Source organism: Schistocerca cancellata, chromosome 1, assembly GCF_023864275.1.
Source record: "Schistocerca cancellata isolate TAMUIC-IGC-003103 chromosome 1, iqSchCanc2.1, whole genome shotgun sequence".
NCBI lineage: Eukaryota > Metazoa > Arthropoda > Insecta > Orthoptera > Acrididae > Schistocerca > Schistocerca cancellata.
Genome location: NC_064626.1, coordinates 409228123 through 409300211, shown reverse-complemented (window position 1 = coordinate 409300211; position 72089 = coordinate 409228123). Strand labels below are relative to the sequence as shown.

At 44.7% G+C, this 72089-nt stretch overlaps 1 non-coding gene across 1 annotated transcript; it reads right to left on the bottom strand.

Annotated features, from left to right (window-relative positions):
• Positions 1 to 22737: 22737 nt before the first annotated feature.
• On the bottom strand, positions 22738 to 22811 carry Trnat-ugu (transfer RNA threonine (anticodon UGU)). Its single transcript has one exon. It is a non-coding gene; the product is annotated as a tRNA-Thr (tRNA).
• Positions 22812 to 72089: the final 49278 nt, after the last annotated feature.

Sequence of the window (72089 nt, the reverse complement as noted above, 5' to 3'; positions counted from 1 at the left end):
GGGGCCCTGTCGTCTTGGCACACAGCATCACCATTGGGGAACAAACATCGTACCATGGGGTGAACCTTATCAACCACAATAGTCATCACTGATGTCTGGTTTCGGATTTCCAGCGCCCCTGCAATTCCTTGCTTGTAGTGCTTCGTTCGTGTTGTTTTGGTTCTGAAAGGGTTCGCTTGTGCGACGTTCAGTTCCGTATAAACTCCTGCAGATTCCGTCCTCCTATTTTTCGTCAGAATCCTCTTCGATTACAGTCCATCAATACCACTCAACACATACTTTCGTCTGCGTTGCGACTTTGCGGTTGATGTTCTTCCGCTTTCCCTGTAGGCGGTATAAATCTTCGATCTACTTCACTTAGCTCCGACATAAAGCACTCATAACCAAACAGAACACTTTTCTGATCACGACTGACACTTTCAACGTATATAAACGTGACTGTCACTTGTAACGCACAGAGGATATCTACGAGTGCCGTCTGTGGTGAGATAACAGCAGCGAAATCTACAGTTTTGGCCAGCTTCTGCAGTTACGTTCAAGCATGCGTTTCTCGTATTGTTTCCATATTTTTGTTCAACCCCTGTACAAGTGAAACAAACTTTAAGCAGTCGTTTCACTGCATGGTGAAATGTCACCCCTTATTCTCTGCATAACACACCCAAAAGTTGTGAATTACCTCCATCTGCATCTATTCTTTAAAAAAAAAACTCTGGAATTAACGTGTCAGAAGAAGCTGCTATACCACACATTTTCTGTGTGCGATGTGTTTACAGTAACATTTTTTGAGAAATTGTACGAAAGTCAAAATTGTGTTAGGCACTGTTTTATTTTTCTTAATTCCATGTCGAAATAGAGTTCGCAAAAAAAAAAAAAATATTCGTGGCAATAGTAAGTGTACGTCTTAGTTCCATCGCAGTGTTTCTGAAAAATTCTTCAGTCATTCAAAACCCCCAGAGCTAGTTGGCGCAGTGGACTGATACAGCTACATCTCACCTGAAGTGAACTTGGCGGAGTGTGTTTTAGATCCTGCTGCATCAATTTAAAATGCGTTGCCATCTCTGAGGTTTATCTCGACGTGATTAACTAGCGATATATTTTCGGGTTTCTGGCCGAAAAAAAAATGGTTCAAATGGCTCTAAGCACTATGACACTTAACATCTGAGGTCATCAGTCCCCTAGACTTAGAACTACATAAATCTAACTAACCTAAGAACATCACACACAGTCATGCCCGAGGCAGGATTCGAACCTGCGACCGTAGCAGCAGCGCGATTCCGGACTGACGCACCTAGAACCGCTCGGCCACAACGGCCGGCTTTCTGGCCGAGTTGACGGTTTCCTGGAATCGTGATCTGAATAGAAATCTAGCATATATTTTCCATTGTTTTTCCCAAACATTTTCATCCTAAAGTCGCGATGATAGTGCCGACCAGGCACCACGACTGAGAGTATATGATGTTTCCGTTTCGTAACGTCATGTATTAACAGAGAAACTAACGTCATCATCCGTATTCGTGCTTTAAATAAATTCAGAAAATACAGGTGAAACTTTGTACCGTGTCGGTGTTCGAACCCAGACTTTCCGCTTGACGCGATCGTTCTCCGTGACCTCTTCGGGTGTCCTGGCATGCTTTCCTTTCGACCCAAATTCCCATCACGTCGTACGCAAGTTGCATCCCTGTCCATTCCCTTCCAGCTGGCAGCTCACCCTGATTCCCACAGGAATATCAAGAATCCGGTAAAACATCAAATCTCCGCCATCGCTGCGACCAGAAAAAGATCCTGCAAGATCGGGACCAACGACGACTGAAGAGAATCGTTCAACGTGACAGAAGTGCAACACTTACGCAAATTGCTGCAGATTTCAATGCTGGGCCATCAACAAGCGTCAGCGTGCGAACCATTCAGCGAAACATAATCGATATGAGCTTTCGGATCCGAAGGCCCACTCGTGTACCCTTGACAGCTGCACGACACAAATCTTTACGCCTCGCCTGGGACCGTCAACGCTGACATTGGTCTGTTGATGACTGAAAACATGTTGCATTGTCGGACGAGTCCCGTTTCAAATTGTATCGAGCGGTTGGACGTGTACGGGTATGGTGGCAACCTCACGAGTCCATGCAGGGGCTATTCAAGCTGTTGGAGGCTCTGTAAGGTGTGAGGTGTGTGCAGTTGAAAAGGGACACCTCATACGTCTAGATACGACTCTGACAGGTGACACGTACGTAAGCCTCCTTTCTGACCACCTGTATCCATTCATGGCCATTGTGTATTCCGACGGACTTGAGCAATTCCAGCAGGACAATGCGACATCCTACACGTCCAGAATTGCTACAGAGTGGCCTCAGGAACACTCTTCTGAGTTTAAACACTTCCGCTGGCCACCAAACATTATTGAACATATCTAGGATGCCTTGAAACGTGCTGTTCAGAAGAGATGTCCACCTCCTTGCACTCTTGCGGGTTTATGGGCAGCCCTGCAGGATTCATGATGTCAGTCCCCTCCAGCACTACTTCAGACATTAGTTCAGTCCATACTACGTCCTGTTGCCGCACTTCTGCGTACTTGCGGGGTCCCTGCACGATAGTAGGAAGTGTACCAGTTTCTTTGGCTCTTCAGTGTGTATATGTATGTGTGTGTGTATCTTCATGTCATTTGTTATCATCTTCTTAAGTAGCGCCTACAGAGGCAAATTGAGACAAAGAGGGAAGAAAATGTTTTTGTGGGGAAGTGTGGAATTATGGTGGGTACCATGTGTTTCGTATCTCAGTTGAAGCAACTTGAGACGTGTCGGTGGTCCCGAAAGCGACTTTGTGAAATACTTCATTCTGTGAGGCTAGGAAATGAACTATGACGTACAAATACTGTTCGATCGTTTGAGAATGCTGTAGTTGGTACAAATTTTTGCTAATATACGTGAACTGTACATCACTGTTGTCAGATCTAACCATTTTCTGGGACGTTGTAGATTCGAGGCCACTCTATTTGCTGTCTGCCTCCGCATAATAAACTAGCACTGCTGATGAGACATGTTTTGCTTTTAATAAGTTGTTGTGCAGATTATTACTGAAGAAGACAGTACTGATACCCGCTTCTATATTTCAGTTTCTATTTTTAGCTCGATGTTGCCATGGAATAATTAACTTCATAACATTTGTAGTGATATTTTCGTCTTACAAACCTTCAGTCTTCATACGCTTTTGTTCCATCCCAGTTTCTCTGTCCTCTGAATCTTTCACTGTATAGTAAAGTGTTAGACTCTTGTGAAACTTCTTGAAATATTAAAACCATGTCCGGGTCCAGGTTCGAGTTCTGGTACGGCCCATAGGTGTAATATGTTGAAGAATTTCAGCTTACTTTTTTTGATACCGTTACTCCATGACGCGTTAGTGGAATGTTAGCCCGATAGAAGTACGAACACACGGAAAACCACTTTAGAGATAAGTCAGTACTCACTATTTTCATTTTCTTCGTTGATGTAAATAGTTTTTAAATGGACATTTGAAACTCTTGTGGGTTATTGAGAGTTATTGAGGTTTTCTGGAACACAGCTATGGAAATGCCTCTTTGGTACATAATGGAGTGGTCTAATCCTTCTGATGCTAAAGTTTATAGAACTAAATTTCTACATCTCAGACCACCGTGAGGTGTCCGGTAATAGGTTCGGCCACAACGTCCGTCCAAAAAGTTCTGAGATTGATTTTATTCCTGGCGTATACACAACGTCAGTGCAGTGACTACGGTGGCAGGTTGTACTAACAACTAAAACAACTGAGGTGACCGTGAAAACCTGTCGCGACTTCATAGAAGTACAAAACGCTGATGATCCTTTTCTGGAAAAAATCATTACGAGTAGCCAGACTTGTTATCAATACGAACGTACCACGAAATGACAAACACCAGAAAACCACATGAAGGGTCAATGCTTTGACGACAAATTGGCATTCAGACCAAAGTGACATACACGTTGAACAACATCCCAAACATCTACATCTAAGTGATTACTCTGCTATTCGCAATAAAGTGCCTGGCAGAGGGTTCAATGAACCACCTTCAAGCTGTCTCTCTACCCTTCCACTCTCGAACGGCGCGCAAGAAAAACGAGCACTTAAATTTTTCTGTGTGAGTCCTGATTTCTCTTCTTTTATTGTGATGATCATTTCTCCCTATGTAGGTGGGTGCCAAAGGAATGTTTTCGCAATCAGAGGAGAAAACTGGTGATTGAAATTTCATGAGAAGATCCTGTCGCAACGAAAAACGTCTTTGTTTCAATGATTGCCACTCCAATCCACGTATCATGTCTGTGACACTATCTCGCCTATTTCGCGATAATACAAAACAAGCCGCCCTTCTTTGAACTTTTTCAATATCAGACGTCAGTCTCACCTAAAACGGATCCCACACCGCGCAGCAATACTCTAGAACAGAGCGGACAAGTGTAGTGTAAGCAGTCTCTTTAGTAAATATGTTGCACGTTCTAACTGTTCTGCCAATGAATCACAGTCTTTGGTTTGCTCTACCCACAACATTATCTATGTGATCGTTCCAATTTAGGGTAATTGTAGTTGTAATCCCTAAGTATTTAGTTGAATTTACAGCCTTCAGATTTGTGTGACTTATCGCGTAATCGAAATTTAGTGGATTTCTTTTAGTACGCATGTGAATAACTTCACACTTTTCTTTATTCAGGATCAATTGCCACTTTTCACACCACACAGATATCTTATCTCAAACATTTTTCAATTCATTTTGGTCATCTGATGACTTTACAAGACGGTAAATGACAGCATCATCTGCAAACAATCTAAGAAGGCTACTCAGATTGTCTCCTATGTCGTTAATATAGATCAGGAACAATAGAGGGCCTATAACACTTCCTTGGGGAACGCCGGATATTACTTCTGTTTTACTCGGTGACTTTCCGTCTATTAGTAGGAACTGTGTGACCTTTCTGACAGAAAATCACGAATCCAGTCGCATAACTGAGGCGATATTCCATAGGCACACAGTTTGGTTAGAAGACACTTGTGAGAAACAGTATCGAAAGCCTTCTGAAAATCTAAAAATATGGAGTCAATTTGACATCCCCTGTCGATAGCACTCATTACTTCATTAATATAAAGAGCTAGTTGTGTTCCACAAGAACGGTATTTTCTGAATCCGTGCTTGTCTGGGAATTTGTATTGCAATTTTGTGGCGCTTTTCTTCTTACAAAACAAACTTATGAAGAATCGCCATACCTTCTTTTAACTTCATATTTTTAATCAAGCCCATTTGGTGGGACTTTCAGAAACATAATCTAAATAATGTGCTGGACGTGAGTTTTGTGTTGGACTCCCTGTATGAGAGCTCCATCAGCTTTAATTTCTGTTCTTCGTGTCTGCTTTCACCACTGCTACAATGCTATTGTCGGTTCATTTTACGTCGTTTCGGTAAGTCACTTCGAGATACAGCGCTACTGTTACTCACTCTAATAATTTCAATGCTTTTCTGAGTTCAAACAATAATCATCTATGACTTCGTATTACGTTGCTGTAGGCTGTCCTGAGGGTTAACTGCCTGTATTTCTATACACAGGGTACGGCATAAAGCGCACCATGAGACAGGTGGTGTACTTGGTAGTATTTGAGCCACTGTATTGGCGTTCGGGAATAATGGGGTTCATATATCCCCGTTCACCATCCAGATTTAGGATTTCCGTGATATCCTGAAGGCGCATAAGTCAACTGCGGCATTGTGGTTTTGAGAAGGAGATCGCCGAATTCCTTCTGCACTCTTCCCCCAGTCGAGGTTGTGTTGCTTCTCTGACGAACTCAAGACGCTAAATCCTAACCTTCCTCCCGTATGTTCACTGCCCCAAGCAATGTAGACTAAATACGTTCATATAACGAGACAAGGTTTCAGACAAGTGATAGTACACATAGAAGTGATTGTATTGTTGCGTAGTTGATATTCGCACTTCTCCACCTATCGAGATAGTGAAAAAACTATATCACCTTTACATGGAACACGCAGTTTTTTCACAGAGTTCTATAAGGAGAGAGCAGTACAGTAGTACAGCAAACGTCAATCATCGTAACGAAACTTTTCACAGGCATTGTCGGGAAAAGGGCTAAATGTTAGTCTACTAGTGTAACACACTTGCAGTAAAAGTATGGGTAGCCTATCGTCTACGAAGCAGTGACCTGCACGGAAGTTTCTGGCATTGCACGAAGCATATTCTCTGTATTTTATTGGGAGGCGTTTGACTACTAACCATAATAGGCGTGAAGTCGCAGTACTCCACGTTTCAAAGGTTCTCGAACGCCGTTACAAAGAACATATTCTACAGGCATAAGTAGTTGCTTTAAGCCGGCCGCGGTGGCCGTGCGGTTCTGGCTCTGCAGTCCGGAACCGCGGGACTGCTACGGTCGCAGGCTCGAATCCTGCCTCGGGCATGGGTGTGTGTGATGTCCTTAGGTTAGTTAGGTTTAAGTAGTTCTAAGTTCTAGGGGACTTATGACCTAAGATGTTGAGTCCCATAGTGCTCAGAACCATTTGAACCATTTTTTAGTTGTTTTAATATCTTAATAGACGGTAAACTTACGATCATTGAAGATACAGGAAAAAATACCTTTCTGCGTACTTTCACAAGCTGAAAACTTTGTTCCAGTATCTTCAACGCTTAAGGAAATGCATGCTCTTAAGACATTAGGTGCCTGTCTTTGCAACAAGACTACTAAGGATATGACTGGCATTTCCACCGTTCCTTGATACAGAACTGACGTGGATTCTATTTCTGATAAATAACTGTCTTTGGTGGTTAGCTATTAGGCTCTAAGCCTCAAGAGTCCTTGGGGTCGTTCTTGTATTTGGTACATGAAGATTGTATCTTTGTTACTGATCTGCATTATGATAAACTGTCGAATGCTATCCAGAAATCCCATCGTCTGTGGGAACTATCTTATATGACAACGTTGCTCTCTAAATGTGTCTACTGGCGTTATTCTGCTTCCATTTCAGAGAAAACCTGCCAAAGCCTTTGGGCATAGTGAATCAGTAACTGGGCGTGCGTTATTTCAGATCGGTCTAAAGGAAGGGATTTGAGTCGGGAATACAAATATCGGAGATTTACAACAGGGTAAGTTTCTAATCGCAAACTGAAGCTGTCATACGTTTCCAGTACAGAAATGGACACAGGATGAAAATACCATGGGTAGAGCAATGAACGTTGAAAAGTATGATAGAGAAAGAAGACTGGACAAGGGTTAAGACTTAAAGAAAATAAACTAATACGAATTAATGGGATCAGCAGGTAGCCAAAACAAAAGAATGAAATAAAGGAGGTCATACGATGTACTCCACCTGCCAGATAGTCATATAAACTGTGCCTTTTTTTACGATTTAACTGTTAGTGTGCGTAATTTTCCCGACTAACGGAGGAGTCCGGCATTTATTTTAACGGGCGTCGGAAACACATGAGTCGTAGAATGTGATTGTCTGTGAAGTGAACAGAACTTTACAATATATCAGTCACGGATCTTGTTCGACCGAATGTCGATTTTTCCAGGAAAGAAGGAAATCTGGAAGTAAATCGAGTAGGAAACTGGCCACGACCTATTAAGGGAATCATATCAGCATTCTTAAGCGATTTCGTCCTCGTGCAAAAAAAAAAAAAAAAAAAAAAAAAAAAAAAAAAAAAAAAAAAAAAAACCAACGCTGCCCATAGTCGAACATCAGCAATCAATGTCAGTCAGAACAGAATGGCATACGGCATCAATGAGTTTCCGTTTTCAATAGACTCAGAACTAAAACGAAAATTTTGGGCAGCAAACCTCTAATTTTTAAATCTAGATAAAAGACTTTCTTGTATACAGAAATTTTACAGTTCCCTCCGGGTACACATCCAGTCACTGCAAAGCACTTCATACACTGTACCTCCTGTAGTACCACATGGTCAATGTTTACCGTATTCCCTTCACTGCTGGGAGTACGAAGCTTCAGCTCTGTGCGAACCGTCATTGGTCTATCTTCATGGCCCCTGCGGAAGCGAGGCTAAATGTATAGATTCCACTAGAAATACCCATCTCAAATCCCCTTAAGTAGCCTTTCGTGACGTGTGAGGAGTCCTCCATCACGTAGTGCTTCGAACTAATTTAGAGCCTTTTCCTATGAACCACCATTTGAGGTGGTGCAAAGGTTGGAGTTCTGCAGCGCAATTCCGGAGGATCACCGTTCGAATACACGCCCGACTGTGGTAACGATTTTTCGGATCTGTCCTAAATCTCTTAGGTCGTTCATGGTTCACTTCCTTCAACACAACCAACCACTCTGGATTTATTTCCCATTTTCCTGCCAAACTGTGTTAGTGCCCTGTTCTAAATGACATGGTTGTCGTAGAAACGCGAAGCTCTAAGCTTTCTTCTAAAGCCAGATAACATACCGTTATCTTTACATGTATTATTCATCTAAAATTATTCAGAGATTCTAATGGAACTGTGTTCGTAAGATGTATATCGGCGATTTAAAATGAAATAGTATCGTTTGAAGGTCTAACAAAGCTCTCGGAATGCTTGGTAATTGATAATTATCAGCTGTAGTGACCGGTTACGAAGTATTTTATGGCTTTAAGATTTTAACATACAGTCACCTACAAACTCTTTACAGATATGGTTAACTGCCAAACGTAGTCTTTATTCTCAGTTTACACTGTATTACTAGTTATATGTGTATACCGGAACAAACCTTTTTATTTTTCACATTTTCTTCTTATACTCTGTGTCTGAATCACAGTGTCCATCTACGGAATTCACCCAGTTTTCCACGACTGGAGGAGTAAAAGTTTGGGCAGACGACAAATGGGCACTATAAATAGCGTATAAAGAATTCAGTAGACAGATTCTTATACAGCGTTCCGCGTGGATACAGACCAGTATAATCGCCAGATATACCACAGTCTAAACGATTGTTCAGATCTTCAGATAGCGCAGCGTGTCAACGGGAACCTATGGGCCATGGACAGGTGCAAGCTCGTCTAGGCTACAATTGGGATGCTTAACTGGCATTGAAAACTGGTGAGCAGTCATGCAGTGGCTGATACAAATATGATTACCTACAAAGTAAAACACCTGAACATTTCTTTTCTGTTTCAGGAAGTAATATCTTATTTTCATGTTTTCGTGTTCTTTTTGATAGCCGGCCGCAGTGGCCGAGCGGTTCTAGGCGTTTCACTTTGGAACCGCGCGACCGCTACGGTCGCAGGTTCGAATCCTGCCTCGGACATGGATGTGTGCGATGTCCTTAGGTTAGTTAGGTTTAAGTAGTTCTAATTTCTAGGGGACTGATGACCTCAGATGTTAAGTCCCAGAGTGCTCAGAGCCATTTGAACCATCTTTTTGATAATACTGCAAACAAATTATTTTGCATGTGAGCCCTTATGAAAAACGAAGGAGAGAAAGATCGACTACAATGTGAGTCCAATTTAAAACTGATACTATGTAACGCACGAAAAACCAATAAACGTACGGACACGTATGTAACTCTGCATACCTACAGTCCAGATAAAAGTTACTAACCGTACCCGACCACGAAAATCATTCACTGTGTCGTGTGCCGTCTACAAGACCCATTTTACTCGGTACACGGAAGAAAAGACGATCGTCTTGACTGCATATACGAGTAGGTCATACATTGATGAACGAAACCATTATCACCACCTGCTTAACAGCATGTTGGTCCAACTTTGGAAAGAAATACAGCAGTGACTCTGCGTGGCACGGGTTCAACAAGTCTGGTAGATTTCCGGAGGTAGGTAGCACCAGGCACCTACTAACAGGTGACACAGCTTCAGAGCCGGTGCAGAGCTGGTGCCCCGTAGCGTCCCAGGCGTGTTCCGTAAGAGTCATATACACTCCTGGAAATGGAAAAAAGAACACATTGACACCGGTGTGTCAGACCCGCCATACTTGCTCCGGACACAGCGAGAGGGCTGTACAAGCAATGATCACACGCACGGCACAGCGGACACACCAGGAACCGCGGTGTTGGCCGTCGAATGGCGCTAGCTGCGCAGCATTTGTGCACCGCCGCCGTCAGTGTCAGCCAGTTTGCCGTGGCATACGGAGCTCCATCGCAGTCTTTAACACTGATAGCATGCCGCGACAGCGTGGACGTGAACCGTATGTGCAGTTGACGGACTTTGAGCGAGGGCGTATAGTGGGCATGCGGGAGGCCGGGTGGACGTACCGCCGAATTGCTCAACACGTGGGGCGTGAGGTCTCCACAGTACATCGATGTTGTCGCCAGTGGTCGGCGGAAGGTGCACGTGCCCGTCGACCTGGGACCGGACCGCAGCGACGCACGGATGCACGCCAAGACCGTAGGATCCTACGCAGTGCCGTAGGGGACCGCACCGCCACTTCCCAGCAAATTAGGGACACTGTTGCTCCTGGGGTATCGGCGAGGACCATTCGCAACCGTCTCCATGAAGCTGGGCTACGGTCCCGCACACCGTTAGGCCGTCTTCCGCTCACGCCCCAACATCGTGCAGCCCGCCTCCAGTGGTGTCGCGACAGGCGTGAATGGAGGGACGAATGGAGACGTGTCGTCTTCAGCGATGAGAGTCGCTTCTGCCTTGGTGCCAATGATGGTCGTATGCGTGTTTGGCGCCGTGCAGGTGAGCGCCACAATCAGGACTGCATACGACCGAGGCTCACAGGGCCAACACCCGGCATCATGGTGTGGGGAGCGATCTCCTACACTGGCCGTACACCACTGGTGATCGTCGAGGGGACACTGAATAGTGCACGGTACATCCAAACCGTCATCGAACCCATCGTTCTACCATTCCTAGACCGGCAAGGGAACTTGCTGTTCCAACAGGACAATGCACGTCCGCATGTATCCCGTGCCACCCAACGTGCTCTAGAAGGTGTAAGTCAACTACCCTGGCCAGCAAGATCTCCGGATCTGTCCCCCATTGAGCATGTTTGGGACTGGATGAAGCGGCGTCTCACGCGGTCTGCACGTCCAGCACGAACGCTGGTCCAACTGAGGCGCCAGGTGGAAATGGCATGGCAAGCCGTTCCACAGGACTACATCCAGCATCTCTACGATCGTCTCCATGGGAGAATAGCAGCCTGCATTGCTGCGAAAGGTGGATGTACACTGTACTAGTGCCAACATTGTGCATGCTCTGTTGCCTGTGTCTATGTGCCTGTGGTTCTGTCAGTGTGATCATGTGATGTATCTGACCCCAGGAATGTGTTAATAAAGTTTCCCCTTCCTGGGACTATGAATTCATGGTGTTCTTATTTCAATTTCCAGGAGTGTATATTTGATGGCCAAGAAGGCAAAGCGCATTCACGATCATGCTCCTCAGATTATTGTCGCACGATTCTCGCCTAATGACACGGACAGTTAACAGTTATCCTGCTGGAAAATGCAGTCGCTGGGGGAGGGGGTGGGGGGGGAGGGGAGGGATGCGTGGACCGCAAAAATGTTCAGTAGTCAACAGCTACAGCTCTCATGGTACATTATTGCTACCGGTGGTACGGTAGTCCTGGTTAATGTCTCTGATAGCATCATACTGACCCCACCGGACCAGCTTTTGTGGCGTAGTGCATATTTCGAGCAGGCATTCGCGTGGATGACCGCATATCCCGACATGACTATCGATCTGGTGTAACAAGAAACGTGGTTCATTGATTGATAATGTCGTTGGGTCAAATGCGAAGGCTCCAGAGTCGTCTGCTAAGGCGCTCCATGTTCAACAATGCGCACTGAGAGGTGAGCTCCGAAACACTCGTGCCAAACTCTCGTGCCTGCACCGGCATTACACTCTGTCGTCAGACCTGCCACAGATCGCCGCGTGTCCTATTTTACAAAAGGAGCAAGCCTCCCACCTCCAGGTTCTGTGATGAATCCAGAGCGTCCAACACTATGTCGCCTCTCGAGCTTTCATCCTTTAACCACTTTCCATAGTTGCTCACAACAACAGCACGCGAACAGCCGACAAGCTTCGCCGTTTCCGAGTTGCTCGTTCGCAGGTGCCAGGCTGTAACAATTTGCCCTTTGACAGGATCGCTTATATTAGTGGATTTACCCACTTTCGACCCGTATCATCGCTAGAATGAATCTCCATTCGTTTCTGTTCCGTTTATATGCTTTCCTTACCGAATCACATGCCCGTCAAGCCACCAGGCGGCATTCAATCTCGATGTGTCAATGGTCATAAAGTTTTGTCTCATCAGTATACTTCAGGAACATGAAGATGTTCTCTTTATGTTTATTAATTAGTTATACTTTCAAGACTCAGTCTAGATGACTGTTTTTCATTTGTGGTGTGACACGAGCCTTAGAAACATTATTGCGGCTATAACCCAGTTCGCGTGTTAGGTACATCACGCAGATGTGGTTTAGATAACGGTTGATGCACAAGAGACCAACAGATATTTCCTAGAATGCTGCTTAAATAGGACTAAGAGGTGAGACTGAATGTAAAGAAAGAAAGGCAGCACAAGTGGTTGAGCTGAACCAAGAGAGAGCGCCACTGAAATGTTGAAGATACTTGATGTTATCCAGCGAAAACTCATTTACAAAGTCTGAGGAACCAGTATTAAGTTAGGAATCTAGAAATAAACTACAACTTCCTACATATCACTTCCTTGGGGGTCGGCAAGGTTGAACAAGGTCATAGTAATTACAGCATGCTCAGAGGCATTTAACCATTCTTCCCGCACACATAAACAGAACTGGAAGAAGTACAGGGGTTGAACAAAAATACGGAAATACCACGAGAAATGCATGCTTGAACCTAAAAGCAGTGCTAGCTAATCTTGCAGAATGCGCTGTTATATTCGACTACAAACGACACATATACAATTTCCTCAGTACGTTGCAACCGCCACTAGTGGTCAGAACAGTGTTATCTGTAGTTGTGAGTGCATTGTTGAAAGGTGGCACGCCACTCTCTCACTTTGACTACTCTGTCGGTCAGAATGATATTCATATTTTAGGTCATGATCTCCATGTTCCCCACTACTACATTTGGTATGTGTGGCTTATGACTATATTACATGAGGAAATTTTGAGCAGAATGTTCTTATAGCTACATGTGTAGCTTGTACCTGAGGGGCCGTAGTGGAGGCAATGGAGAACAAGGGGGAATGATTGTGGGCCATAAATGTTGTATCAAGCGACCTGTCGGTGCGAGTGATTCGGGGAAGCAGCGCTCTGTGCATTGTACCTGCAGAGAGACCTCGGGCTGTGGCACTCCACTCTTCCCACGTAGGGTCGGAGCAGGAGGGCGCCGGCTCGCAAAACATTTTACCCGGGCCAGGCGACAGTCTGTCACGAAGGCGACCAAATGGCAGAAAGTGGGTGGAGGAAGCCATTTAAGATACATTGCTGTAATCTGAGCTTTTGTGAAAACAGTGGGATGGCCATAAAACTATAAGCATTCTCATGTTAGCTGGGACGATAAGATCAGAGCGGCTGGTGCACGTGTTTAGTGGAGGCAAGACTGTAACTCGCCTGACACCAGGAAGTTGCCAGACTCTTTTAGCGAGCAGGAAAAAAAAAATATTTCACATGCACGACCGCCTGGGGATCTTAACAGCCTTCTTTCAGAAATTGGAAATGGTCGGCCTGGAAAGATTAGATGTCTTCGTAAATGAATGACTGTGGTCCCATCTAGGTGGACGTTTTTTGCCGAAACATGGCCATTCTTACTGCGAGAAGGACACCTCGCTAGTCTAAAATCTTTTTCAGACAAGAGAGATTTTGAGTCGCGGATTGGTTCCTCTCAAGATACGCAAAGCAGTGGCTTGCTCCCCCAGTGTGGGAAACCTGGTGCTGTGTCTGGATTGACTACCAAGCCAGCAGAACAGACAAGAGGGGAGACCCAATGAATGGAGGATAGTTCGATTGGTTTGTACAACGCGGAGGCGGGTTTATTCTGCTAATCCGGCTGCTGTACGAGGCTTGGTGGAGCGTAATTGTGATTCTTTGCCTTCTTCATTTTCTGATTCGTGGTGGAGGACTTCAGGTCTTTCTGCAGTGGGTGACACTTGTGGTACGCAAATTGTGGTCGACTAACAGCCAGAGGCGGTTTTCAGCTGTACCGAAAGCGGAACTGCATATCATGTCGCAGATATCGTGTGTCACGAGGGTAACCTTCTTCGTCCTGAGTCGGCCGTCTGACATTTGGCAATTCCAGCATGCGCCGTCGGTCCTGTGAGTCAAACTGGTTGGCCAGACCAGTGAACGGGTGCACCTCACATTGAAATCAGCCGGCATTGAAGGGCTCTGATAGGGACATTTCCCGCGTCGTAGTAATCCGAACGCCAGTCCACATGGCTTTCAAGTTTTCGTGGAAGCCTCAGGTCATTACAACAGCCGCCACGCTCCGCGCGTCGCCCACAGCGTTCAGTCTTCTGCTGCCGCCTGAATCAAGAGGAAACGTTGAAGTATTGCTGCACCAGCGTAGGGCTGTTAAATGATGTTCACAGCTCCCTGTTCTCCGTGAACCATAGTTTGTGGTGTACCTGGTCGTAGTTGATTCTATTTCAACAGAAATTGGCCTCACAGTGGATTCATGTAAATGAAGTCTGGTTGCGCTGTAAAAAGGATTAATTCAGGAGAGGACTTGTATAGTTTCCACCCCAATGAATGCTTCGCGAATCAACCACCATTCCTTTCTTGATTTATGTTTCACATTTTTTGTAATATTTATCAGCTTGATTGTAGTTATAAAAGGATGAATAAAAATTTGTCATTATTTTTGTAAAAAATACGCCACTGTTCTCATTCATACTCCCCCAGTCATTCGCTGTTTTTATTTTATTGTGGTGATACATGGATACAACAGCAATTCAGAATGCATTTAGTAAATGACTTAATGTGCTGATTAATTTAAGTTCTGAAAGACAGAGACAAAAGTGCCATGAGTAAATTCATTAATTTCATATACAAAAATTTAGGGTGTAGCTCATGATTTGAAGATTCTTGAGAAGATAATAGTTTTCTATATGTAAAGATAATAATATTTACCATCGCTTGGATATACATTTATGACAAAGAAAGCTGCTGCTGGCATTGTTTCGAAGCCCAGCGCATTCGAATGTGGGAAAATTGTTGTTCAAACAATAAAGGCTTTCACGACCGGATGTTTCAGCTGCCGATAATTCTTCCGGGTAGTATGGCCGTGGTCCATGGAACTTTTCTATCCCTGACGTTTCGTCCAAAGCTACGTTGGACATCTTCGAAGGTGCTCCTGGTTGTGCTGAGTCTTGCCGACTGACGAGTCGGACTTCGAAGAGCGGCCTAAATACGGTGGAAAGTGGGCGTGGTCTGGATTTCACGTGATAGCAGAGATAAACTTTGTCAAGGATAAAATATAACTATCGATCATAGTACGTCAAAGATAAAATCTTCTCATCGATTCTGAGTTTCATAGCTTCTTCTTTTCTGTTAAAATTATGTACTATGACGAACTGTCTATATAGAGAAGCCGTCGAAATATATAAACATGGGGATAATTTTAAGAGAAAAGAAGAAGCTATGAAACTCAGCGATATATGGACAGTGGCGCTACAGAATTTATGAGAAGTTTTTATCTTTGACGTATTATGAGCGATAGTTATATTTTATCCTTGACAAGATTTATCACGTGAAATCCAGACCACGCCCACTTTCCACCGTATTTAGGCCGCTCTTCGACTTCCGACTCGTCACTCGGCAAGACTCAGCACAACCAGGTGCACCTCCGAAGATGTCCAACGTAGCTTTGGACGAAACGTCGGGGATAGAAAAGTTCCATGGACCACAGCCATATAACCCGGAAGAATTCTTGACAGCTGAAAATTGTTGTCGCCCGTGCTTCCGTAACCGAGGTAGCCAAGGGCCTGGTGTTTCAAGAGACACCGTATCAAAGACTCGTACCGCATACAAGGAATCCGCTAGTAACAACGCGGACGAAAGTGTATGTTGAGTGATTGTGACGGACAGCCATTCAAAACGATTGAGAAGAAAAAATAAGAGAACGAGAGTTGCAGATATCACTGCAGAAGTGAATGTCGCACTCTCGAACCCTTTCAGCACAAAAAACATCACGAAGGGAGTTCCAAAAGTACGCTATTCCAGGATGAGGTGGAATTCCAAAACCATCCATTAACAGTGGTGCAAATGCTGGTAACAGAAAAATATGGCCCCAGAGCTATAAAACCTGGACTACAGAGCAATGGAAAAATGTCATTTGGTCGCATGAGTCTTGGCCGAGTTCCAAGCCTACGATGCAGACAGCTTGCTGCCAAGAATGAAACACCGGTGGGGGTTCGGTGATGATTCGGGCAGGCATGTCGTGGTATTCCATGGGCCTCATAGTTACTCTGCAAGGTCGTATTCTGGCAACGATTATGTGACCATTTTGGTTGTTGAGGTCCATCCCATTGTACAACGTTTGTTCCTCAATGGTGACGCTGTGTTCAAAGACGGCAGGGCCCTGTTCACACAACTCGCATCGTCCGGGAGCGATTTAGTAGGCACGAAGATGAGTTGGATCTCCTCTGGCCACAAGAGGCATCAGAGATCAGCATTATTGAGCCTTTGTGGTCTACTTTGGAGAGAAGGGTACGTGTTCGCTATTCAGCTCCATCGTTGTAAGATGAACTTGCCAATATTTTGGAGGAATAGTGGTGTAAGATTCCCTTGAAAACCATTCGGGAACTGTATTTATCCAATTCGAGGCGACTGGAATTTGTTTTCAATTTCCTAAGCGTTTCCTACATCTTATTTGGCATGGTTATATGTTGTGCTTTTGCTGTTCCCATGTTTTCATGTGTCACAATGGAAAGTACGCACTATCGTGCACTCTACAGTAAGTTGCAGGGTGTAGACGTAGATGGAAAGGTTTCTAACATTCAGCAGGTTAATTTGCCACTTTATAATGCAGTTGAAGTCTTCAGCTGCGCTCCAGACTACGCACTCGTTCTTTGGTCGTATTTAATGCACTTTAGAAGGATTTGCAATTTTAATCATCAGTTTCCACGCTACCATTGCCCCAGCTGCGGTCCTGTCGATTGTCCATCGTTCGTCTTCTGGCATGTGCGTCTAGTATTGATTATTTGATACGATTTCGTGAATTCTCTCTCTCTCACTCTCTACCCTTTTTTATTCGCTTACTTAGTCTTGAAGGAATCTACATCCACATAAATACTCCGCAAGTCACTGCACAGTGTTTGGCGGATGGTGCATTACGCCGGTGTTTTCGATTTTCTTTCCTATTCCTTGCGGATACTGAGCGATGGAAAATGTCAAAGTGTCTTAATCTCGTTTACACAATTCTCTCAATCCCTATGCAAGATGCGCAGTGGTGAGAGCATTGTGGTCGTACAGGCCTCATCCAATATTGGTCGTCTAATTTTACCCAACAAGGTTGCACGAGAACTACGTTGTGTGTTTTCCAAGACTTTCCGTTTAAGTTCCCCTAGTGTTTTTGTTACATTTCGTACGGGGCATGCCGGCTTTTACGACCCTAGGAGCGCGTCTCTGAATTGATTCGTTATCTCTTGTTACGCCTACTTGATGAGGACTCCAAACACTTGAAGCGTATTCTAGAATTGGTTGCACTCGTATGGGATTTCCTTGAGCATGTTGATGTTTTGGTAGTTGTGAATTCTCCTTCACTCTATTTTTGCTCACTTGTTGAGTCATAAAATTTGCACCTACATTTACGCATATATTGTGCATGGCGCACGGTACATTGTACCAATATTATCAATTTCATTTCCCGATCCATTCGGGTATCGAGCGAGAGAAAAATGACTGTTTATATGGCTCTTTACACGCTCCAGTCTGTCTCATCTTGTTCTTACGGTCCCTAAGTGAATGTTCGAATGTCGGTTCTCCAAATATATCGAACGGGATTCGCCGAACATTTATGTTACATTTTCGTAAGGGCAGTTCTACCAGTACGCCACTGAATCCATTCGATGTAGTCTGTGTTTGTATACCTACTCGACAGAGACTCGAAATAGTGGAACAATGTGTAATTTATTCAATATTTCGTTTGATGTATTAGTATTGGTTTTATGGAAATAATGATTACATAACAGTCTTTGTGCAAGGAAGGCAGCATTTATAACGATCACAGTGAATTCATTATACGAGAAACTGAATATTTCTCTGTGAGAGATTACTCTTACTGATACCATAAATATTATCTAGTATGTAATTGCGATTGCGCCTAATAAAATTTTCCTTTTTTGCTACTTTATTGCTAAATGCATTAAAATCTTGTGGCCATCTTTGCTTCCAACGATTGACGTTAATTGTTTGAATATTCCGCTGTTGTGTGTGCCATGGAATCCCGTGCCACATATACACTTGTGGTTTTGTTCGTCACCACATCTTTGTAGGATGACGTTAAAAGAAAATGTTCCGTCTTCCACCCCGACACACCATCGTGTAGCGTCACCGGATGAGGTATGGAAGGGCTTGTGCTCAGCAAATCGCTCTCCCGGTCGTTGCCTGGTTTCTTGACCTTGAAAGCGCAGCTAATCAGTCGAGTAGCTGTTCAGGTGGCCTCACGAGGCTGAGTGCTTCACGGACCAATTCTCCAACGAAGGAAAAATCCTTGACAGTTCCTGGAATCGAACCCCATTCCCCCGAATGGGAGTCAGACGCGCATACCACTTATTTTTCCGTTTTGTTAGTTATTGTTCGTCGCATTTGGTCATGGTAGACATCACATGACACCCTTTGAAGTTAATCGTTGATCCCCTCGTTAGTTGTTTTTTTTTTATCACAGAGGGCAGCCTGCTCTCTGACTGAATACGCTGAGCTATCGTACCGGCGCGCACGTCACTCGGCTACCGAGGCAGACAGTGTAGGATAGGACAGGAAAATCAGTTTCTGCACACAGTTTCACTCGTATTTAGCAAAAAGCGGGGAGGGCATGTCTTGGCGTGACCTCAATTACACCCCACAGGCGGTTATATGAGGTGCATTCAAGTTCTAAGGCCTCCGATTTTTTTCTCCGGACTGGAAAGAGATAGAAACATGCGCATTGTTTTAAAATGAGGCCGCGTTCATTGTCAATACGTCCCAGAGATGGCAGCACCGTACGGCAGATGGAATTTTACCGCCAGCGGCGAGAATGAGAACTGTTTTAGATACTTAAAATGGCGACGTTTTCCTTACTTGAACAACGTGCAATCATTCGTTTTCTGAATTTGCGTGGTGTGAAACCAATTGAAGTTCATCGACAATTGAAGGAGACATGTGGTGATGGAGTTATGGATGTGTCGAAAGTGCGATCGTGGGTGCGACAGTTTAATGAAGGCAGAACATCGTGTGACAACAAACCGAAACAACCTCGGGCTCGCACAAGCCGGTCTGACGACATGATCGAGAAAGTGGAGAGAATTGTTTTGGGGGATCGCCGAATGACTGTTGAACAGATCGCCTCCAGAGTTGGCATTTCTGTGGGTTCTGTGCACACAATCCTGCATGACGACCTGAAAATGCGAAAAGTGTCATCCAGGTGGGTGCCACAACCACATGGCTGCCCGTGTGGCATGTTGCCAAGCAATGTTGACGCGCAACGACAGCATGAATGGGACTTTCTTTTCGTCGGTTGTGACAATGGATGAGACGTGGATGCCATTTTTCAATCCAGGAACAAAGCGCCAGTCAGCCCAATGGAAGCACACAGTTTCACCGCCACCAAAAAACTTTCGGGTAACCGCCAGTGCTGAAAAAATGATGGTGTCCATGTTCTGGGACAGCGAGGACGTAATCCTTACCCATTGTGTTCCAAAGGGCACTACGGTAACAGGTGCATCCTACGAAAATGTTTTGAAGAACAAATTCCTTCCTGCACTGCAACAAAAACGCCCGGGAAGGGCTGCGCGTGTGCTGTTTCACCTAGACAACGCACCCGCACATCGAGCTAACGTTACACAACAGTTTCTTCGTGATAACAACTTTGAAGTGATTCCTCATGCTCCTTACTCACCTGACCTGGCTCCTAGTGACTTTTGGCTTTTTCCAACAATGAAAGACACTCTCCGTGGCCGCACATTCACCAGGCGTGCTGCTATTGCCTCAGCGATTTTCCAGTGGTCAAAACAGACTCCTAAAGAAGCCTTCGCCGCTGCCATGGAATCATGGCGTCAGCGTTGCGAAAAATGTGTACGTCTGCAGGGCGATTACGTCGAGAAGTAACTCCAGTTTCATCGATTTCGGGTGAGTAGTTAATTAAAAAAAAATCGGAGGCCTTAGAACTTGAATGTACCTCGTATATACACTGAGGTGATACAAGTCGTAGGATAACGATAGGCACATATAGAGATGGCCGTAGTATCGGGTACACACGGGCAGTGCATTACCGGAGCTGTCATTTGAACTCAGGCCATCCACGTGTAAAAGTTTCCGACGTGATTATGGCCGCACGACAGGAATCGACAGACATTGAACGCGGAATGATAGTTGGAGCTAGAAGCACGGGACATTCCATTTCGATGATCGTTAGGGAATTCAGTATTTTGAGATCCTCAATGTCAAGAGTGGGCCGAGAATACCACATTTCGGACATTACCTCTCACGACGGACACCGCAGTGGCCACGGCCTATGGTTAACGACCGCAAGTAGCGGCTTTTGCGTAGAGTTGTCAGCGCCAACACCACAAGAAAACTGTGTGAAGATAACCGCTGAAATGAACGTGGGACGTACGAGGAACGTGTCCGTCAGGACATTGCAGCGAAATGTGGTGTTGATGGGCTGTGGCAGCAAACGATCGAGCCGAGTGCCTTGCTAACAGCACGAAATCGCCTGCAGCGCCTCTGCTCGGCTCGTGAACTTATCATTTGGACCCTAGACTACTGGGGAAGCGTGGCCTGGTCAGGTAAGTCACGAGTTCAGCCGATAGGAGCTGATGGTAGTATTCGAGTGTGGCGCAGACTCTACAAAGCCATGGACTCAAGCTGTCAAAAAGGCACTGTACAAGCTAATGTTTACATGGAATGCACTGGGTGTTCTCGTCAAACTAAAGCGATCATTGACAGGAAATGGTTATGTTCAGCTACTTGGAGACCATTTGCAGCCATTTGCGGACTTCACGTTGCCAAACAACGTCATGTCACCGGGTCGCAATTGAGCGCGATTGTTTGAAGAACATTCTGGACAATTCGAGCGAATGATCTGGCCATACAGATCGCCCGACATGAATCCTGTCGATTATCTGTAGGTCATAATCTAAGAGATCAGTTCTTGCACAACGTCCTGCACTGGCATCAGTTTGGCATTTGTGGACGGCTATTGAAGCAGCATGCTCAAAAAGTAAATCAACAAAAGCAAAACGAGGATAATGGAATGTAGTCGAATTAAGTCGGGTGATGTTGAGGGTATTAGATTAGGAAATGAGACACTTAAAGTAGTAAAGGAGTTTTGCTATTTGGGGAGCAAAATAACTGATAATGGTCGAAGTATAGAGGATATAAAATGTAGACTGGCAATGGCAAGGAAAGCGTTTCTAAAGAAGAGAAATTTGTTAACATCGAGTATAGATTTAAGTGTCAGGAAGTCGTTTCTGAAAGTATTTTTATGGAGCGTGGCCATGTATGGAAGTGAAACATGGACGATAAATAGTTTGGACAAGAAGAGAATAGAAGCTTTCGAAATGTGGTGATACAGAAGAATGCTGAAGATTAGATGGTTAGATCACGTAACTAATGAGGAAGTATTGAGTAGGATTGGGGAGAAGAGAAGTTTGTGGTATAACTTGACCGGAAGAAGGGATCGGTTGGTAGGACATGTTCTAAGGCATCAAGGGATCACCAATTTAGTATTGGAGGGCAGCGTGGAGGGTAAAAACCGTAGAGGGAGACCAAGAGATGAATACACTAAGCAGATTCAGAAGGATGTAGGTTGCAGTAGTTACTGGGAGATGAAGAAGCTTGCGCAGGATAGAGTAGCGTGGAGAGCTGCATCAAACCAGTCTCAGGATTGAAGACCAGAACAACAACAACATGCTCAAAATATTTCTGCAAGGAGCTTTTAGTGACTTCTTGAGTCCTTGCCACATCGAGGTGCTGGGCGATGCCGGAAGAAAATAGGTCCGGCACGATACTGGGAAGTATCCCACGGTAGCCGCGTGGTCTAGGGTGAGTGATGTGAGTGTTCACCGGAGGTGAGGGTATCATCTGGAGTGCCCCAGGGAAGAGTGGTAGGTCCGCTGTTGTTTTCTATCTACATAAATGATCTTTTGGATACGGTGGATAGCAATGTGCGGCTGTTTGCTGATGATGCTGTGGTGTACGGCAAGGTGTCGTCGTCGAGTGACTGTAGGAGGATACAAGATGACTTGGACAGGATTTGTGATTGGTATAAAGAGTGGCCGATAACTCTAAATATAGATAAATGTAAATTAATGCAGATGAATAGGAAAAAGAATCCCGTAATGTTCGAATACTCCATTAGTAGGGAGCACTTGACACAGTCACGTCGATTAAATATTTGGGCGTAACATTGCAGAGCGATATGAAGTGGGACAAGCATGTAATGACGGTTGTGGGGAAGGCGGATAGTCGTCTTCGGTTCATTGGTAGAATTTTGGGAAGATGTGGTTCATCTGTAAAGAGACCGCTTATAAAACACTAATACGACCCATTCTTGAGTAAATGATGACTAACTGAAACCCTCAGCTGCCGACAGGTGTTGTTGATATACCTCGGTGTGGACACCTGGAAATGTGTGCCCCGACCGGGACTCGAACCCGGGATCTCCTGCTTACATGGCAGACGCTCTATCCATGTGAGCCACCGAGGACACAGATGAATAGCGCGACTGGAGGGACTTATCCCTTGCACGCTTCCCGTGAGACTCACATTCCCAACTGTCCACAATTCTACATATGTAATGTACCTTATAGACATTTGCCCATTCACTCATTACTCGCGCACGCTTTGGCGATTCCCGTTAGAGTTTGGGCAACCTGTGCGTATTCGCACAGACGAAGGCCAATGGCTGGGTAGCCTTTAACTATATATATGAAGACAGTAACTGTTCTCGAAAGAACAGATTACTGTTGTTGACCGTGCAGCTTTTCCCTGGAATAAATGATGACTAACTGAAACCCTCAGCTGCCGACAGGTGTTGTTGATATTCTTGAGTAGTGCTCGAGCGTTTGGGATCCCTATCAGGTCGGATTGAGGGAGGACATAGAAGCAATTCAGAGGCTGGCTGCTAGTTTTGTTACAGGTAGGTTTGATCATCACGCGAGTGTTACGGAAATGCTTCAGGAACTCGGGTGGGAGTCTATAGAGGAAAGGAGGCGTTCTTTTCGTGAATCGCTACTGAGGAAATTTAGAGAACCAGCATTTGAGGCTGACTGCAGTACAATTTTACTGCCGCGGAAAGACCACAAAGATAAGAGAGATTAGGGCCCGTACAGAGGAATATAGGCAGTAATTTTTCCCTCGTTCTGTTTGGGAGTGGAACAGGGAGAGAAGATGCTAGTTGTTGTACGAGGTACCCTCCGCCACGCACCGTATGGTGGATTGCGGAGTATGTACGTAGATGTAGATGTAGGGCGCCTTGTCACGGTCTGCGCGGCTCCCTCCGTCGGAGGTTCGAGTCCTCCCTCGGGCATGGGTGTGTGTGTTGTCCTTAGAGTAAGTTAGTTTAAGTTAGATTAAGTAGTTTGGTCCCATACGATCTTACCACAAATTTCCAAATTTCGCATGACTTTTGTCATCTCAGTGTAAAAGCAATGTTCGTTGAGTATTTTGGTCGCACTAGTCTTCGTTGCAGTGTTGGCGTGTTCGTGATTCCTCCGTCAACTCGTTTGTGTACGTTTTTCAGTGTCGAAGGAATTGCGCGCAGTGAGCAGAGCTGAGAGAGCGGCGCGCGTGCGGACAGGTGGCGCGTTCGCGCGGGCGTCGGTTCGAGCCCCGGCCGTCGCGCGTGCTCCGTGCGCTCGGCGCGGCGCCGCTGCGCCCCTCCCCGGCCGCGGCTGCCGATGGCGGGCATTTTTTGTGGCGGCGCGTCAGTCATGCCGGCGCTACCTGGCCGCACACACGACACGCGCGGGCCGCGCCTCGCTCGCGACGCCAGCGGCCCCAGCGCGCGCGCGGTCGCGCCGCGAACTAGGCGCCAGCAGCCGCGCCCCAGTGGAGCGTCCCGGCCGTCTGCGCCTCCTCTCCGCAGCCGCGGCCCGGCGCGACTCTTCTCAAAGGTAGGTCAGTGGTTCTTCAGACGGCTCGCCGCCGCCGGTCTTGCGCAGTGGGCGCCGGCGGCCGCGGTGGGGGCCCGGCCCTAACAAGATTACCTCCGCTCCCCTGGCCGCACTCTAATGAAATCTCTCGCTCTCGCGACACCTCCCCGCTCGCTCGCCCTCGCTCGTCTTATGCGGCGCCGCCGCCGGCGCCGCGGGACGCCGGACTCGCTTTCCCCTCTCGCCGACTCTCTCTCCTCCTCCCTCCTCTCCCCGACGGCGCGGCCCGGCTTCGGGCAAGGCCGCACGCGACGAATCTTGCCGAAGCAGGCGCCGGAATCTTCAAGAGAAAGGGAGTGGGGGTAGCGAAGGCAGGCGCGACGTGCTTGAGATGTCGGCGCGTATCGATTGCTCGCCCGTCTGCCAACATGGCTCCTCTGCGCTTCGCCCGCTGCCGCCGTCCGCCCGCTTTTATTCGCACAAACGTCACTCGTGTCGCTTTTCCTACGCCTGGCGCAGTCGTATTTCTGACCGTCTTGTGCGTTTTTGCTTTTCTTGCGATGTGAAGTAGCGACACTTTGGCATCTTTCTGTCGAATCTCGGCGCCAGAGAATTGTACTCGCGCTATGGCCGTTGCGGCAGCCGTCAGCGACGCAATCGCGTTATTGATCTGAGCCATTCGATGCCGACCGTAAAACGCTGCGCAGTGTCCACTCCGTGTCTTTCTCACTTTTAAACAGCGCTCGAAAAATAGCATTCCTCCTAATACCTGTCAACTGTGAGCTGTTTTCAAATAGATCAGCATCTTTTGCTTACAGAATGGCCGATAACGGGAGTGTGCTAAGGCGTTTTGTATTTTAATTCGTAGTTTTTAAATATTCAGTTTCACACATACGTACTTGTTTCATCGAAACAATGATTATTTTTTATTTTTGTGCAAGGAATCTTTATTGACAAGGCGCTTAGGTACCTAATAGTTAGTCTTCATTGAATTCAGCCATAACAAGTAAGAGGGATCATATATCTATAAAGATGCCTGGAATATGATAGTTCCGCATTCACAACTGCTATATATAGTGCCTTTATAGCTGAATCTATACAAAATTTAGTTCCATCTTGGTGAAAGGTTACTCTTACTGTCACCACGCTCACTAAATACTTACGGAAAATTGTAATTATGTACTAAGATTTTTCTTACGTGCTGCTTTAGTAATGAATATACTAAAATGTTCTTTACTTCCACGCTAACGAAATTGTTCTGATATTACCTTTATGCGTGTTCCGTGTAATGCCATGTCTCACATGTTCTACACTATATGTGTGTAATATAAAGCAGGAAATTGTACTGATTTTTTCCTACATACAGTTTTGCCACAGATTACCGTTATTGAATTAGTACTGGGATAAGCGCCTTATCGTAAGCCAGTTCTTCTCTGTGACCGCAGTTACACATCGCAAGCTGGTACACAGATACTGATTCAAATGAACATCTTTATGATGATATCTGCTGCCAGCTGCAGATATGAAGGCAAAGCGAACGTGGTCCTTTCACTCATCCTGTAGCACTGTATCTTGCCCTCCACAAAATTTCAGGGTCTTTCACATGATCCGAGAGGGCATTACCTGAAGACCACATTAAGTACCTATAGTATTTGAAGAGCAGACAATAAAGGCTTTATTTAACTCGTGGAGAAAGCACACAGCTAATCTCATTTGTGATGAAAATGTGTACGTTATTCCAGTGTCCAAAATGATAGACGATGTTAAATAACTGTTACATTACTGTCGTAGTCAGTATATAAGAAATTAATCATCCCATCAGTCATTTTTTCATTTTATATCTGTTTCTTGTTTTTAGGAGTTGTTACTTCGACTCCCCTAGCGACAAACACAAATAACAGTATGCCAAGGTTTAATATCTCCCACACACAGCCGACGTTCCTAAGCCATTCCATCGCGTGTACTTACTTCGGTATGCTGCTCACTGGCGACTGTTCCCTCCATTCATCCCACTGATCTTCCCAATAATTTGAATTCCTTCTGTATTTCAATACTATCTTAGCACTATTCATGCAAAAGCTAAACCAAACTCCGCCCGAAAAGGCCATGAAGGCCCATAGGTACCGACCGGCCGCCGTGTCATCCTCAGCCCACAGGCGTCACTGGATGCGAATATGGACGGGCATATGGTCAGCACACCGCTCTCCCGGCCGCATGTCAGTTTACGAGATTGGAGCCGCTACCTCTCAATTAAGTTGCTTCTCAGTTTGCCTCATAAGGGCTGAATGCACTCTGCTCGCCACCAGCGCTCGGCAGACCGGATGATCACCCATCCAAGTGGGACAAATATAAACTTCTCACCCTCAGCAAACAGTTTAGGAGAAATAACAGATGAAATTCCAAATTGGACTGAGCATGTAACTGCGGGAAAGTATCAGTATTTCTCCGTGTCCTAGAAAAATACCAAGAGAGGGTCCCTCTTGACCTGAAAAAGGAACTTGTACAAACATACTTCCAATTATTGAGTACAGCGATGTTATCCAGCGAGGTGTTTCTCATGAAAACTCACGGCCCCTGGAACTGGTTATGAATGCCAGTGTTAGTTATATCTGTGATGTTTCACTCTTTGATCACGTTTCACCATCATATGCACAGCTATCCTGGCTGCGTGCAGACGGGCGCAGAGACTTCCATACCCTACTGTCTCACCAGTGCACACTCCCTCTCATATCCCTCCTCGACTTTAACGCTCTTGTCTGAGCAATATGGCAGTAACACCTGTTCCTATGAGACCAAAATCCTCACTGTCCTTCTCCATCGTTCACCCACTTTCTAGAAGTCCTCCTCAGTAGCAGGACCATGACTCTGGATTAATCTCCTGCGTTATACCAGAGAATTGAGAAACATCTCCTGTTGATGACATATCTACTAAGGCAACAATAATGATCATCATTGTCACTGTACACACTCGTCACCCCCATATGCACTTCTCTCCAACCAGATCTTCCTCATTTCCAATTATTTTTCGCTGGTGTAGTCTTCCTAAATTTCCTTTCTCCACAACTCGCTATATCAGAAAACTTTTATTTTGAACACCTACAAATTCTTTTTAGATCTGCCACTAACATTAGTACCGTTACCATTACTGTCATCTACCTCTCCAATAATCTGACCTCCTCCTGTATTCCAGTACTATCTTCACACAATGCAAAAAAGCAGGCAATATCTATGAAAAAATTGTGAGTAAAACAAAAAATGCTTTGTACTAAACCTTGGTCAGAAACTAAGTTGGAGCCCCGCACCCACTAACCATTCAAAAGAAAGCCAACAATAGACTAAAAGTACTAACTGCCCGAACAAGAGCATTAAATCACACAGCATACATAGACCTACGTAAAAGATCCTCATCTATTAGCCCTCACCTATACATACGTTCAAGGGATCTCCGTCTCAAGTTTTACCTCTCCCTTCTAATCATGGGACGTTGTGTACTCGTTTCGTTTCATATAACGTTTAACCTTGTCCACCAGTATCACTGCTTAAGTTCGCAAGCCTTACAGTTCTACATCTCCCGCAAAAGTGGGTCCCAGCACCCCACCACCACTGTCACCCCCCCCCCCCCCCCCCCCCCCGTTTTCCTATCCTGCTATCCTGGAGAACGTGGCCTGGTGCAGCGCATCTACCACCACGCCCGCCTTCCTTACATTTCCACCTACTCCATGTCCAATCCTAGGCTCACCTCAGCCGCCTTCCCATCCCAGACCACGATATCACTCCCTGAGACCTATCCATCCTATCAACCAACATCTCTTCCACTCCAAATGAGGGCTCCAGCGCACCATTCCTACCAGCCTCCTACCATTTACAGGCCATTCCTTCACCTTCTCCCGTACTCATCTTTCGTCTTACCGCATTTCACTTCCTCTCCAGTCTCAACTGCTGCCAATTCATTACCTAAGAAATCTTCCCAGGAGACCATTAAACCGTCATACTTATACAGATTTCAACATCACACTTATCAATAACATCTCATCTAGGTTAAGATTATCATTTTTATTCCTATCATTTTATTTTGTGTATTTTTATCATTATATTCGAAGGCTGGAAAAAGGCAACATCGCTGTTCCCAGCCAGCGTCCTTTTTCTTTCTTTCTTTTTTTTTTTACCATCGTTGATGCAGCCCGCCACGAATTCTTCTCGTGTGCCAGCTTCTTAATTTCAGAGCAGAATTTGCAAACTACGTACTCATTTCTTTGCCGGGTGTATTCCAATATCTGTTTTCCTCTACAGTTTTTATCGTCTACAGCTTCCTCTCGTACCGTGGTAGTTACTCCTGATGTCTAAACATGTGTCCTATTATCCTGCCCCTTCTTGTTGTCAGTGTTTTCCATTTATTTCTTTCTTCATTGATCCTGCGGAGAACCTCCTCATTCCTCACCTTATCAATCCACCTAATTTTCGACATCGTTCTGTAGCACTACATTTCAAACGCTTCGATTCTGTTCTAGTTTCCCACAGTCCATGATACACTATCGTACAAGACTGTGCTCCAAATGTACATTATTAGAAATTTCTTCCTCAAATTAAAGCCTATGTTTGATACCAGTAGACTTCTCTTCGACAGGAATGCTCTCTTTGCCTGTACTAGTCTGCTTTATATGTCCTCTTTGCTTCATCCACCATGTGCTATTTTGCTTCGAAGGTAGCAGAATTCTTTAGTTTAGTCTGCCTGACGATCATTCTCATTTATGCTACTTCTCATTAATTGCGTATTTCCTCGGTTTACTCTCAGTCCATATGCTGTACCCACTAGGTTCTTCATTCGATTCAACATATCCTGTAATTCTTCTTCACCTTCACTGAGGATAGGAATGTCATCAGCAAATCTTTATCTTTCCATCTTGAAGTTTATTTTGTTTCTGTCATTGTGCCTTCGATGGTTAGATTCAACAGTAGAGGGAAAGGACTACATCTGTCTTATACCCTTTTAATCCGAGTGCTTCGTTTTGGTCTTCCAGTCTTATTGTTTCCTTTAGAGGAACGTAAATAAAGATTGAATGGTAATCGTACTTTACTTCTGAGTGAAAGGTCGCGGTTCGAATCCAAGTATAGTTTAAATACGCCCTGCCGCTATTCTTTGGCGTTGCCCCGCGCACTTTATCGGAGTACGGTGGCAACGCCCACAGCTCGGATGACATTAAACAACTGCCTGTCCCCCCCTCAATCCCCCTACGAATTTTAATCCCCCCTCCAATTCCTCCTTCTCCCGCAGCATAACGTCGATGAAAACCGATTCGCGATAGTAGATTGGCGCAAGACAATGGCATATCAGCTTGACAGAAGGCGTTGTCAATTTACCCTTAGTGCTTTCCCGTGTTCAGGGAAAGTGATATTAGGGCATGGTTACAGCTTTCCCATACTCTCTCTTTTTAGTTACTTTTATGTTAGGAATTGGCTGTCAGCTGACAACAAGATCATTCATACGGTCACAGCTCAGAGTTTAACGCTGGGGGCTATAATTCGTGCTGCTTAAGGAATCATACCGGCACCTAGCTAAACAGATTGAGGGAAACCGTGGATAATCTATGACTCAATATAGCCAAACAGGGATTTAAGCCCTCTTGCTCTCAAATACGAATCCAGGGTACCGTTTCACTCTACATTAGTGGAGTATTCTCCAGAGCACTGCACCAAACGAAGTGCTATCCTGGATCTCGCCCTCACTTACAAGTCGTGTTCGCTAAATTCCGCAGTTTTTATACCTAGTTATATACACAAGATCCTCATCCCTTACACCCTCGTCCATAAGATATTGAATGGCTCTCTGTCCCAAGTTTTTCACGTCCTCTCCAAATCCTTGAACGTCATGTATTCGACGTCGCTTTCTGTAGCGTTTATCTTCCCCCACCAGTACCGTCGATTAACTACGCACACCTTACAATCCCACATCTCCCGTGGAGTCGGGTCCCAGCACCGCGCTGTACCACGCTACCCTCCTTTTCTTGTCGTGGACAACCCTAGCCTGGCGCCAAGCGTCTACCAACACGTCCAACCTTCCTGACGTTTCTGCACACTCCGCGTTCTATCCTTGGCTAATGCCTGCCACCTTCCTCTCCCAGACTGTGATGTCACTCCTGAGACCTACCTTTCTTATCTGCCTACCCCTCTTCCATTCCAAATGAAGCACCCAGTGCATTACTCATTCCAGCATCCTAACACTTACATTCCGTTCCTTGACACTTCCCAATATAGGTCCCACGTGTCATCTCATTTCACTTCCTCTCCAATCCCAACTGCTACCTAAGAAATCTTACCAGGAGCCCACAACACTATGCATATAGATTTCAAGACAACACATAACATCTCATCTACGCTGAGATCATCATACTTGATTCCTGTCATTATATTTTGTGTATTTTTTTCATTATATTCGAAGGCTGAAAACTGGGCAATGTGGCCGATGCCAGCCAGTTTCCCTAGCCTTGCGTCGGTATGTAACCAAAAACGTATGCTCAGTGTGGAGTACTTCCTGCTATACATAAGCAGTTTGTGTTACGGCTCCTGCAAAATAACATGGCTCATGTGCAGTCCTGAGTGCGTGGTGATTCCATCCCACTGGCCCAAAGGGGCGGCCACCTGTCGGCTGTGGCCCACCGACCAGTTCACTTTGAGCGTTCTCTTTGCTACCTCTTTGCTGCGTAGCAGGTACCACAGTCTTTATGCACTACAAGTGCGGGGAAAGTACTTTGTAGTTACAAATGTGTGGTGTGCAGTGTTATTAAATTTATGCCAAAGGAGAAGAGAGGCAAACGAGGAAGCAGAAGTCCCACTAAAAAGAGAGGGGATGCAGGAATTAACAGCTATTCTCACAATGAAGAGAATAAAGGAGGGGGGTGAGGAGAAACATAGTTATAAGTACTTTCCAAGAGTCCACTACGTCAGGAATATGCAAAAGAAGCAGGAGAAAATTTTGTGTTGAGGTAATGTTAACGAACAGGTTATCAGAGGACTGTCACATAATTTCCACATGAGGCAAGTTTTTTACATCACCAGTATTCTTGTAAGCTACATTGTCTGCTACACTGCAAATTTTATCCATTTTTTGTTTTACACGGTTTCCTTCTGGCAGTGCGTGGTTGGACTTATTTTACTTTGATTGATCCTTCGTTTATTTTGGAATTTCTTTTTCGTACTCTAGTGAAAAATTATTTACTTTGGATGTCCATATTTGTCGAATTATTAGTCGTATTGATTCAACCTGTTAATATGATCATTTGCAGACCTGGTAGCAATACACGCCGGCCGCGGTGGTCTAGCGGTTCTAGGCGCGCAGTCCGGAACCGCGCGACTGCTACGGTCGCAGGTTCGAATCCTGCCTCGGGCATGGATGTGTATGATGTCCTTAGGTTAGTTAGGTTTAAGTAGTTCTAAGTTCTAGGGGACTGATGACCAGAGATGTTAAGTCCCATAGTGCTCAGGGCCATTTGAACCAATTTGTAGCAATACACAATACACTTCTTCGCGCTATCTTACTATCTCGCAATAGTCCTACACAAGTGAGCCCCATCACTGCCGTTAGCCCCTCCACTGCTGCACAGGTCCAGACCAGTTACTTTGTGCACACTCTGCCCTAAACGACACTTGTCGTATTACCAGAGGTTCTCTAAGCTCTACAACACTAGAGGAACTCCACTGCAAACCTGGCATTGCACCACCTGGTGTTTGTTCGGATGTAGCAACCAGCAGAGAAATTGCCAAGATTCTAGCATCTCAGCCCCGTTCTTAGTCTGGGCGTCATCAGTAGCTCAGATCAAGCAGTAATTTTCTAACCCTACCTCAGACACCTGAAGGAACACCCAAGCAGACTTGAATCCGAAAATGGTAGGACGGAATCGAGAAATTTAATAACCCAGAACAGAATCCTCCCTTCGGATAGGCAGAGGATTGGGTGATTTGAAAGTGCCACAGGATGCAAATTCATTCCCGATAAATGGAACTTCAATGTCGAATCCACGCTGTGTGAGTACGCCAGTCCACGCCAATGCATTGTAATGAAGTTCGTACTCTGCCTCACTGATAGTGGAGAAGCACTGGGGAACCATCTCATAACAACACCAGACGCTCTTGAATTGACCAAGTTTTGGTCAAAGAAAAGACTAGTTCAACGTTGTGTTATATTTGTTTTGTTAACAGTTCCTTGTACGTGTCGTAATTTTAAAGTTTTATCTATAACCTCGAAAACATTAAGCTGTGACCATGAAACTTTGTGCTAGTCCCTTTTTTTTTATTCAGCCTTCAACGTGACCCGTTTATCCCCATGATGGATGCCTCGATGGAGATCTTGCTTGCGGAAGTCTGCATTCTGGCTGTTCAGGAAATGTCCTTCCTCGATAATCATTCCAGAAATACCTGTCACGCAATGACGTCTTCAGCCGAGGAAAGATAAAGAAGTCACTGGCTGCCAAGTTCGGAGAATACAGAAGATGAAGCAAAATTTGACAGCCTCAAGAATCACCACGTGTTACTGTGTCGTCTGCAGAGGCGGTGGGCCGTTGCCGTGTAGCAGAAACACCCCCTTGAACCTCTTCCTGCGACACCACTTCTTGGCGACCTATAACGTCGACAAGAGATTTCAGTAGTATGCTTCTGTGACGTTTGCCCCGTAGCGAGCGTAATCTGTTAGCACCACACCACGGCAGTCCCAAAGAAGACTCCGCATCGCCTTGCCCGATTATGGTAGGATCTTTACATTTATCGGCTGTGGTCGACCCAGAGGTTTCCACTGCTCGCTTTGCTCCTTTCTCTCGGTTGGTTGGTTGTTGCGGGGAAGGAGACCAGACAGCGTGGTCATCGGTCTCGTCGGATTAGGGAAGGATGGGGAAGGAAGTCGGCCGTGCCCTTTCAGAGGAACCATCCCGGCATTTGCCTGGAGTGATTTAGGGAAATCACGGAAAACCTAAATCAGGATGGCCGGACGCGGGATTGAACCGTCGTCCTCCCGAATGCGAGTCCAGTGTCTAACCACTGCGCCACCTCGCTCGGTTCCTTTCTCTCGGGGTCACAGTGAAACGCCCAGGGCTCGTCCATGGTGATTATGCGGCTGAAGAAGTCACTTCGATCGGACTGACAAAGCTGCGTTATTTCCGCTGCTGCCTTGGATCGGCGGACTTTATGAACTGGCGTGAGCAGTCGCGTAACTCTGCGTGGGAGACCTTCCCTCCAAGTTCAAAGTGCCGTCCAAAATGCGGAAGACTGATTTTTATTTTTTTCCATTAACGGCTCAGTTGTGTTACTCTGGCATTCGAGCGTTATGACCTCCACTTATAGAGCTGTTCCCGGTTCTACACAGATAATTCGTCTGCCGCTTCATTGTTCGTCATTCATACTTGTTTGAGCGAATTGGAAGAGTCTCCACTCTCTGTTGCACTGCTGCCGTGCACTTCCTCCAAGTCAGCAAGGACTGTTGCAGCGCTGTTCCCTTTCAAACGCAGAAAATGAATTACTGACCGATATTCCAGTTTATCAGTGAGCCTCGCCATTCTCTTTGGCTCCTCCAGCGACGAGTTATGGTACTACGGTGCGAGACATTCAGTGTGTACCAAAGCAGGAGACGTGTACCTGCAAACAAACAAGAAATTAATAATTTAACTTTAGTTCTTCGAGATGATAACTAAAACTTCTGACTAACCTTCGTAAATATTTTAGCGTGTGTCTTAATTTGCTTCTGACACGAAATACAAATACATCATAAAGTTTAGTTGCCTAAACAGCTGTGTAAAACTTCTATATACAACCATATCAGAAGAATTTTTCGCTTATCTTTTCGTAAAAGATGATGCACAATATCAAATACACTTCTTCTTCAGTAGCTCTACAGCCCTTGGTGAGCCTTGGCTTCTTCAACAATCTTCCTCCACACTTCTCGGTTATTTGCTGCTCTTTTCCACCCCCGGACTCCCATATTGCTGATATCCATTATTACCTCATCGATCCATTTTCTTCTAGGTCTCCCTTTTCGCCTAACTGAATGGATCATACCTTTCATCATTTTCTTTGGAATTCTATCCTCTGCCATTCTCTCCAAGTGTCCTAGCCATCGTATTCGCTGTGATTTCACAAATTTTACTATGTCCCTACATTGTATTAACTCTTGTAATTCGGCATTTTAGCGTATTCTCCAGTCTTCTTCCTCCCTTATTGGCCCATAGATTTTGCGTAGTATTTTCCGCTCAATGCTTCTTAGAGCATTTTTATCATGTTCTGTCAACGTCCATACCTCTGAGCGGTATGTGATAACTGGGCGGACTAGGGAATTATATATTAGCAATTTAGTTTTTCTTGTAACAAGGCTACTTTTGAAAAGCTGCATATTCGCAAAGTAAGCTCTGTTACCTGCTTGTATTCTTTCCCTTATAGCCTTCCCAATACTGTTGTCATTTGTTATTAGGGCTCCCAAGTAGTTAAAAGAGAACACTCCATTGAAGAATTTACCATTGATGTTTAGGTTTTTAGGGGTTCTTCTGGCCTAAGATTGTGACATTACCATATATTTTGTTTTGTTTACATTTACTATGAGGCCAATTTTTAAGGCTTCTGTTTCCATTGCCCGGTATGTTTCTAGGAGTGTATTGGTATTTCTTCCTACTATAGCAATGTCATCAGCATATGCACATATCTGGCTAGTTTTCATAAATATGGTGCCTCTTCTGTTGATTTTATTTACTGCACTATGCAGGGCAATGTTAAATAGGACAGTGGAGAGACTATCCCCTTGCTTCACACCTTTATTAAAGTCAAAGCTTTCACTTGTTCTGCTAAGGATCTTTACTTTTGCTCTTGTCTCTGTCATTGTCATTCTGATTAGTCTTATTAATTTAGCACATATACCAACTTCTTTCAGACTCTGTATGGTTTTTATAAATAGAGGAACTATGAAACAAATAAAGATATTTTTAAACATTCGTATAGCCATGTTAGGTGCAGCCCGCCATGAATACCTCTCCTGTGCGAACCTCTTCATCACAAGTAGCACTTCCAACTAATATCTTCAATTATTTTTTGGGTGTTTATGTCTACGCTTACAGTTATTACCCTCTGCAGCTCCCTCTTATACCATGGTAGTTATTCCATGATATATTAACATATCTCATATCATCGTGTCCTTTCTTCTCGAAATGTTTTCCATACGTTCCTTTCTTCGCCGATTCTGTGGAGAATCATTCCAATCAACATAAGTTTCAACATTCTTCAGTAGCACCACATCTCAAACGCTTCGATTCTATTCTATTTCGTCTTTCCCACAATCCATGATTCACTGTCATACAATGCTGTGCTCCAAACGTACCTTCTTACAAATTACTTCAACAAATCAAGGCCTATGTTTGCTAATGGTAGACTTCTTTTGGCCAGGAGTGCCCCCTCTCCCTCTGCTCGTCTGCTTCAAATGTCATCTTTGCTTCTTCCTACTTGTCCCATCTTGCTTCCAAGGCAGCAGAATTTCTTCACTTCGTCTATTTTGTGGTCCCCAAAGTGAAGTTTATCGCCAATTCATATCTGATACTTCTCATTAGTCTCGCCTTTTTCGGTTTACCCCCGGTCCATATTCTGTTTTCATTAGACTGTTCATTCCATTCAACACATTCTGTAATTGTTCTTCACTTCCACAGACAATAGCACTGTCGTCAGCGAATCTTATCACTGATATCCTTCGATCCTGAATTTTATGCTCACTCTTTAACTTCCCTTTTATTTCCTTTATTGCTTCTTCGATGTACAGATTGAACAGCAGAGCTGAAAGACCACATCCCTGTCTTACATCCTCATTAATCCGAGCACTTCGTTCTTGGTCTTCCATTATTATTGTTCCCTCTTAGTTCTTGTATATATTGCATTTTACACATATTTCCCTACAGCTTACCCCCATTTTTCTCAGAATTTCGAACATCTTGCACTATTTTACACTTCGGACACTTTTTCCAGATCGCCAAACCCTACTAACGTGTCCTGATTTTTCTTCTTTTTTGCTTCCATTATCAAACGCAATGCCGCAACTGCCTCTCTGGTACCTTTACTTTTCCTAAAGCTAAGCTGACCGTCGTCTATGGCATCCATTTTTGTGCACATTATTCTTATCATAAACTTGGATGTATGACCTGTTAAGCTGATTGTGCGATGGTTCTCGCACTTATAAGCTCTTGATATCTTCGGAATTGAGTGGATGATGTTTCTCCGTAAGTCAGATGTTATGTCTACAGTCTCACAGGTTTTACACACCAACTGATATAGTCGTTTGGTTGCCATTTCCACCAATGATTTTAGAAATTTCGATGGAATGTTGTCTTTTCCTTCGGCCATATTTGATCGTAAGTGTTTCAAAGCTCTTTTAAATTCTGAATCTAATATAAGATTCTACATTTCTGCTATACTGACTTGAATTTATTCTTCTATCACGCCATCAGACAATTCCTCCACCTCATATAGGCCATCAATGTCCTCTTTCTAGCTATCCGCTCTCTCCTCTGCATTTATCAATGTAAAGCCCATTGCACCTTTAATGTTCCCGCCCTTACTTTTAATTTCACAAAAGACTGTTTTGACTTTTCTTCATGCTGAACCAGTCCTCCCGACGATCACTTCTTTTTGTATTTCACACATTTTTCCTACAGCCGTTCTGCCTTTGCTTCCCTTCACTTCCTATTTATTTCATTCCTAAGTGATCCTGTCCTTCCCTGGTCATTTCTGTAGCTCCTTCCTTCGTGGGTCAATTGTAGTATTTCATTCCTAAGTGATCCTGTCCTTCCCTGGTCATTTCTGTAGCTCCTTCTTTCGTAGGTCAATTGAAGTATTTCTTCGTCAGTTTCAACATTTTGTTGACAGGGAGCCAGCAACTTTTTTAAATTCCTTAACGCGTTTATTATTATTTTCAATACTTCAACTGGTAACTGAATCGTTAATAAACACTCTAAGTGTTTTTCTCTGTTACCCAAGGTTTGTTCGCAGTTGCCTTCCTAATACTTATGTTTGTCTTTCCAGAATCTGTGATTGCTCGTTTTAGAAATGTTCACTCCTCATCAACTGAACTGGCTACTGTGTTATTCCTCATCACAGAATCTACATCTTTCACGAACTTCAAACGCGTCTCGTACTTCCTCAGTACTTTAATATCCCACTTCCTTCCATACTGATTCTTCCAAACGATTCGCTTAAGCTTCATTCTGCCCTTTATCATTGCTTAATTGTGATCTGAATTTATATCTGCTCCTGGGTACGCCTTACAATCCTAAATCTGATTTCAGAATCTCTATCTCACTACGATGTAATCCAGCTGGAATCTCCCAGTGCCTCCGGGCCTTTTCCACGTATACCACCTTCTCTTGTCATTTCTTCTCCTTCCCCGTAGTGAATTACTCGTTCAATATCCTCTCATACTTTCTCTATCTCTTCATCTTCTTCTAGCGACGTCAGCATGTATACCTGCACTATTGTTGTCTGCGTTAGTTTGCTGTCTATTCTGACGAGAACAACACCATCACTGAACTGTTTATAGTAACTTACTCTCTGCCCTACCTTCCTACTCATAACGAATCCTACTCCCTTTATACCAATTTCTGCTAGTGTTGATATTACCCGATACTCGTCGAGACTGACGTCCTTATCTTCTTTCCGTTGCACTTCACTGACCCCCGCTGTATCTAGATTGAGCCTTAACATTTCCCTTTTCAGATTTTCTAGCTTCCCCACCACTTTCAAACTTCTGACATTACACGACCCGATTCGTAGAATATTTCCCTTCCGTTCGTTATTCCATGTTTTTCTCATGCGGACCTTTACCGTGGCATTCCTGCATATGGATACACATTATGTGTCTTTAATTCAGTCTTTTCCATTACCTTCTGCATTCTCACCTCACGCCGGTGGTCGCTTCTGATGCATCCGTCTTTTAGGGACAGTTCCCCGCCCAAGGATATCCACTCCTCCACCATCATTCTGCTCAAATAAAGCACGAAAATGAAATTACACTAGAAAGAAGTATGTTTAGAGTTGGAATATGTTATAAACGTACGAAATCGTGATGTGTGTTTGGAAAGACAGCACCCATGAGAGCGTAGCCTTTGAGTTCCACAGAAGCTGAAGGCTGTTCACATTCCGATGCCACTTTATGGGAAGTGAGGGTTTTTGGGTCGGCTTCCATGGTCTGAGGACATCGTTGCTACCACGTATAACGAAGGTTGCAGAATCGGATCCCGCCTGTCAATTACAGACTGTTGCGTTGTCAAGGAGGAGGAGAAGGTAGCGCAAGGAACAAGACTCCATTTAGTATGGTAAACATTCTCTATTTGATGAGATCGGGAGGCCGAGATGCCAACTGGATACACTGAAATGATCCACGAGACGAGAGCTACATGAACGCGATAATGGGGTCTGTATTCTCTTCACATCGAGATAGGTATACTGTCACAGTGCTACGCCGCCACACCAACGATATGGAGACTGACTCGAGAATGGTGGCAATATTATTTGTTGGGGGCCTAGTTCCGTCTTCGGGAGCCATGAATCTAGGCGACGCGCTATACTCGTAACATGGAGACGACCGTTGCCCTCTACAGGAAATAAACTTTCTGCCTGGTGAGTACCTCGTCACTGCAGCATTGTTACTCTGATTCTCGAATGAAACTGATGTCTCGATTTTTGGCCTGGACTTAACTGAAACTCGATTTCGTTGTATGTTGTTGTGTACAACTGTTACGACTTTGTTAATCGATACTGAATACTGCTCACGTTTCAGTAGTCGTAATGTTCGCTCTCTGCTTCATTTTCAGTCATCGAGATAGCGTCGATCTTGGTTTCCACACGCTATGTGGTCCACAGCAGTTACGTGTCAGACTACGACACGAAAGTATCTTTTGAAGCTGAACCAGGATTCGTCCGTGAATAGTCCTGACATGTAATCCAGTGCATATGCTAGCGTGCTTTGTTGTGACTAGTGATGAGCAATGCTTACGCCGTTGGCTACGACACCTAAGGTAGGTTTCATGCGGTATTTGCTAGATACCGTTCCTAGTCTATTAACAATTGAACGTGGACCTTTTAGCTCCTGACCACTTCTGTCCGAGTGGAGTCCGCGTCCATTCTGCCTACGGACTCAGTTCGAAGTCTGGCCGGTAAATAAATGATGCCTTGACGCAATTCGGCCTGACTGGCTGATGCAGAAGTCTCCTCTCACTCTCGTAACGCCAGCTGCCGCTGCCCTCTCAGATACGTACAGGCGACACACGTAGAGTTTAATAGCGCAACAATACTCTAGTATTGATATACTCAACTTTCGTGTCAGTTGTGTATTTTACCCAGTATTATTATTGTTCTTGTGAATTTTTCTTACTGTGTGACCAATAAAAACGGTTTGTAACTAACATTGGATAACGTAACTGGATGCGGAACACCGTGGTATATTAGCAAGATTAGTTAGTTAATAGTTCTCATACTGTTAGCTTGTCTCATTTTTCCCATTCTTTCTTCAAATAATAACCTGTTCAGTATCTTCCCAACGTCTTGTATAATGTAACTCGTGCCCGCATCTTTGTGTTTGTGACAGGGTTACTTATTCCGACAGTTATTAATGAGCCATTCAAACGGTTAATAACCCTCACCGTGTTAAAAACTGACCTAAATCTTTGATGTTAAATGTCCCATATACGTAAATGACGCTCCGTGTTACAACAAACTGAGCACCACGGCACCTACCGTGTCGCACTGCTATTGTAATTTAATGAATCACAATTTGGAATACCCATATAATGCATATACACGATGTGAGGGAACCCAGAAATGGATCGATCAGTTACCTGCAATTAGGATCGCGGAATGTACTCGTAGTGCCGTACATTGTGGTTATTGGAAGTTTTTCCTTTATTTTATTTTATTTTTTTTAAAGAAAGTTCCTACGCATATATGAAATTACAATGACTTTCTCTGTGATGAATTTAGTGCTGTTATTATACTTACATAAGTACTCACAAAAACGGTAACGTAGCTGCATTCTCTTTAATTATCTATGTATAGTGAATTTATCCGTCTTAGCGCGCTGTAACTATCACCCTTTGAAACATTCTGTTAAAGACAGCATTTATGATAGTTTGAACTATACAGGAACTACACAAGTGTGATACGCGATCCGAGACGCTCAGAGAAACTTTTCTCGGCTTACACGCAATGACCGACCCTTATGACCGAACCTTCCAGTTCGAACATTCTGGGTAGCATTCCGCCCCTCTTATCTTTTTCAGTTACTTGTCACAGCAACAAACCTTAGCTGAGATTACGTGTCCACTGTGCCAGTGCGAATTTTTCTTTGTGTACTCTGAAATAAAGATAAGGCTCTGACGATAGTTTTAGAGCTTGTTCACGTAGCCAGCTGTAGCTTCCGGTACACCACATCTAAAACTGTAAAATTTATTGAGGTTGCCCAAGGTTCCGACACTGGTCTCACGTTCGGGGGACGGCACTTTAAATCCCTCTTTCCCCCAACCAGTTTAAGGTATTTCACGATTTCTCTGAATCTGTTAAGGCAAATTCGAGGATATCAACCTCGAGAAGGACACGGCTACTAATCTTCCCCACCTTTCTCCACTCAGAGCTTGTTGTGTCTCTCCCGTCATCAAAGAGTCATTAAACCCTAATCTTTCTTCCGTAACCCGTAAACTTTATTGAATCGTAGCCAGTATTAATTTGTGAAACATAAAGTAATATACGTGTCAATAAATTGTGTGCAATAAAATAGCGGGAGACGTTTCATGTCTACTGCAAGGAATCTACAAAGCAGACATGGGGATAAATGGTAAGCTATGAAGTACTGAGACACAGCTGGTTGCTTCAGAAATTGATAACACGACTATCTTTGACAGCGGCGAATTTAAGAGACTTGGGAGAGCTGACTATCAGAAAAGTAAATTAACTAAACGTGCCTCATTTGTCTGGCGGAGACGAACTACTCAACTTCTCGAGCGTCAGCACTGCATCATGATCAACCTAGTTTGTTGCTCGGCTTCTTTTCGCTGGACATTCCCTTGGCAAAGAATCACCTTTACCTGGAACCATAGTCGTCCGGCTACATTGGCCATACGGTACACTGACCGGAATACTGTCAGAGGTCAGATAGCACGCATTATGAATGACGAGGTTTTAGTTCATTATGATATCATTTATAGGGGGGATAAACATTTATAAACAGTATGATGTGCTGTAATATTCCGAAGTAGGTGATCTTTAGACCTTGTCTGTATGCCACCAAACACGAGGGATTTTATACTACTGGAGTAATTCAGAAACAGGGGAAGAGCTAGTAATGGATTCAATTCTGTTCCCTCTGAGCTCCTCAGGGACATTTTCATTTTCAACTCTGGGTCAATTGTGAGAATTATGGCCTATCAGTGCGTTTGTAATTCGAAACCCACACATGTTCTATATGGTTCACCTCCGGTTACGAAACAGGAGTGGTACGTTGACCACCTGAGTTGTAAGTGGATTGACAATGTAAAACCTCAAATTGTAGCAGCCTGTCGAAGACCAAAAGAACGCATGATTTCTTTCCTATAGCTCCTACTCGCCTCAGAACCGTTTCGAATGATGTGGAGTTGGTACGTCCGACAAAAATGACATCTACCCACACATTCAGTTTAATACACGAATTGTGGGATGTCTGCGCGTCAATGATCTCAACGTAGCTGCATCATCCCTCCTAGCTCTGCTCCTCTCTGGTTAGTTTCACGTTCTGCGCTCTCTCCATACGTACTCGATTTGCTGTCGTTTACTTTACTAAATAGCGTCTCTTCAAACAATTGTTTCTTTGGATTCTGTTCTGTAATGATTATAACCTACGACTTCACGAATCACCCTCTTACCGAAGGAGGTGTAGTAATCGAAAGGCACTGGACTGGTATTGTTGTGGACGACAGTTCAAATCACACTCCAGCCATCCATATTTAGGTTTTCCGTCTTGATGCTAAATAGCTAAAAGGTGAAAGCTGGATGGTTCATTTGAAAGGACAGTCCGATTCCCTCACCTAATCCGATCTTGGGCTCAGTCACTAATGACCACTTCGTCGACGGAACATTAAACTTTAAACTTCCTGCAGACCCCTTGATCACAAATGTGGTCAGTTGTGCGTTGATGTTCTGCGGCCGATGGCTGTTTGAGAAGCTCGTTGCAGGTGATTTGCGTTCTGTCACTTATTCCGATGAACTACGAGCATTCTTTTCTTGTGGACGATGATGAGCTCTTTTTCTTCCGACACACAGTGTTATTTAAAGTGCGTCTACACTTGTGCAATTACATAAGACACCAACGATTTTTATATTACACGCTAGAGATATCTATCCTACCAATGTTTCACCACGCTACAAATTTCGATAAATTGCGTTTCTGGGACGTCACCTCCTGGTATACCCCACGTGAACATCAGCGCCAAACATGAGTGATAGTCGGAATCCCACCACTTGAGTAATATACGACATCTCAGACCGATTTCAACGAGTGGTTTACGTTCCTCTTCCTGTAATAACACTGAAAGGCTGTGCATTTGCTGCCGTAAACTCTTGTTAAATCTGTCAGTTAATAATTCTATTTTGATCGTCAGAAAATACATTGTCGGATGAATATTTATTCGATAAAGATCACATGGGACAAAAGCGATAGTGTAATGAACCATTACATGAATTATTCTTACTTCGATGTCCGATGTTACGAATTTCTAGCATTCATAATGGCAGTTGCATCAGAAACTTGCTAGACGTGTAAATAATGCATTTTCCTAAATATTTTAATGAAGTTGTGTTCTATCAGAGAAGCAACCGTTGCCCTGAAAGTAGATGTACACCTCGCAACACCACAGATGACATTTCTTTTCTTGTTTTCTCATTTGATATGGATGTCAGCGATAAAACGTGTACTGGATGCAATTTCATTGTAACTGGCCCAAAGTGTTCTCGAGTAATTGCAGTTCTAGAACTGTAGGCATGGACCAGAGCAGGCAGAACTCACCCGAAGCCTGTGATACACATTGCAGAGTTAGACCGGTTCATCTCAGGTTACCAGCCCGTTCAAACTAAAAGAGAAGAAAATAAATATACATCACTAGACCGAATATATTGTATGATGACTGCGAATCAGCGTTTGGAGTTCCGTCTTAGTTGCCACAATGTGTAGGAGAACTAAATTAGTTGGTTAGCTGGTTTGTTACTAAAATCAATCCTGGTGTGTTCACTTAATTCAAGCTCTATCAGCACCCTGTGCTGAACATTACTTATCTATCGAACCACCACACTGATTTTTTCACTGATTTTCGTCTTTCACACCATGTCAAGGATTTCCGTTTTTATACCGTTAAATGGAATTACAGAGGAGGGTGAGCAGCTGACACGTATCATCAGGGTGTGGTTCACCAAAAACTAAATTTAGTAACTGCACAAAAAACTGGCATAGAGTGTCATCAGAATTACGAAGATGCAGTAGGACATAAAATTACGTCATCTTGCATACCTGTTACACCTAATTGGTTGGTTGCTTCCGATGACTACGAGTATATATTTGTTTCGAAACTGAAAAGAAATTTATGAAATATATTGACGTTGTTAATAATGACCGATGTTTTTTCGGATACTTTTACTTATAAACTTTGATACACTATGTGATCAAAAGTATCCGGACACCTCCAAAAACAAACATTTTTCATATTAGGTGCATTTTGCTGCCACCTACAGCCAGGTACTCCATATCAACGACCTCAGTAGTCATTAGACCTCGCGAGAGCTGAATGGGGCGTTCCACGGAATTCACGGACCTCGAACGTGGACAGGTGACTGGAAGTCACTTGTGTCATAATCTCTCCACGAGATTTCCACACTCCTAAACATTGCTAGCTCCACTGTTTCCGATGGGAAGGTGAAGTAGAAACGTGAAGGGACAAGTACAGCACTAAAGCGTACAGGCCGACCTCGTCTGTTGGTTGACAGAGAACGCCGACAGTTGAAGAGGGTCGTAATGCGTAATAGGCAGAGATCTATCCAGACCATCACACAGGAATTCTAAACAGTATCAGGATACACTGCAAGTGCTGTGACTGGCGGGAGGTGAGAACTTGGAATTCATGGTCGAGCGGCTGCTCATGAGTCACACATGACGCTGTTAAATGTCAACTGACGCCTCGCTTGGTGTAAGGAGAGTAAAGACCGGACGATTGAACTGTGGAAAAGGGACCACGGTACACAGTGTGGCGATGCGACGGCAGGGTGTGGGTATGGCGATTGCTGGGTGAACGTCATTTGCCAGCGTGCGTAGTGCCAGCAGTAAAATTCGGAGGCGGTGTTGTGGTCGTGTTTTTCATGGAAGGGTCTTGCACCCCTTGTTGTATTGGGTGGCACTATAACAGCTCAGGCCTACATTGATGTTTTACGCACTTTCTTGATTTTAACTGTTGAAGAGCAATTCCGGGATGGCGATTGCATCGTTCAACACGATCGAGCACCTATTAATAGCGCCCGGCCTGTGGCGGAGTGGTTACACGACAGTAACATCCCTGTAATGGTCTGGACTGGGCAGAGTCCTGACCTGAATCCTATAGAACACCTTTGGGGTGTTTTGGAACGCCGACTTCGTGCCAGGCCTCACCTCTCCTCCTTGCAGCACTCCGTGAAGAATGGGCTGCCATTCCCCGGGAAACCTTCCAGCATCTGATTGAACGTATGCCTGCGAGAGTGAGGCTAAGTGTGGGCCAACACCGTATTGAATTCCAGTATCACCGATGGAGGGCGCCACGACCTTGTAAGTCATTTTCAGCCGGGTGTCCGGATACTTTTGATCGCACAGTGTATATCGTGTTGTTAAGTCGTTTAAGGTGGCTTGTGAATCTGTACATTAGCAGTAAAACTGATTTATGAACAGGAAACACATGGAACTGCCTGAGAAAAAGGTTTGCTGCACGCTTAACGACTAACTGGAATCTTAAATTAACGTGTCAGGCTCTCAGCTATTAAATAAACGTCTTTTGAATTTCAGCCATTCGTATTTAATTTGTTTTCATTTTTGAAGAATCTTCAATGGCAATTTTCTGCTATCGTTCCACACCTTTTGCTGGGCTTGATAGGCCTACTTGTCTGATATGTTATGTCTGATGTGTCACGTGATTGATAGAGTACGTACAAACATATGTTTAATGACTAGTTCTGCGTGGATTTTGCAACTGTTAAATAGCAATTCAAAGTGGTAGAGGCACTGAAATCTGAATGAGGAAATCGAAAAGTAAATATATGGAAGGACTAGATTTCTTTTCTGTTTTGATGTAGAAATTGTTTGCTGTATATATTTCCAGTTTACTGCTAAAGAAATGTTCAGAAGTGGTTTAGTATTCTACTGTTTGCAGAACTTTCCCCCCAACACGTAAGCGAACTTAATTTTCGTACCACGTTTCCGAAACTGCGAAAAAGAAATGGATGGAATATGGGATGCCTTAACAATATAGGACTTTGTTTACTGCTACGCGAGTATAATAAAACGTGAAAATTGGGCCCGCAACCATTTTCGAAAAATGGTGAAGTTTCAAACTGTATCAAAAGCTTTCTGTTGGGTAACTTATTTTACTTCACTGAAGATACCTTCACGGACACTCTTAAAATTAATGTTTCAGATAATTTTATAATTACGATTAGCAATGTAACACAATAATCTTCCTTAATATTAAATCATTTTATTTTATTTCAATTGAATGAAATATACCTCCTTGATTTCTCTCTACATTCCAAAGATCGTACTCGACGGGTTCCTTGGAATACGACAATGTAACGTAAGGTTCGAAAAACTACCGTTGCGAACTTACAAAAGCTCGGTGCTGCGGACTACGTAAGCGGTGAGTGCATAACGTGCTCTAAATTGTGCAGGAGCATTTTTATGTTAATGTGAAGGTTTTCTGGGTGTGATAGTACGTCATACAATGAAAAAAATCTTACAGAAGAACGTTTCGGCCACGATTACAATGGCCTTCTTCAGAATCTGGCAGATCGTAGCTGCTAACAACGAATCTAACACAGTTCGTGAGCCCACGAATGGAACTAACAAACCACAGGAAGCTGAGTAAAGCAAGACAAAAAGGGAAACACCATCCAATGAGGAAATTACCCTGAGGTGACACAGGCCATTACATTTTCACGCAATTTTGGTGCATAGATCCTGGGAAATCAGTACCCAGAACAACAGAACAACCATCTCTGGCCTTAATAATGGCCTTGATACGCCTGGGCATTGAGTCAAACAGGGCTTGTATGGAGTGTACAGGTACAGCTGCCCATGCAGCTTCAACACGATACCACAGTTCATCAGGAGCAGTGACTGGCGTATTGAGACGAGCCAGTTGCTCGGCCACCGTTGACCACACGTTTTCAATTGGTGAGAGATCTGGAGAATATACTGGACAGGGCAGCAGTCGAACATTTTCTGTATCCAGAAAGGCCCGTACAGGACCTGCAACATGCGGTCGTGCATTATGCTGCTGAAATGTAGGGTTTCGCAGGGATCGAATGAAGGGTAGAGCCACGGGTCGTAACCCATCTGAAATGTAACGTCCACTGTTAAAAGTGCCGTCAACGCGAACAAAAGGTGACCGAGACGTGTAACCAGTTGCACCCCATACCATCACGCCGGTTGATACGCCAGTATGCCGATGACGAATACACGCTTCCAATGTGCGTTCACCGCGATGTCGCCAAACACGGATGCGACCATCATGACGCTGGAAACAGAACCTGGATTCATCCGAAAAAATGACGTTTTGCCATTCGTGCACCCAGGTTCGTCGTTGAGTGCACCAACGCAGGCGCTCCTGTCTGAGATGCAGCGTCAAGGGTAACCGCAGCCACGGTCTCCGAGCTGATAGTCCATGCTGCTGCAAACGTCGTCGAACTGTTCGTGCAGATGGTTGTTGTCTTGCAAACGCCCCCACCTGTTGACTCAGGGATAGAGACGTGGCTGCACGATCCGTTACAGCCATGCGGATAAGATGCCTGTCATCTCGACTGCTAGTGATATGAGGCCATTGGGATCCAGCACGGCGTTCCGTATTACCCTCCTGCACCCACCGATTCCGTATGATGCTAACAGTCATTGGATCTCAACCAATGCGAGGAGCAATGTCGCGATACGATAAACCGCAATCGCGATAGCCTACAAACCGACCTTTATCAAAGTCGAAGAAGTGATGGTACATATTTCTCCTCCTTACACGAGGCATCACAACAACGTTTCACCAGGCAACGCCGCTCAACTGCTGTTCGGTGTATGAGAAATCGGTTGGAACTTTCCTCATGTCAGCACGTTGTAGGTGTCGCCATCGGCGCCAACCTTGTATGAATGCTGTGAAAAGCTAATCATTTGCATATCACAGCATCTTCTTCCTGTCGGTTAAATTTCGCGTCTGTAGCACGTCATCTTCATGGTGAAGCAATTTTAATGGCCAGTAGTGTATATAGATGGGCAACGGCTGGTTTCTCCGTTAGCTCATTTTATAAATTAGGTTATTATTATTATTAAGTGTGGTGACGAAAGTTATTTTTGAAGGGGAGGGGGCGTTGGTGGGGGGGGGGGAGGGTGGAGGGGAGCGGGGTGGAGGAAGAGACGGTAACACTTCGTAACCCACTCCAGATCCAAAATCTGTGTCAGTGCCTGGATGTGTATCAGCGTCATAATCGACTGTAACTGACGTCAGACTACTCTTTCGAATTAGCACTCGCGATGCCTCCAGGGGGAATTACGAAACGCTTTTAGGCGATAAAAGTTCAAAGAACTGTCACGAGAGATTATCTTTGTAAGGTCTCAGCCTGCCTCTTCCACCCGGCAGCAGTAAAACGTAGGGCAATATGAAAGAGAATCTGCGAGCCTCCAACTCCGCTCCTGAAGTTTTCGCACGAGAGAGTTGTGAGAAGCCACTTAGACGATGCCTGTGAGAAATTACGCGTTTCCTTTTTTAGCCGTCTCAGGAGGTGGCCGGCGGGCCGGGGCGCGTGCCTGCCCCGCAATTAATGAGGCGAGGCAGCGCATAATTAGCCGGGCCTTTGTCCGGTAATCTGCGGCGCTGACGCGGCGGCTCCTTGGCGGCACGTGGACACCGCCCCCGCAGCCACACCGCGACACGTGACCTGCCACCGACGTTCCCGGCCTCCTGCGGCTTCGTTCACGAGGCCGCCGCTTTCCGCCAGCAGCTCTCGTGCCTGTAATTATGTGGGCAGCCAGCTGCTGCGAAAGGAAAGCTGTCTCGGTTGGCGCTTGTGTTATTTCTACACAGCGGTGGCCAACGTTCATCTCTGCCTTCTATGGAGATTTCTTAGCGAACGAGACATTCGTTAGAAAGTGTCCAGCACGTCTTGCCCCCTGTGTGTCTCCATGTAAAGAGAACGAAGGAAAAAAAAAATAGAGGAAACCTAACAAGAAATAGCAATAGAAATAGAAAAAAAGGGAGGTAGTGGAAAGCCGAAAAGAGAAGAGAAAGACTATATTACATTACTGGCCATAAAATTACTACACCACGAAGATGACGTGCTACAGACGCGATATTTAAGCGGCAGGATGCGGTGATAAGCAAATGATTAGCTTTTCAGAGCATTCACACAAGGTGTTGACATGAGGAAAGTTTCCATCCGATTTCTCATACACAAACAGCAGTTGACCGGCTTTGCCTGGTGAAACGTTGTTGTGAAGCCTCGTGTAAGGAGGAGAAATGCATACCATCACGTTTCCGAATTTGATAATGGTCAGATTGTAGCCTATCGCGATTGCGGTTTATCGTATCGCTACATTGCTGCTCGCGTTGGTCGAGATCCAATGACTGTTAGCAGAATATGGAATCGGTGGGTTCAGGAGGGTAATACGGAACGCCGTGCTGGATCCCAACGGCCTCGTATCACTAGCAGTCGAGATGACAGGCATCTTATCGGCATGGCTGTAAGGGATCGTGCAGCCACGTCTCGATCGCTGAGTCAACAGATGGGGACGTTTGCAAGACAACAACCATCTGCACGAACAGTTCGATGACGTTTGCAGCAGCATGGCTATCAGCTCGGAGACCATGGCTGCGGTTACCCTTGACGCTGCATCAGAGACAGGAGCGCCCGCAATGGTGTACTCAACGACGAACCTGGATGCACGAATGGCAAAACGTCATTTTTTCGGATGAATCCAGGTTCTGTTTACAGCACCACGATGGTCGCATCCGTGTTTGGCGACATCGCGGTGAACGCACATTGGAAGCGTGTATTCGTCATCGCCGTACTGGTGTATCACCCGGCATAATGGTATGGGGTGCCATTGGTTACTCGTCTCGGTCACCTCTTGCTCTCACTGACGGTACTTTGAACAGTGGACGTTACATTTCAGATTTGTTACGACCCGTGGCTCTACCCTTCATTCGATCCCTGCGAAACCCTACATTTCAGCAGGATAATGCACGACCGCATGTTGCAGGTCCCGTACGGGACTTTCTGGATACAGAAAATGTTCGACTGCTGCCCTGGCGAGCACATTCTCCAGATCTCTCTCACCAACTGAAAACGTCTGGTCAATGGTGGCCGAGCAACTGGCTCGTCACAATACGTCAGTCACTACTCTTGATGAACTGTGGTGTGGTGTTGAAGCTGCATGGGCAGCTATACCTGTACACGCCATCCAAGCTCTGTTTGACTCAATGCCCAGCCGTATCAACGCCGTTATTACGGCTAGAGGTGGTTGTTCTGGGTACTGATTTCTCAGTATCTATGTACCCAAATTGCCTGAAAATGTAATCACATGTCAGTTCTACTATAGTATATTTGTCTAATGAATAACCATTTTATGTAAGGTAGAGTATTTTTGAAGCAAACAACAAAGTGAGTAGCAACTACAATGATATACAGACTGTTCTGTCTAATTAATGTAAGCATGATAAAAAGTCTCAATAACAACTTTTACGGCGCGGACTACTGTGGGACGTGTAGAAAGGGAGTCACTGAGGTTCTGGTAGGAAACGACAGGGATGTGGAGCCATGCCGCGGCCAACTGCACCAGGTTCCTCGACTGAGGACCACCCATGGTGCGAACAGCCCGATCGAGATGGTGCCACAGATTCTCGATTGGGTCTAAATCCGGGGAGTTTGGTGGCCAGGCGGGAGTTCCGATAAACTCATCACGGTGTTCTTCAAGCCACGCACGTACATTGCGAGCTGTGTGACTCTTTGCATTGACCTGCTGATAGATTCCATCATGCCGAGGACAAATAAACTCTATATAGGGGTGGACATGGTCCCCAAATCTACATGCATCGATTGCGCCATCCAAAATGACGAGACACCCATGTGATGGCACTAAAACATTGCCTCCTCCGCCTGGACCCTTCTGACGACTGTCGCAGGGTATTTGCTTTCACGCCATATATGCCGACGGCTATCTGTCCGATGGAGTATAAAACATGATTCATCTGAAAACTCCATCTGTCGCCACTAATTGGACGTCCAGTTGCGGTACTGTCTTGCAAATTCCAGCCTTCTTCGATGACCAAAAGCACTAAGCACGGGTGCATGAGCCAAGTGCTTGCTGCGGAGGACTATACGCAACAACGTTCGCTGGAATTTCCTTGAGGATTCAGTCGCTCAACACGTCTGTTCGCCCGTGGACATCTGCTCAGCCGTCTTTCACCCCTGCCATCTACGGTCAGTTCAAAATGGTTCAAATGGCTCTGAGCACTATGGGACTTAACATCTGAGGTCATCAATCCCCTACAACTTAGAACTACTTAAACCTAACTAACCTAAGGACATCACACACATCCATGCCCGAGGCAGGATTCGAACCAGCGACCGTAGCGGTCGCGCGGTTCCAGACTGAAGCGCCTAGAACCGCTCGGCCACTCCGGCCTGCTCTACGGTGCGTGGCGTACCACATCTGCCTTGGCGTCATTTTGGGTAGCATCATTTTGCCACACACTGTGTACTTTAACCACAGTCGCACGTGAACAGTTTGCAGACTTAGCCGCTTCGGAAATGGTTCCATCCTTAGCCCGGTAGCCAATGACCATCACCTTTTGGACATAAGATAAATCACACTGTTTCAACATTACGTCAATGACTGCACTGTCTTCCGCGTCGCCCCGACACGCTTTATATGCCATCCACTGCTAGTGCTGCCACCTGTCGTCTATGAGTGGTTATTGCACGTCGACGTCTAACACAGGCGGTGGTCACGTTGTTGTGGCTGGACAGTGTAGTTCTACACTACTGGTTCCAGTCTCAGTCTTGGGACAAGAAAGTCTCACTTTCGTAAATAAAAAACAGGAAAACTCTGTTCTGCAATGGTGATACTATTTCTCTTCCCCCCCCCCTCTACCCTCTCCCCCCTCCCCCCTGCCCCCTCCCCCCCCAAAAATCACATGGTGATATGTATGTCGACAATGTACCTGGGTCCATTACACGGTGTCACCTCTCGCCATTATGAGAGTGCATCCAGCACTGTCGAACATGATCGTTTTGGCAGTCTAGGTGTTGGGTGTGGGGAGGCACAATGTGGCGTGGGCGTAGTGATCTCCAAATCTTTGAACACGGTACACTCACTGGTCAACTTATCGTGACACTGTGTTCCTTCACCTGTACGTCTTTTCGTGGCTGTATTCAGCCCTGATTTAATTTTTGTGGATGACAATGAGAGAGCGCATCGAACAGCGCAGGTGACGGAACTCTTGGAACGAGAGGATATTCGGCGAATGGACTATCTCCGTGTTGTTACAACCAAATAGTTCGCGCCTGCAGACAGGCAACCCGATGAATACATTTCCAAAGTAGGCTGCTGCTGCCCCTGCCTGGCACCTCGTGTCATCGACTTCAGTGAACTGCACGCGCATAGAGTAGCGTTCTGCCAAAACTACGGTTAGGAAGTTTTGGTACACTATGCGAGTATAAATGTCGTAGTAAATGATAGGATTAGGGGTAGTAATAGTAGCATTGGTACGGTAAGAAACATGAATGAATCTGTAACGGAGAAACTGCGAACTGACGACTTCTTTGTTTGTTTGATTCTTTGTTTTGCACAGATTTAGAGGCGCACATCATTCAGCGTTAGTCCACTGCGTATCCATTGTGTGGTCACTTATATCTTACCTAATTATAATGTGCTTTTTATAAGTAACACGAATTAGTTGATCGCATAACTTCTGCGTTTTTATGTAACAAAAGCAGTTACTTTTGATGTAAGAACACACACACACACACATACATATATATATATATATATATATATGATCAAAGGCAAGAGGAACAAAGGAAACTTGTTTGTATAAGTTCGATGAAGTATTGAAGCGATGTTTGGTGTATTTCTGTTTTGCTGCTTTTTTATGATATCTCTGTATTGTTTCACGTTACGAATCAACAATTTTCGAATAAAACTTGAACACTGTCAATTCCAGTATTATTGTAAATGCTGTTTACTTGTAAGTAACAGTAAGTAACTATCGAGAACAAAACTGTTCTATAGACTACCCAGCCCTTTATATATCCTCAGTTTGTAGACGGTTCGCTACTTGTAATACACTGATCGCATACATAAGGAAAGTGATCCTTATGAGCTAACCTCCAAAACTGGGTACGACCTTAACCGAGCAAAGCTACTAGGAAACTGCTGTAGTCTACGCTTATCTGTGGTAGCCTACGGTAGTTTTACAACTCTACACACATACTGACCTTTTCTGCGTCACAAACGTGTAATGTCAGTTGAAAACTTGGATAGATGCTCTAGCCATTGTTATGTGTACATTTTCTGAATGTGTTGTAGTTTTTGTGCAGTTGTCTTCTGAAACTCGAAAAGGAAGGAGAGAAGACTTGAATTTAACGTCCCATCGATATCGAGGTCATTAGAGATGGAGCACAATTTCGACATGTTCCAAGGTGGGGAAGAAAATCGGCCATGCCCCTTTCAAAGGAACCGTCCCGGTATTTGCCTGGAGCGATTTAAAAAAATCACAGAAAACCTAAATCTGGATGAGTGGACGCAGATTTAAACCGCCATCCTCCCGGAAGCTATCCCAATGTACTTATTTTTATACGTCTAGATTCCCTTTTGTCTGCTTCATCTGCAGCATTTTTATATTTTCTCCACTCGTCATTCACTATCAATATCTCGTCTGGTTTCTACTAGGCTTTGTCTTTTCGGCTATTCGATCCTCTGCTGCCCTCTCTGTTTCCTGTCTCAAAGATACTCATTCGTATTCTACTGCATTTCTTTCGCCTCTTCGAGTCAATGGTTTCTTAATGCTCCCTTTGAAGCTCTCGGCAACCTCTTGTTCTTTCAAATTACGTTTCGATATATAAGGGAAAGAATGGATTGAAAGTTACAAGCACATACATATGCAATAACAACTTTTAACGCCCCTCGCCACTATGGCGCCTCCACCAACAACCTTGACGCTTTAGGATGCAAAGATGCCTTTAAGTGATAGTGAATTAAGGATGGGTCCGCCTTTTGCACAAAATTATTGTCTTGTTTTAACACTCAAACATGTTCCACCACAGTTGTGGTGTCCTCAGCGGATTTTTTCTTTTATTTTCTGCAATACTTACATACAGATTATATTTAGGTTAGGAAATATGTTACACGGGATTTTCTTGTTACTTAAATTGTACATGGCCTTTAATTTTACGTTGTGTGTGTCCTGCGGCTGCCAACCAAAGTAAGCCAACAATCTAAATTAGTACACCGTGTCATCTGCAAATGTGTGATATAGCCTGCATTGATTTTTTTGCTTATAATCCAATCTTTAAAATGTATGTTCAGGTAAAAAGCGTGACATATGCCCGTTTTTTGGCCTTACTGTCGCAGTATCTGGATAGTCCCGAGCTGTGCCAAGTTTGTTTTTGTGTGCCAAACGTGTTATTGTGTAGTTGGGATGACCTATGGAAATCTGTAAAAAATTTTTTCAAGCTTAGGTATGGAGAAATATTTCGTATAGCTTGTTATATATCATTATCTTTCGTATTTTGATAGTATTAACTCACGTTTTCTCCTGCGCATTTGTGAATACTGCGTCTTGTTACGTTGTTGTGGCTTGGACACACGTTTAACTGCACAAATTTACGTTCCTGGCGCACTTATGACTGTCGTTTGTTTACTGTTTTGTTTTGGTTTGACGTCCGCGAACTCTGAATCTGTTACGTTTGTTTTCATTCAGCATGCGTTGTCCGATTGTTTGTTCAGAGTGCTGAATAGTGTTTCGTTACATATTACTGTCTGGGCATTGATAACTTTTCTGCCCTGTGTGGTAATTTTCTTCTATTGTTAGAAACTGGTGTAAGTGATCACTCTGTTTTAGGATTTGGAGGTCTGTTTCTACGCCACTGCGGTGATAATTGTTTCTGATGAGGTGGTCTGCTAATCTAGAACGTGTGTTGTCGCTTTTCAGTGTTCTTCCATTTTTGAGTATCTTATCTTGACATTTCTACATGTCTGTGGGATGCACATTGAATCGCTAAGCCAAACATAATCTGTATGTGTGTATTTAAGGAAAATAAAAGAAAAAAAACATACTGACGATGCCACTACTGCGGTGAACTGTGTCTGGGTGTTTAAACAAAACAACAATTTTGTGTAATCGCGAAAAGGCGGACCCATCCTTAATTCATTATTATTTTCTGCAAGCACGGGAATAAGCTCAAAACTCAATATGATATGCCTTTAAGTAATGTCCCTGACTGATCTCGCTAGTTCTGCCAGACAGTAGACAAAGAACAACATCGTTGTTGGTGAAAAGTTAGAGTTCCGGCCAGAGGTACAGGACTAGATGTTCAGAGACTAATTATCCGTACTGCGTTTTATCGTCACATTTCCAGTCCCTATGTTCTGGTAGTCGACACCATTTCAAGACACTCGTTTTGTCCACGGTCTGAAGTCTTGAATAAGGGGGTATGACCGTAATGATTTTTTTTTTCTGAGAGCTCGCTAGTAACTTGTCGACAGCGCTCCCAACCCCATCAGATGACTACATATGTTTACAATAACCCTCCGCTCACAACACGGATCCACCAGCGTGTAAAGTGAGGGCAAGCTTTTGCCTTGTATTTGCAACTTTTAGCCGTCCGTAAATGTCCGTGGTGTTCACTCATTTGTATGCGAATCTCTCCTAAGTCCGCATAATACTTTGTGCCATCTACGGAGGGACAAGCGGGGGCGAGAAAATTTTTATTCAGGAGGGCTAAGGGGGATAAGGAAGGGAGAAGACGCATACATCAGCAAATCGGCGCCGGGGGTGAAATGCCGGCTACTGCGCTTGTGAGAGGGAACACGAGGGCGCCGGCAGGCCGCGCATGCGCCGTAGGGAAGACCACAAAGACTGCGGGCTGCGCTTTCTGAGCTCCTTGAGGAAGCTCCCAGCAGAGTGTGTTCCTCTCGTTAGATTCACAGACGTAGTGTAGGAAGAATGAGTGCTTGTATCCCTCTGTGCTTGTTGTTATTAACGCAATTATTTCTTTACAGTCTGTAATGGAGCCTGAGTAATATTCTGTAACTGGATCACACTTCCTTAAAGCAGGAGAAGTTTGAAATTGCAGTTTTTATTATCCACTAAATCATTAAAATTTACGGATCTATAATTTTTTTGGAGGCCATTTGAAATTACTTCTTTGTCTGTAAACGTCTCCTCTCTTAGAACATAAAAAGCCCTGCTCTAAACCTCTAAACCTCTTTACACATTACGAATTACGTGGTCTCCCTCTTCCCACCATACTGTCATATCTTCTTCATTACATCATCGTATAATCTGTCTTTATCCTTTTACTGGTGTTGATTGCACCTACAAGTAGTTTCTGATTAGTTTAACTAATTCTCCGAAACCGAAGTAAATAGCAATAATTTTTAGATGTCGATCATTCGACAACATTTTTTCACTATAGATCTCATATTTTGACTCAGAATGCTGCTGGGAAAGCACTGGAAGAATGGCAGAGACTTAACACTTGTGGTTTTAGATATTCAAAGAGCGTATAATAGTGTTACAAAGAACACCATATGGTAGAGCCTAAGAAGGAAAATGTAACCAGAAGACTAACCCAGAAAGTTGAAATGATTTAAGAAGGCTATTGCAATTGGATACAGGCAGGAAATGGTAATTATGATTACTTTCAAACAACTAACGAATTTCAACGAGGCAGTGCACTTCCCCCATTGCTTTTCATCACTCTCATGGGTGAAATTGTGAAATGAATGAAGCAGAATTCTAAAATTAGCTAATTTCTATCAACAAATTCGGAATCTACTTTGCAAGAAATGAGTCCTCTTAAGATCAAACCAGACTCGCGTTCAGTCATACTTTATCCCCTTAATAATTCATGGCCTACAAACCTGCATATCAGCTAAGCATTTCGACAACTAACTCCAAGCCGCTGAAATGAAGTCCTTACGAACTGATGCAGAAAACTAGAAAGCATAGGGTGAGAAATGAAAGGACAAGGGAAGAGACTGGAGTGTACACATCCACGTAATAAAAAAAAAAAAAAAAAAAAAAAGTGACACAGGCCCGTTTGAGATGGTACGTAAAACTAATGGATGAGGCACCAATAGCTTCACACAGATGCGATAGAAGACCAATAAGAAGACCGTGGAAAAGGTGACTGGACCAACTAGAGGAAGACATAGGAACAAGAGGAGTCAACTCGGATAGTGTGCAGAGAGAAGAATAGTGTATGACAGACGTAGGTGGAGAGCGCTCATAAACTACAGCCGGGCAACTGGAGTGGACAACCGATGATGATGATGATTCGATATAATCAATCTATGCTGTGTAGCTAGTGCCTATTTAAGAACGAGGAGAAGTGGAATTCCCGTTTCATTTGATCTTACCGTCAATGGAAAATCAATAGAAAAAAATGGTTCAAATGGCTCTGAGCACTATGCGACTTAACTTCTGAGGTCATCAGTCGCCTAGAACTTAGAACTACTTAAACCTAACTAACCTAAGGACATCACACACATCCATGCCCGAGGCAGGATTCGAACCTGCGACCGTAGCGGTCGCTCGGTTCCAGACTGTAGCGCCTAGGACCGCACGGCCACTCCGGCCGGCAAAATCAATAGAGTTTGGCTGATTGACCAAATAATTAGTGCTCAGTATTTGAAGCTTTGTAAGATACATAATGTTCAGGGATTAATTGTGAGTAATTTGCTGATGCTTTGTTAGTTTTTCTTACACGAATTAAAGCATTAAAATTCATGTCCATGCTGAAATCTACTTCACGTCGTTGGTGGACTCTTAGTTGTTACAATGGATGAGGCAGTACACTGATTAAAGAGGAGTGGGGTTGAAATCCTCATCGGGCTGTTCTGAGTTAGGTTTTCAGTGAGTTTTGTAATTGCTTCCAGGTGCGATGATTCCTTATGTGAAGCCATTTCCAATTACGCTAGTGTTCTTCCTCTGAAGACAACAATGACGACAAGATGTTAAGTCCTAAGCATTCCTTTCATGTTTCTTTCGATTGTTACAGCTTAAAAATGCTTACTCCCAACCAGTAAAAAGTCTAAAAACATCGACAGAGGACATACAAGCAAAAATTCTTTTACTCATGCACCTTCCCACATCAGATGGAACAATATGCCAAAGAGGACGCAAAGCTCGTCCGAGAGAGGTCACTCACGCAGCCAATACCTTTGTGCAAACATCAATGCGCCAGTTTTTGGTTTAAATTCAGCACCGTGCACCAGCAGTCTCCACAGTAAAACCCAGCAGAAGATGGCTGCCTGGTTGTCAGCCGAACTATCGCGTCAAGGTATAGATGCCATCCGGCTGCAGTCTTGTTTTGTGAATCAAAGCGAAATTGTGGAGCTTATTAAGACTATTTTGCAATCTTAGTAGTGCGGACATTTCATATGGGATCTTCTATAAAAATGACTTTCTCTCAATAGTGATGTAATGCACCATATAATTTCGCTCGCGCGTCGCACATCGGCGAGGATTCTAGCCCTGGACGAGTATCGTCTTACTCGCGACAATACATCGCTGAAGACGAGGGTAGGCGCCTTTCAACCAATCATTTGCAGCGGCTTTTTACAATCTTTCTTTTTATTTACATATCTTAGTAGTGGCGAATTAAATTGTTTTTCTCTAGCTGTTTGCAGCAATTAGTAACCTTTTATGACAATTCAAGAAATGAAATCAGATGACAGCACGAAGACGCTTCTGCACAGAGCTGTATGGATTAATACTTACCACATTTTCAGTACAACCATCACCATTGACAACATCTGCTTTATTTTTTCACAACCACTCACGGTTTTCATAAACAATATGATAGATAAACTCATATACATAACAGCATATCTACTACAAATTTGAGCATGAAGAGTATTCAGTGACAAGTTAAATATACAAAAAAAGTGGTTATCGTTTTTCATGGCTTGCTTATTTTGTTTCTTTTCAGAGCCCAAGGTCTACGGAAATCACAAATGATAACATGCCGCACATACCGACAGAACCTACTTCATAATAGGTCTGTCTAGAAGTTAATTTCTCCTTCTCCTAGAGCCTATCCCTTTCGGATATTGGTGACAATCACAGCTATACCACTTTTGCTTATTAGAAAAAGTTTCTCCCTCTTGCGTGAATTCCATGTCCTTAAGTTCTCGAGCCAAGATCTTCTTCTCACTCATCAGGTATCTTTCCTTGAACAATGTCCTGCAGCAGTTTATACCTGCTTCCATTGTTCATTATATGGTAGAGATATCGTACTTTTCTGCTTTCTTCTGTGTTTAGGGTTTCTTATTATTTCTTCACATTGCAGAGAATTTTCTCTGTCCATGGTACTCTTAGCATTCTCCTACAGAGCCTCATCTCAAACGCTTTAAGTTGTTGGCCCGTCGCCTCGGTGAAGGTCCCGGTCTCAGCTCCATAGAAAAGGATGGGAAATATATGACAGTGTAGAAATTCCAATTTCGTATCTGTATTGTGGGAAGTGGCAGTTGACTTTCAATAATGAAAAATATGATATCCAGCTCGACAATACAGCATGTTTCAGGTTGCTGCCATTCCAGGTATCGTTTAGCTTTCTGGTGTCTGTTTTGAGTGAACGTGGAGAGCGCCCACTTGTGTTTTCAAGCTGTTTTGTTCGAGGGAGTTCAGACATAATGTTTATTAAGTTATTCAGTTTTCCTCCTTCTTTCTCAAAGCTCTTTCCTTGTGCGGCAATACACAGATATCGGCCTACAAGAAATAGGTAATATGATCTGGTTGATCATTTGTATAAAGATTAAACAAAAGGGGGGCCAGGACACTGCCCTGGGCAATAGCGTTCTTTTGCCGACATCATCTTTCCCTACCCTCCATTGTTCCATAAAATTGTTTTGTAATAGAGGTTCAATAATTTTTGTGAGCCGATGGTCCTTAAATTTGATACAGAGTTTTTCATGAGTATTCCATGGCTGACGGTGTCATATGCAGAACTTAGTCGATCAGAGCTACACCTGTTATTTGTTTGTTTTCAAACCGTCTGAGATTTCAATAGCGCTTCTATCTTTGATTTCCTCCACAGCTTTGCGATATTGAACTGTTTTAGACAGTGGTTAAATAATTGTAAAATCCATTGTTTGTCGCTATGACCGAGGTGTGTGATCTGTTCCACGCATATATCATCGACTCCAGCTGCTTTCTCTTTTTTGTTCTAGCAAATGACATTTCTAACATGTTTCATTCTTGGCTCTGCCTTGGTATAATTTTTATTTTCTGGCGTTTCTTGTTGGATTTTCCATTTAGTAGAAGTTGGTGGGCAGTTTGGTGTTACTGTATGGAGTTGCTTGACTTTCTTAAGGTCGCAGTTAAGTTTTTTAAACTAGGTTCCAGGCCACTTTGCAGCTGTGGGTCATACCCATTTTTTCCATGGCTTAAACCCATTTACCTTGACTTTTTAAACATTTCTGTTAGTGTTTCTCCACGTAGGTCTACCTCTTCACCGAAATGCCTCTGTTCGTAAAGTATTTCGTATATCCTCAGGATGTTCTTTGATTCATCGGAGAGGATAGGGATAAAACGCTCAATGTAACCTCCTGGTATGTATCTCCTAGAAGTATTTTGAACGTCACTACGAAGGTTTTGTACTTTTCCTGCCCTGGCAGAGATTTCTGCACCAAGTACCTCACGGTGATCTTCCAATTACCCCAGTTAAAGTTGAACCTTTTGCGAAATGTTATTTTTGGTGTTCTCACAGAAGCATTTATTTGGATTCCGATAGGCCGTTGTTGTGTTGTAGGAAGAATTACTTATACGGTTTCTAAGCGTCGATATTACACGTTTGCGCGCACAAAACAGTTATCGGGATTCAGATTCAAGCTTCCAGACCTTGTTGTTGAATGAGTGTGGTAGCTTGGGGTCAGGAAGAAGAGATAAATTATTTATTTCCGCCCAGTGCTCTAGTATATATCCGCTGTCACTTGTATTTGTATAACCCCATGATGTGCTGTGGCTGATAGTCGCCTAAGGTTAACTGTGTTTTCTGACTGTTGAAGTTTGGTGATAAGGCCAGGCGGAGCTTCTCTCCAGAGGGGATGTGTACTGATGTTATAGTAAAGGTGCCCCATTCAACAGTCAGTAGCTCTACGTTGTTGGTGGTGGTTCCGTTGATCGATGTTATCGCTATTTCAAGTACTGTGAAGATCTCGGTGCCATATATAGGATCTGGGTTTTGTTAATCTAATCCACTCTCTCTGTTTTTGGTCTTATTGCCCGTTCTCTTCTGCTTGTATCTTGGATCCACAGCGTTCCATTTATGCTTGCGGCAAAGCTCTGACAAAATTTGTTGTTCATTTTCAGTGATACTGTCTTCAATTAGTCTTGTACTCGTCAAAGTTGAATCAGATAAGTTATTTTTCTTCTTGCTTTTCGGTATTAGAAGGATTGGACATTGTCTTTTATAACGACGTTTCCAGGGGACGCATGGCATTATCTGATAAATGTTTGTTGTTTTTTTATTTTAGATAGTGAACGCGTAGGGTCTCCTCCCTTGCGCTATAGTTTACCATTCATGTTTAGATGACAGTTTGGAATGCATTTCTTGCTGACGACTAAGGTACTAGGAACATACTGAATGAAATAGATGCTTGTACTTAAAAAAAAAACTAGTTTTCCATTATTCTTAATGGATTGTGCAGGTGGTGATAAACTTTTGGAATGCGTTAAAGACTTAATAAAAAAATCTGAAGTAGTAAATACTGTATCATCAATACTATATATTGACTCTTTTAATACATCCCTGTAGAGACAATCAGTTTCGGGACAAGAAAAATTCGGCCGGCCGTTGTGGCCGAGCGGTTCTAGGCGCTTCAGTCTGGAACCGCGAGACCGCTACGGTCGCAGGTTCGAATCCTGCCTCGGGCATGGATGTGTGTGATGTCCTTAGGTTGGTTAGGTTTAAGTAGTTCTAAGTTCTAGGGGACTGATGACCTCAGATGTTAAGTCCCATAGTGCTCAGAGCCATTTTGAACAAGAAAAATTCACAACAGTCCACATGAAAAGGGTAGCTGAATGAACCGCGAATGCGCACGCCTACAGATCTTTTTTCAGCTCAAGAAAAGCTTAAATGCTGTCGATGGACTTAACACGACAGCTGAATGCTTATTGAAAGCATGGAGCACAGCACCAAGTTGCTGACGACATGCAATGCCTAGCATTACTTAGGCTTTGGTCGATGCTGTTCTCGACATGCATAGCGTGAGTGACATTTTGTGATCTTAGTGTTGTAAGGCTTGTAGGACACCGTTTGTAGCAATATCACAGCCGGGATATCAGTGGCGTCAGCTGTGGATTATACGTCGTTAGAGACAACAGATGGTTGGGGAATATAGGAACATCGGTTAAATAATCCACAGTTGGAACAGTTAACATGCATTTTTTTGTCTTGTTGTTAGACGTTGGGCAAAAAGACCTAGCGGAATGAATGGATTCAGTTCTGTAAGTTGTTATCCATGGTTCCTCTCTTCTCAGCTACGGGTACTTGCTATATATCACAGTTCCACAATTCAACTCACGATTCTGTGACAGACTGCCCTCGCTTGATCTACATCTTGATCTACGTCTATGACCTGCAAGCCATCTCACGGTGTGTGGCAGAGGGTACTTGTGTACCAGTGTCACCAATGGTTCGCGGAAGGAACGACTGCTGGTGAGCCTCTCTGATTTCATCTTCAACTGCCTTATTCGCGATTAGTTTTATGTGGCCGTTCCACCTCAAATCGCTCCATGTGTACACTCCTCCATATTTTATGGAAGTAACTGCGTCTGCAACCGTGTAATTCTACAGTGACTACGCAATACACTATGTTTATTTATTTTGAGGGTCAATAGGGACTCCCTGCATCAAGCGTCAATTCTCTGCAGGTCTTTCTGAATTTCGCTACAATTTTCTAGCGTCTATATACAACAGCTTATCCACGAAAAGCCTCGAGGAACTTGCTATATTATCCACTGAGTCATTTATATGTATACTGAAAAGTAATGGTACTATAACACTCCTTCAGTTACGCCTCAAGTTCCTTTTACGTCTTAAAGCTTTTCTCCATTGAGAATGAGATGCTGTGTTTGCCAGAAACTCTTCAGTTCAAACACGTAGTTGGTCTGATATTCCGTACGCTCGTATTTTGTTCACTAGGCGGCTGTGCGGAATCGTATCGAATGCCTTCTGGAAGTCAAGGAACACGGAGCCCTCCTGGGCGCCTGTGCTTACTGCTTTCCGGGTCTCGTGGGCGAACAGAGCGAGCTAAGTTTGACAAGATTGAAGGTAGGAGACGAGATACTGGCAGAAGTAAAGCTGTGAGGACCGGGCCTGAGTCGTGCTTCGGTAGCTCAGATGGTAGAGCACTTGCTCGCGAAAGGCAAAGGTCCCGATTTCGAGTCTCGGTCGGGCACACAGTTTTAATCTGCCAGGAAGTTTCATATCAGCGCACACTCCGCTGCAGAGTGAAAATCTCATTCTTTGACAAGATTTTCGGAACCCATGTTGGTTCCTATAGAGGAGATTTTCGGCCTCCAGAAATGTCATATTGCCCGATCATAAAACACGTTCCAGAATTCGAGAAACGACAGGCATCAGAGATATAGATGTATAGTTTAGTGCGTCTGTTCGACGACTGTTCTTGACAAGGGCAATGACCCGTGCTTTTTACCGATCGCCAGGAGCACTTCGCTCCTCCAAAGGCCCACGGCCCACTGCTGCCAGAAGAGGGGCAAGCTCTTTCGCATACTCTTTGTAGGACCATATTGGTATCCAGTTTGGTCCAGCAGTCTTCCCTCTGTTCAGCGATTTCAGTTGCTTTTCTATCCAATTGTCATTTATTTAGATATCAGCCATTTTGTCGTTTGTGTGACTATTTAATAGCGGCGTTACTGAGCGATCTTCTTCTGTGAAACAGTTTTGGAGAAAGACGTTTGGCATTTCGGCCTCTTCTTCGTCGTCCTCCGTTTCAGAGCCATTATCGTCGCAGAATGTGTAGACAAATGGCTTCGGTCGCATAATTGATTCAACATATGGCCAGAATTTCATAAGATTTCCTGTCAAGTCGGTAGATGCAATTTTACTTTCGAATTAGTTAAACGCTTCACTAAAGACTCACCTGAAGCGAACTTTGGCTTCGTTTGATTTTTGTTAGTCTGTGAAGCTCTGGCTACGACTAAATTTGAAGTAAAGCTCTCTTTACTCTCGTAGCATCTTTCTGACATGCTTATCGAATCACAGCGTGTCGTTTGTATCCTCCACAGTTTAGCTCGCCACATCCTTGTCTAAGGCGTATTATACAACGCTTATGAACTTTGTCCATTGATGCTCAGCATTGTTAGTGCTGGAGATGGAAGTTCCATGTTGACCTGTCAGGTAATCTAACACCTGTTTCTTGTCTTGCTAAACAGAAAAAAATCTACATACTTTTCTTCGTATTCCTATTAGAGCCGTATTCAGTGATGCTGTAATGACCTAAAATTCGACATATGTTATATGAAATGTTATATTCGATTTAGTCTGTACTATAAATACATTTAGTATACCTCCTCAAACATCGTCTACACTGGGGTGACATAAGTCATGGATAGCGATATGCACATGTACAGATGGCGGTAGTATCATGTACAGAAGGTATAAAAGGGCAGTGCATTGGCGGAGCTGTCATTTGTACTCGGGCGATTCATGTAAAAAGGTATCCGAGTGATTATTGCCGCACGACGGGAATTAGTAGGCTTTGAACGCGGATAGACGGAGCGAGACGCATGGGACAATCCATTTCGGAAATCGTCAGGGAATTCAGTACTCCGAGATCCAAGGTACCAAGACTGTGCAAAGATACCAAATAACAAGCATTATCTTTCACCACGGACAACACATAGGCCGACGGCCTTCATTTAACGACCGAGAACAGCCACGATTGCCCCGAGTTGTCATTGCTAACAGACAACTCTGAGTAAAATAACCGCGGAAATCAGAGTGAGACAAATCAGAGTGAGACTACAACGAACGTATTCGTTACGAACGTGCGGCAAAATTTGGCGTTAATCGGCTATGGCAGCAGACAACCGAAGCAAGTGCCTTTGCTAACAGCACGACATGGTCTGCAGCACCTCTCACGGGCTCGTTACCATATCGGTTGGACTCTAGACGACTGGAAAACCGTGGCCTTGTCTGATGAGTCCCGATTTCATTTGATAAGAACCGATGGTAGTGTTCGAGTTTGACGGAAACCCAACGAAGCCATGAATCCAAGTTGCCAACAAGGTACCGTGCAAGATGGTAATGGTATGTGTTTACGTGGGATGGACTGGGTCCTCTGATCCAACTGACCTGATAACATTGTAAATTGGTATATTCGGCTACTTAGAGACCATTTGCAGCCATTAGTGGGCTTCAAATCCCCAGACAACAATGGGTACCTGAAATGTACGAAAATTGGCAGTTGACCCCAAATAACGAAAAGTGTGAGGTCATCCACATGAGTGCTAAAAGGAATCCGTTAGACTTCGATTACACGATAAATCAGTCAAATCTCAACGCCGTAAATTCAACTAAATACCCAGGAATTAAAATTACGAACAACTTAAATTGGAAGGAACACACAGAAAATGTTGTGGGGAAGGCTAACCAAAGACTGCGTTTTATTGGCAGGTCTCTTGGAAAATTTAACAGAGCTACTAAGGAGACTGCCTACACTACGCTTGTCCGTCCTTTTCTACAGTACTGCTGCGCGGTGTGGGGTCCTTACCAGATAGGACTGACGGAGTACATTGAAAAAGTTCAAAGAAGGGCAGCACGTTTTGTATTATCGCGAAATATGGGAGAGAGTGTCACTAAAATGATACAGGATTTGGGCTGGACATTATTAAAAGAAAGGCTTGTTTCGTTGCGATGGAATCTGCTCACGAAATTCCAATCACCAACTTTCTCTTCCGAATGCGAAAATATTTTGTTGACACCTACTTACATTGGGAGAAACGACCACCACGATAGAATAAGGGAAATCAGAGCTCGTACGGAAAGATGTAAGTGTTCGTTCTTTCCTCGCCCTATACGAGATTAGAATAATAGGGAATTGTGAAGGAGGTTCTATGAATCCTCTGAGAGGCACTTAAATATGATTTGCAGAGTATCCATATAGATGTAGATGAATCTTTATGGATGACAATGCGCCATGTCACCGGATCAGAAGTGTTCACAACTGGTTCGAAGAACATTCTATACAAGGAGCGAATGGTTTGGCCACCCAGATTTCCCGACATGAATCACATCGAACATTTGTGGGACGTAATCGACAGGTCAGTACGTGCACAAAACCCTGCAGCGCAGACCCTTTCGCAGTTGTGGGCGGCTATAGAGGCAACATGGCTCGATATTTATACAGGGGACTTGCAAACAACTTTTGAGTCCGTGCCACAGAGGGTTGCTACACTACGCCGGGCAAAAGAAGGTCCGAAACGATATTAGGAGGAATGCCATCACTTTTGGAACCTCACTATATATTCTGCTGAGAAGAAACGCATACTATCCGCTGGTTCTCACGCCACAATTTCACCACAACAATACATTACTGGCCATTAAAATTGCTACACCACGAAGTGACGTGCTACAGACGCGAAATTTAACTGACAGGAAGAAGATGCTGTGATATGCAAATGATTAGCTTTTTAGAGCATTCACACAAGGTTGGCGTCTGTGGCGACACCTACAACGTGCTGACATGAGAAAAGTTTCCAACCGATTTCTCATACACAAACTGCAATTCACCGGCGTTGCCTGGTGAAACGTTGTTGTGATGCCTCGTGTAAGGAGGAGAAATGTCTACAATCACGTTTCCGACTTTGATAAAGGTCGGATTGTAGCCAATCGCGATTGCGGTTTATCGTATCGTGACATTGCTGCTCGCGTTGGTCGAGATCCAGTGACTGTTAGCACAATATGGAATCGGTGGGTTCAGGACGGTAGTAAGGAACGCCGTGCTGGATCCCAACGGCCTCGTATCACTAGCAGTCGAGATGACAGCCATCTTATCCGCATGGCTGTAACGGATCGTGCAGCCACGTCTCGATCCCTGAGTCAACAGATGGGGACGTTTCCAAGACAACAACCATCTGCACGAACAGTTCGACGACGTTTGCAGTAGCATGGACTATCACCTCGGAGACCGTGGCTACGGTTACCCTAGACGCTGCATCACAGACAGGAGCGCCTGCGATGGTGTACTCAATGATGAACCTGGGGGCACGAATGGCAAAACGTCATTTTTTCGGATGAATCCAGGTTCTGTTTACAGCATCATGATGGTTGCATCCGTGTTTGGCGACATCGCGATGAACGCACGTTGGAAGCGTGTATTCGTCATCGCTATACTGGCGTATCACACGACGTGATGGTATGGGGTGCCATTGGTTACACGTCTCGGTCACCTCTTGTTCGCATTGACGGCACTTTGAACAGTGGACTTTACATTTCAGATGTGTTACGACCCGTGGCTCTACCCTTCATTCGATCTCTGCGAAACCCTACATTTCAGCAGGATAATGCACGACCGCATGTTGCCTTTCTGGATACAGAAAATGTTCGACTGCTGCCCTGGCCAGCAAATTCTCCAGATCTCTCACCAATTGAAAACGTCTGGTCAATGGTGGCCAAGCAAGTGGCTCGTCGCAATACGCCAGTCACTACTCTTGATGAACTGTGATACCGTGTTGAAGCTGCATGGGCTGCTGTACTTGTACACGACATGCAAGCTCTGTTTGAGTCAATGCTCAGGCGTATCAAGGCCGTTATTACGGCCAGAAGTGGTTGTTCTGGGTACTGATTTCTCATGATCTATGCACCCAAATTGCGTGAAAATGTAATCCAATGTCAGTTCTAGTATAATATATTTGTGCAATTAATACCCGTTTATCATCTACATTTCTTCAAGGTGTAGCAATTTTAATGGTCAGTAGTGTACATTTCGTTAATAGTGGTATCACCGTCGTTAGAGAATGGAAAAACATGGAGAAAGGGAAAGAGACGGCGTTATGACTAGAAGGGGTAATGGTAGGGGTTATTGACTAGAATTAACAAAATGCATAATCCTCAAAATTTGCGTCTACGACGGAAGAAACGCTAATAAACATGTATTCTTGGGAAGCTGTTAGTAAGGCGCTCCCGCACTGCGTCGTTTACCTGGCGCCGCTCTTTGTTTGGGGCGCCTGGTCAGAGTCTGGGGGAGCACCCAGTGCTCAGAGCCCGGCCGACTGCCGTGATTACAGTTTATCGAGACGCAGACTGGCGGCCAGATTGCCCCGGGCCGCTTATCTGGCCATCGCAATTCCGCGCTGCGCCGCGCCGCTTCGCTGGGGTCAGTTTTTGCCCCCTCCCGCCCCACTCCCCCCAATCTGCCTCTCATTTCAGAGGCCGTCTTAGATAGCAAGGAAGCAGGGGCGTCACCCTTCCCCCTTTGTGCCTTCCCGCTCCTTATCTGACAAGAAGCCCTCCTTGTGCGAGCTGCTTGTTTTGCGCTTCCTCAAGTCCTTTCGGTGCACTGGCAGCTTATGTTATTATCAAAGGGGGAGAACTTTCGGCTTTGAGCAAAAACATGCTAATCTGTTTACAAGTTATTTCTGTAATTACACGAATTTTTGTCACGGAGTGTAGAACTAACTGAAGCAAACGCCCTCGAGGAACACCTCCGTCATCAAGCTGTATTGCGATTCCTCAGAAAATGTAATGACTCAACAGATTCGAAGGTTGCACAAAGAATCGACCGCTGTATAAAACGTTACAGTTTGATATTCTTAGTTATTGACATTATATCATTTTCTTACGTTGTTAGTAGGTGCTACGAATCTCGAGAGCAGTGCTGAGCTTTTAATAGGTCCAACTGTCCGCCCCCGGTAGCTGAGTGGTCAGCGCGACAGAATGTCGATTCCCAGCTCGGTCGGAGATTTTCTGCGCTCAGGAACTGGGTGTTGTGTTGTCCTAATCATCATCATTTCATCCCCATCGACGTGGCGTCAAATCGAAAGACTTGCACCCGGCGAACGGTGTACCCGACGGGAGGTTCTAGTCACACGACATTTTAATAGGTCCAACTCAAACATCTACCTCAACATCTACGTAATCTGCAAGCCATCGTGTGGTGTATGGCGGAAGGTACCTTGAACCACTACTAGATATTCCTCTTCCTGTTCCACTTGCAAATAGAACGAGGAAAAATTTTCTCTCATCTTATCTTCGTCGTCCTTGCCGAAATGTTTGTTTGCGGCAGTAGAATGGTTCTGCAGTCAATTTCAGGTGCATATTCTCTCAATGATCTGAATAGTGTTCCGCAAAAAACACATCGTCTTCTTTCCTCCGTGGAGTATCATTTGAATTCACGAAGCATCTGCGTAATAACTGCGTGGTGAACGAACCTACCGGCATCAAAAATAGCAGCCCGCCGCTGAATTGCCTCGACGTATTTATTTAACCCAATCTGGTAGAAATGTCAGACACTCGGGAAGCACTCAAGATGGTTCATATGGTTCAAATGACTCTGAGCACTATGGGATTTAACATCTGAGGCCTTAAGTCCCGTAGACTTAGAGCTACTTAAACCTAGCTAACCTAAGGACATCACACACATCTATGCCCGAGGCAGGATGCGAACCTGCGACAGTAGCAGCAGCGCGGTTCCGGACTGAAGCGCCTAGAACCGCTCGGTCACAGCGGTCGGCTAGCACTCAAGAATGGGTCGCACTCGTGTTCTATGCGAGGTCTCTTTACATATGAAGCACACTTTCCTCAAATTCGTCCAATAAACCGAGGTCAAGAATTCGCCTTCTCTGCTGCTGAACTTACGCGCTCGTTCTATTTCACACAGTTTTGCAACACGATTCCTAGATATTTAATCGGCGTCACGGCGTCAAGCAGCACACGATTAATGCTTTGTTCGAGTTACAGGATTGTTTTTCCTACTCGTTGAATGAACTTTCATTGTTTCTACATTTAGAGCACTCTATCGTTCATCACACCGACCAGAACTTTGTCTAAATAATTTTGCATCTCCGTATAGTCATTCAACGACGACACCTTCCCATGCACCACATCATCCAACTGCTGCTCACCCTACCCATCAGTTCATTTACAATAATATTATAGAGGCCCTATCACACTTCCGTCGCGAAGTCATGACGATTCCCTGTCTCTGTTGACCACTCGCCGTTGACGGCAACGTAATGGGTTCTATTACTTAAAAAGTAACGGAGTCTGTATGCTCGTATCTTCGTTAACCATCTGCAATGTGGAGCCGTGTCAAACGCTTTCCAGAAATCGAGGAATATGGAGTCTTCCTGTTGCTTTTCATTCATAGGTTGCAGCATATCATCTGAGAAAAGGGCAAGCCGAGTTTCGCACGAGCGACCAAGGATTTTTGTCTCTAATTTTGAGGGTCTGTTCTTTTACCCTTCTTGTACAAAGGAGTCACTTGCACTTATTCCCGATAAACTAAGGAGCCAACGCCTTAGAATATTCTCTGTAAAACCGAATTGGAATTCTATCCGTACATGGCGTCTTATTTGTTTTCAACTCCTTCAGCTGCTTCTCCACGACAGGGATAGCTGTTACTATGGTCTCCATGTGGGATTCTGTGCAACTGTCGAAGGACGGTATATTTGTACGATCCTCCTGCATGAACTATTCCTTAGTTTAAAACTTTAGCTTTCCTTTTGCTGTATTCTATTGCCACTCCGAACTGGTCAACAGACCAAAGCTATCCATGACCCTCACACGCATGTTGCATAGCTGCTGAAAGCATAGCGCATATCTAGCTAATGCCGTCACACATGCAACCTGTTAGGTGTCTCAGGTTACAGTATCCCCTAGACTACGGTTTACCCTAACCACAAAACTTCCGAAGGAGTGAGATATCTCCTTTGCCTTTACGTTCAAACGTGTTCAAATGTTAGCTGTTTCTGTAGCCACGTATTGTTTTCAGTTGCAAGATATCGCTTCGGTGATGAAACTGTTGAGAAACAGAAATTACGGTTATACACGCCTTACTTGCTCTTGAAGTAAATAGCTTCTTCGGAGGACGTAGGAAACAAAACATTCAAGCAAGTTAGACAAGGTAATGTGAATATGTGGCAGGTGACTAACAACACTGACGCTAACATGTATTGGCACGACTGATGAGACATAATTTATCATCTACACTCCTGGAAATGGAAAAAAGAACACATTGACACCGGTGTGTCAGACCCACCATACTTGCTCCGGACACTGCGAGAGGGCTGTACAAGCAATGATCACACGCACGGCACAGCGGACACACCAGGAACCGCGGTGTTGGCCGTCGAATGGCGCTAGCTGCGCAGCATTTGTGCACCGCCGCCGTCAGTGTCAGCCAGTTTGCCGTGGCATACGGAGCTCCATCGCAGTCTTTAACACTGGTAGCATGCCGCGACAGCGTGGACGTGAACCGTATGTGCAGTTGACGGACTTTGAGCGAGGGCGTTAGTGGGCATGCGGGAGGCCGGGTAGACGTACCGCCGAATTGCTCAACACGTGGGGCGTGAGGTCTCCACAGTACATCGATGGTGTCGCCAGTGGTCGGCGGAAGGTGCACGTGCCCGTCGACCTGGGACCGGACCGCAGCGACGCACGGATGCACGCCAAGACCGTAGGATCCTACGCAGTGCCGTAGGGGACCGCACCGCCACTTCCCAGCAAATTAGGGACACTGTTGCTCCTGGGGTATCGGCGAGGACCATTCGCAACCGTCTCCATGAAGCTGGGCTACGGTCCCGCACGCCGTTAGGCCGTCTTCCGCTCACGCCCCAACATCGTGCAGCCCGTCTCCAGTGGTGTCGCGACAGGCGTGAATGGAGGGACGAATGGAGACGTGTCGTCTTCAGCGATGAGAGTCGCTTCTGCCTTGGTGCCAATGATGGTCGTATGCGTGTTTGGCGCCGTGCAGGTGAGCGCCACAATCAGGACTGCATACGAACGAGGCACACAGGGCCAACACCCGGCATCATGGTGTGGGGAGCGATCTCCTACACTGGCCGTACACCACTGGTGATCGTCGAGGGGACACTGAATAGTGCACGGTACATCCAAACCGTCATCGAACCCATCGTTCTACCATTCCTAGACCGGCAAGGGAACTTGCTGTTCCAACAGGACAATGCACGTCCGCATGTATCCCGTGCCACCCAACGTGCTCTAGAAGGTGTAAGTCAACTACCCTGGCCAGCAAGATCTCCGGATCTGTCCCCCATTGAGCATGTTTGGGACTGGATGAAGCGTCGTCTCACGCGGTCTGCACGTCCAGCACGAACGCTGGTCCAACTGAGGCGCCAGGTGGAAATGGCATGGCAAGCCGTTCCACAGGACTACAT